This window comes from Oncorhynchus clarkii, chromosome 26 (genome assembly GCF_045791955.1).
Source record: "Oncorhynchus clarkii lewisi isolate Uvic-CL-2024 chromosome 26, UVic_Ocla_1.0, whole genome shotgun sequence".
NCBI classification, from domain to species: Eukaryota; Metazoa; Chordata; class Actinopteri; order Salmoniformes; family Salmonidae; genus Oncorhynchus; species Oncorhynchus clarkii.
Genome location: NC_092172.1, coordinates 49,211,295 through 49,283,383, shown reverse-complemented (window position 1 = coordinate 49,283,383; position 72,089 = coordinate 49,211,295). Strand labels below are relative to the sequence as shown.

Genomic DNA, 72,089 nt, shown 5'->3' with positions numbered 1-72,089 from the left:
GGTAAGGACATGGACCTACAGGGAGGGAAGGACCTACAGGGAGAGGGTAAGGACCTACAGGAAGAGGGTAAGGACCTACAGGGAGAAAGTAAGGACCTACAGGACCTACAGGGAGAGGGTAAGGACCTACAGGGAGAGGGTAAGGACATGGACCTACAGGGAGGGGAAGGACCTACAGGGAGAGGGTAAGGACCTACAGGAAGAGGGTAAGGACCTACAGGAAGAGGGTAAGGACCTATAGGAAGAGGGTAAGGACCTACAGGACCTACAGGGAGAGGGTAAGGACCTTCAGGTTGAGGGTAAGGACCTACAGGGAGAGGGTAAGGACCTACAGGGAGGGGAAGGACCTACAGGGAGAGGGTAAGGACCTACAAGAAGAGGGTAAGGACCTATAGGAAGAGGGTAAGGACCTACAGGACCTACAGGGAGAGGGTAAGGACCTACAGGTTGAGGGTAAGGACCTACAGGGAGAGGGTAAGGACCTACAGGGAGAGGGTAAGGACCTACAGGGAGAGGGTAAGGACACGGACCTACAGGAAGAGGGTAAGGACAATGCCCTACAGGAAGAGGGTAAGGACATGGACCTACAGGGAGAGGGTAAGGACCTGCAAGGAGAGGGTAAGGACCTACAGGGAGAGGGTAAGGACCTACAGGAAGAGGGTAAGGACCTACAGGAAGAGGGTAAGGACACAGACCTACAGGAAGAGGGTAAGGACATGGACCTACAGGAAGAGGGTAAGGACAATGACCTAAAGGAATAGGGTAAGGACATGGACCTACAGGGAGGGAAGGACCTACAGGGAGAGGGTAAGGACCTACAGGAAGAGGGTAAGGACCTATAGGAAGAGGGTAAGGACCTACAGGACCTACAGGAAGAGGGTAAGGACATGGACCTACAGGAAGAGGGTAAGGACAATGACCTACAGGAAGAGGGTAAGGACATGGACCTACAGGGAGGGAAGGACCTACAGGGAGAGGGTAATGACCTACAGGAAGAGGGTAAGGACCTACAGGGAGAAAGTAAGGACCTACAGGACCTACAGGGAGAGGGTAAGGACCTACAGGTTGAGGGTATGGATATGGACCTACAGGGAGGGGAAGGACCTACAGGGAGAGGGTAAGGACCTACAGGAAGAGGGTAAGGACCTACAGGAAGAGGGTAAGGACCTATAGGAAGAGGGTAAGGACCTACAGGACCTACAGGGAGAGGGTAAGGACCTACAGGGAGAGGGTAAGGACCTACAGGGAGAGGGTAAGGACCTACAGGGAGAGGGTAAGGACATGGACCTACAGGGAGAGGGTAAGGACCTACAGGGAGAGGGTAAGGACACGGACCTACAGGAAGAGGGTAAGGACATGGACCTACAGGAAGAGGGTAAGGACAATGACCTACAGGAAGAGGGTAAGGACATGGACCTACAGGGAGGGAAGGACCTACAGGGAGAGGGTAAGGACCTACAGGGAGGGGAAGGACCTACAGGGAGAGGGTAAGGACCTACAGGAAGAGGGTAAGGACCTACAGGAAGAGGGTAAGGACCTATAGGAAGAGGGTAAGGACCTACAGGACCTACAGGGAGAGGGTAAGGACCTACAGGGAGAGGGTAAGGACCTACAGGGAGAGGGTAAGGACCTACAGGGAGAGGGTAAGGACATGGACCTACAGGGAGAGGGTAAGGACCTACAGGGAGAGGGTAAGGACACGGACCTACAGGAAGAGGGTAAGGACATGGACCTACAGGAAGAGGGTAAGGACAATGCCCTACAGGAAGAGGGTAAGGACATGGACCTACAGGGAGAGGGTAAGGACCTAAAAGGAGAGGGTAAGGACCTACAGGGAGAGGGTAAGGACCTACAGGAAGAGGGTAAGGACCTACAGGAAGAGGGTAAGGACACAGACCTACAGGAAGAGGGTAAGGACATGGACCTACAGGAAGAGGGTAAGGACAATGACCTAAAGGAATAGGGTAAGGACATGGACCTACATGGAGGGAAGGACCTACAGGGAGAGGGTAAGGACCTACAGGAAGAGGGTAAGGACACAGACCTACAGGAAGAGGGTAAGGACATGGACCTACAGGAAGAGGGTAAGGACAATGACCTAAAGGAATAGGGTAAGGACATGGACCTACAGGGAGGGGAAAAACCTACAGGGAGAGGGTAAGGACCTACAGGAAGAGGGTAAGGACCTACAGGAAGAGGGTAAGGACCTATAGGAAGAGGGTAAGGACCTACAGGACCTACAGGAAGAGGGTAAGGACATGGACCTACAGGAAGAGGGTAAGGACATGGACCTACAGGAAGAGGGTAAGGACATGGACCTACAGGGAGAGGGTAAGGACTTACAGGGAGAGGGTAAGGACCTACAGGGAGAGGGTAAGGACCTACAGGAAGAGGGTAAGGACCTACAGGAAGAGGGTAAGGACACAGACCTACAGGAAGAGGGTAAGGACATGGACCTACAGGGAGGGAAGGACCTACAGGGAGAGGGTAAGGACCTACAGGAAGAGGGTAAGGACCTACAGGGAGAAAGTAAGGACCTACAGGACCTACAGGGAGAGGGTAAGGACCTACAGGGAGAGGGTAAGGACATGGACCTACAGGGAGGGGAAGGACCTACAGGGAGAGGGTAAGGACCTACAGGAAGAGGGTAAGGACCTACAGGAAGAGGGTAAGGACCTATAGGAAGAGGGTAAGGACCTACAGGACCTACAGGGAGAGGGTAAGGACCTTCAGGTTGAGGGTAAGGACCTACAGGGAGAGGGTAAGGACCTACAGGGAGGGGAAGGACCTACAGGGAGAGGGTAAGGACATGGACCTACAGGGAGAGGGTAAGGACCTAAAAGGAGAGGGTAAGGACCTACAGGGAGAGGGTAAGGACCTACAGGAAGAGGGTAAGGACCTACAGGAAGAGGGTAAGGACACAGACCTACAGGAAGAGGGTAAGGACATGGACCTACAGGAAGAGGGTAAGGACAATGACCTAAAGGAATAGGGTAAGGACATGGACCTACATGGAGGGAAGGACCTACAGGGAGAGGGTAAGGACCTACAGGAAGAGGGTAAGGACACAGACCTACAGGAAGAGGGTAAGGACATGGACCTACAGGAAGAGGGTAAGGACAATGACCTAAAGGAATAGGGTAAGGACATGGACCTACAGGGAGGGGAAAAACCTACAGGGAGAGGGTAAGGACCTACAGGAAGAGGGTAAGGACCTACAGGAAGAGGGTAAGGACCTATAGGAAGAGGGTAAGGACCTACAGGACCTACAGGAAGAGGGTAAGGACATGGACCTACAGGAAGAGGGTAAGGACATGGACCTACAGGAAGAGGGTAAGGACATGGACCTACAGGGAGAGGGTAAGGACTTACAGGGAGAGGGTAAGGACCTACAGGAAGAGGGTAAGGACCTACAGGAAGAGGGTAAGGACACAGACCTACAGGAAGAGGGTAAGGACATGGACCTACAGGAAGAGGGTAAGGACAATGACCTAAAGGAATAGGGTAAGGACATGGACCTACAGGGAGGGGAAGGACCTACAGGGAGAGGGTAAGGACCTACAGGAAGAGGGTAAGGACCTACAGGAAGAGGGTAAGGACCTATAGGAAGAGGGTAAGGACCTACAGGACCTACAGGGAGAGGGTAAGGACCTACAGGTTGAGGGTAAGGACCTACAGGGAGAGGGTAAGGACCTACAGGGAGAGGGTAAGGACCTACAAGGAGAGGGTAAGGACACGGACCTACAGGAAGAGGGTAAGGACATGGACCTACAGGAAGAGGGTAAGGACAATGCCCTACAGGAAGAGGGTAAGGACATGGACCTACAGGGAGAGGGTAAGGACATGGACCTACAGGGAGGGGAAGGACCTACAGGGAGAGGGTAAGGACCTACAGGGAGAGGGTAAGGACCTACAGGGAGAGGGTAAGGAGAGAGGGTAAGGACCTACAGGGAGAGGGTAAGGACCTACAGGAAGAGGGTAAGGACCTACAGGAAGAGGGTAAGGACACAGACCTACAGGAAGAGGGTAAGGACATGGACCTACAGGAAGAGGGTAAGGACAATGACCTACAGGAAGAGGGTAATGACATGGACCTACAGGGAGGGAAGGACCTACAGGGAGAGGGTAAGGACATGGACCTACAGGGAGGGGAAGGACCTACAGGGAGAGGGTAAGGACCTACAGGAAGAGGGTAAGGACCTATAGGAAGAGGGTAAGGACCTACAGGACCTACAGGAAGAGGGTAAGGACATGGACCTACAGGAAGAAGGTAAGGACATGGACATACAGGGAGAGGGTAAGGACCTACAGGGAGAGGGTAAGGACCTACAGGGAGAGGGTAAGGACCTACAGGAAGAGGGTAAGGACCTACAGGAAGAGGGTAAGGACACAGACCTACAGGAAGAGGGTAAGGACCTGGACCTACAGGAAGAGGGTAAGGACAATGACCTACAGGAAGAGGGTAAGGACATGGACCTACAGGGAGGGAAGGACCTACAGGGAGAGGGTAAGGACATGGACCTACAGGGAGGGGAAGGACCTACAGGGAGAGGGTAAGGACCTACAGGAAGAGGGTAAGGACCTACAGGAAGAGGGTAAGGACCTATAGGAAGAGGGTAAGGACCTACAGGACCTACAGGGAGAGGGTAAGGACCTACAGGTTGAGGGTAAGGACCTACAGGGAGAGGGTAAGGACCTACAGGGAGAGGGTAAGGACCTACAAGGAGAGGGTAAGGACACGGACCTACAGGAAGAGGGTAAGGACATGGACCTACAGGAAGAGGGTAAGGACAATGCCCTACAGGAAGAGGGTAAGGACATGGACCTACAGGGAGAGGGTAAGGACATGGACCTACAGGGAGGGGAAGGACCTACAGGGAGAGGGTAAGGACCTACAGGGAGAGGGTAAGGACCTACAGGGAGAGGGTAAGGAGAGAGGGTAAGGACCTACAGGGAGAGGGTAAGGACCTACAGGAAGAGGGTAAGGACCTACAGGAATAGGGTAAGGACACAGACCTACAGGAAGAGGGTAAGGATATGGACCTACAGGAAGAGGGTAAGGACAATGACCTACAGGAAGAGGGTAATGACATGGACCTACAGGGAGGGGAAGGACCTACAGGGAGGGAAGGACCTACAGGGAGAGGGTAAGGACATGGACCTACAGGGAGGGGAAGGACCTACAGGGAGAGGGTAAGGACCTACAGGAAGAGGGTAAGGACCTACAGGAAGAGGGTAAGGACCTATCGGAAGAGGGTAAGGACCTACAGGACCTACAGGGAGAGGGTAAGGACCTACAGGTTGAGGGTAAGGACCTACAGGGAGAGGGTAAGGACCTACAGGGAGAGGGTAAGGACCTACAGGGAGAGGGTAAGGACACAGACCTACAGGAAGAGGGTAAGGACATGGACCTACAGGAAGAGGGTAAGGACAATGCCCTACAGTAAGAGGGTAAGGACATGGACCTACAGGGAGAGGGTAAGGACCTACAGGGAGAGGGTAAGGACACGGGCCTACAGGAAGAGGGTAAGGACATGGACCTACAGGAAGAGGGTAAGGACAATGACCTACAGGAAGAGGGTAAGGACATGGACCTACAGGGAGGGGAAGGACCTACAGGGAGAGGGTAAGGACCTACAGGGAGAGGGTAAGGACCTACAGGGAGAGGGTAAGGACCTACAGGACCTACAGGGAGAGGGTAAGGACCTACAGGTTGAGGGTAAGGACCTACAGGGAGAGGGTAAGGACATGGACCTACAGGGAGGGGAAAGACCTACAGGGAGAGGGTAAGGACCTACAGGAAGAGGGTAAGGACCTACAGGAAGAGGGTAAGGACCTATAGGAAGAGGGTAAGGACCTACAGGACCTACAGGAAGAGGGTAAGGACATGGACCTACAGGAAGAGGGTAAGGACATGGACCTACAGGAAGAGGGTAAGGACATGGACCTACAGGGAGAGGGTAAGGACCTACAGGGAGAGGGTAAGGACCTACAGGGAGAGGGTAAGGACCTACAGGAAGAGGGTAAGGACCTACAGGAAGAGGGTAAGGACACAGACCTACAGGAAGAGGGTAAGGACATGGACCTACAGGAAGAGGGTAAGAACAATGACCTACAGGAAGAGGGTAAGGACATGGACCTACAGGGAGAGGGTAAGGACCTACAGGGAGAGGGTAAGGACACGGACCTACAGGAAGAGGGTAAGGACATGGACCTATAGGAAGAGGGTAAGGACAGTGACCTACAGGAAGAGGGTAAGGACATGGACCTACAGGGAGGGGAAGGACCTACAGGGAGAGGGTAAGGACCTACAGGAAGAGGGTAATGACCTACAGGGAGAGGGTAAGGACCTACAGGGAGAGGGTAAGGACCTACAGGGAGAGGGTAAGGACCGACAGGGAGAGGGTAAGGACCTATAGGGAGAGGGTAAGGACCTACAGGGAGAGGGTAAGGACCTACAGGGAGAGGGTAAGGACCTACAGGGAGAGGGTAAGGACATGGACCTACAGGGAGAGGGTAAGGACCTACAGGGAGAGGGTAAGGACCTACAGGAAGAGGGTAAGGACCTACAGGGAGAGGGTAAGGACCTACAGGAAGAGTGTAAGGACCTACAGGAAGAGGGTAAGGACCTACAGGACCTATAGGAAGAGGGTAAGGACCTACAGGACCTACAGGGAGAGGGTAAGGACCTATAGGGAGAGGGTAAGGACCTATAGGGAGAGGGTAAGGACCTACAGGGAGAGGGTAAGGACCTATAGGAAGAGGGTAAGGACCTATAGGGAGAGGGTAAGGACCTACATGGAGAGGGTAAGGACCTACAGGAAGAGGGTAAGGACCTACAGGACCTACAGGGAGAGGGTAAGGACCTACAGGAAGAGGGTAAGGACCTACAGGACCTACAGGGAGAGGGTAAGGACCTACAGGGAGAGGGTAAGGAGCTACAGGGAGAGGGTAAGGACCTACAGGGAGAGGGTAAGGACATGGACCTACAGGGAGAGGGTAAGGAGCTACAGGGAGAGGGTAAGGACCTACAGGGAGAGGGTAAGGACTAATGATAAAAGAACAGCCCAACCAACAAAAATATAGAAACATCACACCTGTTCTCCATCTAACACTCCTCATAACTGTGGTTCAGAGTTTCAGCCCCTACCCTCTCCCCCTAGTTCCTCTCTCCCTTCTCCCCCCAGTTCCTCTCTGCCCTCTCCACCTCGCTCCTCTCTGCCCTCTCCCCCTCGCTCCTCTCTGCCCTCTTCCCCTCGCTCCTCTCTGCCCTCTCCCCCTCGCTCCTCTCTGCGCTCCGGCCGCTCTCCAACCCGCTCCAGAGACAGAGGCCGAGGCAGGGTGACCTTCGCTCAGGACTGTTCCAGTGACAACAACACATCTGATGTGTTAACACCTGACCCTCAGAACCTCCAGCCTAACCTCCAGCCCAACCTCCAGCCCAACCTCCAGCCCAACCTCCAGCCCAACCTTCAGCCCAACCTCCAGCCTAACCTCCAGCCCAACCTCCAGCCTAACCTCCAACCGTATGATACCCAACTGGGCAGGGGACAGGCACCATGGACCCCTCCATTGGGGACAGACCCAGAGCCACAAGACCCAGTACAGGCCCCAAAAGCCTGGGCCCCTGAGTGCAGCCATGCCCATTGGCCCTCCCTCTCCTCCAGCTTGACTCCAGTACACCAGCCCCTGGCTTCACCACCTCCCAGAGATACAGACTTGGAGGCCCGGGACAGCAGACTGCTGAGGCTCACCTCAGGTTAGAGACCATATCAATTACCAACAGTAATATAGAGTACAGTAACGTGTAATATTACTCTAAGGGTAATGCAGTAATTAACAGTATATGGTGATAACCAAATCACAGCCAGTGTCTGGAAAGTGGACCATTACTATCTGGTGATATCATTGTGTAATAGTAGAGGTACCAATAGTAGTAGTAGTAGTATTAGTAGTAGTACCAATAGTAGTAGTAGTAGTCTTAGTAGTAGTAGTAGTAGTAGTAGTAGTAGTAGTACCAATAGTAGTAGTAGTAGTCTTAGCAGTAGTAGTAGTAGTAGTAGTACCAGTAGTAGTAGTAGTAGTAGTAGTAGTAGTTGTAGTGTAGTCGTAGTAGTTGTACTATAGTAGTAGTAGTAGTAGTAGTAGTAGTAGTAGCCTTAGCAGTAGTAGCAGTAGTAGTAGTAGTAATAGTAGTAGTAGTAGTAGTAGTAGTAGTAGTACCAATAGTAGTACTAGTAGTAGTAGTAGTAGTAGTAGTAGTACCAATAGTAGTAGTAGTAGTCTTAGTAGTAGTAGTACCAATAGTAGTAGTAGTAGTAGTAGTAGTAGTACCAATAGTAGTAGTAGTAGTCTTAGTAGTAGTAGTAGTAGTAGTAGTAGTAGTACCAATAGTAGTAGTAGTAGTCTTAGCAGTAGTAGTACCAATAGTAGTAGTAGTAGTAGTAGTAGTAGTAGTAGTAGTAGCCTTAGCAGTAGTAGCAGTAGTAGTAGTAGTAGTAATAGTAGTAGTAGTACCAATAGTAGTAGTAGTAGTAGTAGTAGTAGTACCAATAGTAGTAGTAGTAGTAGTAGTAGTTGTCTTAGCAGTAGTAGTCTTAGTAGTAGTAGTAGTAGTAGTAGTAGTAGTACCAATAGTAGTAGTAGTTGTCTTAGCAGTAGTAGTAGTAGTAGTAGTAGTAGTAGTAGTACCAATAGTAGTAGTAGTAGTAGTACCAATAGTAGTAGTAGTAGTCCTAGTAGTAGTGGTAGTAGTAGTAGTACCAGTAGTACCAGTAGTAGTAGTAGTAGTAGTAGTAGTAGTAGTAGTAGTAATCTTAACAGTAGTAGCAGTAGTAGTATAGTAGTAGTAGTAGTAGTAGTAGTAGTAGTAGTAGTATAGTGCTAATAGTAGTATAGTAGTAGTAGCAGTAGTAGTAGTGTAGTATTAGTAACAGTAATAGTAGTAGTAACATAAGTAGTAGTAGTAGTAGTAGTAGTAGTAGTAGTAGTATAGTGCTAATAGTAGTATAGTAGTAGTAGCAGTAGTAGTAGTGTAGTAGTAGTGTAGTATTAGTAACAGTAATAGTAGTAGTAACAGAAGTAGTAGTAGTAGTAGTAGTAGTAGTAGTAGTAACAGAAGTAGTAGTAGTAGTAGTAGTAGTAGTAGTAGTAGTAGTAGTAGTAACAGAAGTAGTAGTAGTAGTAGTATAGTAGCAGTAGTAGTAGTAGTAGTAGTAGTAGTAGTAGTAGTAACAGAAGTAGTAGTAGTAGTAGTAGTATAGTAGCAGTAGTAGTAGTAGTAGTAGTAGTAGTAGTAGTAGTAGTAGTATAGTAGTAGTAGTAGTAGTAGTAGTAGTAGTAGTAGTAGTAGTATAGTAGCAGTAGTAGTAGTAGTAGTAGTAGTATAGTAGCAGTAGTAGTAGTAGTAGTAGTAGTAGTAGTAGTAGTAGTAGTAGTAGTAGTAACAGAAGTAGTAGTAGTAGTAGTATAGTAGCAGTAGTAGTAGTAGTAGTAGTAGTAGTAGTAGTAGTAGTAGTATAGTAGCAGTAGTAGTAGTAGTAGTAGTAGTAGTAGTAGTAGTAGTAGTAACAGAAGTAGTAGTAGTAGTAGTATAGTAGCAGTAGTAGTAGTAGTAGTAGTAGTAGTAGTAGTAGTAGTATAGTAGCAGTAGTAGTAGTAGTAGTAGTAGTAGTAGTAGTAGTAGTAGTAGTAGTAACAGAAGTAGTAGTAGTAGTAGTAACAGAAGTAGTAGTAGTAGTAGTATAGTAGCAGTAGTAGTAGTAGTAGTAGTAGTAGTAGTAACTATCTGGTGATGTCATTTTCCTTGTAAAATCTCATTCCCTAATTGATGCTCATGTTTCATTTTAGCCACTAGAGGGCAGACTTGTACAAGGAAACTAAATACCCACGTTAGAGAACTGTACAGACCAGGGCCAATGGTCGTAGTGGTTTCCTAGTCATTGTGTGCGTCCCAAATGGCACCCTGTACTGTCTTCATTCCCTATGAGTTCTGGACAAAGGTGTGTAAAGCACTATCTAGGGAACACAGTGACATTTAGAACACCAGTCTGAATCTCCTCTACAGACCAGGCTACTTCTCTAAGAGATGGGTGTGTTGTCTCCTTCCCTCTCCAGTCTGTATCTCCTCTACAGAAAAGGCTACTTCTCTAAGAGATGGGTGTGTTGTCTCCTTCCCTCTCCAGTCTGTATCTCCTCTACAGACCAGGCTACTTCTCTAAGAGATGGGTGTGTTGTTGTCTCTTCCCTACTCCAGACCTGTATGTAGCCACTCACCGATCAGACGACTCCACTGTCCTCCGGCGGTTCTCTGAAGGGGCCAGTCGGTGTCAGAGTCCAGCCCCACGGAGTGTCTCAGTGGACAGGCTGCTGGATCACCAGAGTCCCAGGCTTCAGCAGGCCTCCAGGATACAACATGGAGGATCTCCCCAGAGACAGAGCATGGAGCAGGGCTGTCTGGCTGCTCTAACTCCCCCTGGTCCGGTAGACTACACTGGGCAGACTGCCGGGTCCGGTCTCTACTCTCCCTCTGGTCAGGTAAACTACACTGGGCAGACTGCCGGGTCTGGTCTCTACTCTCCCTCTGGTCCGGTAGACTACACTGGGCAGACTGCCCGGTCTGGTCTCTACTCTCCCTCTGGTCCAGTAGACTACACTGGGCAGACTACACTGGACAGACTGCCCGGTCTGGTCTCTACTCTCCCTCTGGTCCAGTAGACTACACTGGGCAGACTGCCCGGTCCTGTCTCTACTCCGGTCTCTACTCTCCCTCTGGTCCGGTAGACTACACTGGGCAGACTGCCGGGTCCGGTCTCTACTCTCCCTCTGGTCAGGTAAACTACACTAGGCAGACTGCCGGGTCTGGTCTCTACTCTCCCTCTGGTCCGGTAGACTACACTGGGCAGACTGCCCGGTCTGGTCTCTACTCTCCCTCTGGTCCAGTAGACTACACTTGGCAGATTTCCAGGTCTGGTCTCTCCTCTCCCTCTGGTCCAGTAGACTACACTGGGCAGACTGTCCGGTCTGGTCTCTACTCTCCCTCTGGTCCAGTAGACTACACTGGGCAGACTGCCGGGTCTGGTCTCTCCTCTCCCTCTGGTCCAGTAGACTACACTGGGCAGACTGCCTGGTCTCTACTCTCCCTCTGGTCCAGTAGACTACTCTGGGCAGACTGCCGGGTCTCTACTCTCCCTCTGGTCCAGTAGACTACACTGGGCAGACTGCCTGGTCTCTACTCTCCCTCTGGTCCAGTAGACTACTGTGGGCAGACTGCCCGGTCCTGTCTCTACTCCAGTCTCTACTCTCCCTCTGGTCCAGTAGACTACACTGGGCAGACTGCCCGGTCTCTACTCCAGTCTTTCCACCTCCCCCAGGGTCAGACCTGCAGACAGGCACCAGATTCCATCAACACGTACATGCATATTCTAGATCACAGATCAATGTTGTGGTGTATACAGCGGTCGACAGCTGTCTGCATCAATACCACTAGAATGGCAACGACCCAATTATTCCATGATACAGAGACATTCCATGGCACCTTTGATGTTGCATGAGGTTTTAACACACACCTTAATGCTAATGGCAGGAGGCTGTGGTCTGTGGCCCGACTACGTGTGTTTCACAGTATTTATCACATCCCAAGCCAACCTCCTCTGGGGAGTAATCTCCCACAAACGTTATGAAGTCTTACTGCCTGGGGGGGGGGGGGGGGGGGGGGCATTCATTTGAGAAGCTCATTTCATTGAGGGATGAGCGGTTTTTTTGGGGGTGGGTGTAAGACAACACTGGCTTTGAGATCTCTCTTATCTGTTCATAACCAAGAAGAGTAATTATCTGTGAAAATATTTGGTGGGTTACTGTGTGATTGGCAGGGAAATTGGACTTGGCGGTACTGAGAAAGTGGTTCTGTTACTTAAAGGGTTCTGGAAGGAGGGTTGGGTTAGGAGCATTAGGGGTTGAGTCCAAATTGGCACCTTATTCCCTATATAGTGTGCACTACTTTTGATCAGGGTCCTATGGGGTTAATACACTATAAATGGAATAGGGTGCCATTTGGGAGGAGCATCAGTAATGTGAGAGGAGTGGGAACACCGTCTAATCTCAATGCACTGCCTCTCACAACACAGCAGAGAGCACACACAGACATTTTTGGGCCAAGTGCTCGGTCGAGGTCTAAGAGACTAAATATAATGTAGAAAGAGCACTTTTTTAAGTGAGGTGAGATTACAGTGTTAGAAACATTTACCTGATCTTATTGTTATAGAAACAAGGATATCATGACACCATTTTATTTGACAAACTTCTGTTTTCACTCGAAACGATAAGGCCTTTCTTTATCATTGTATTTTTCCAGAGCTCCAGACTAGGGCTTTGTGACTACCTCTCTGTACCCAGGACTCCATCACCTCAGCCTGGGGTGGCAGAGCTCTCCTCCTCCCTGAGAGGACTCCTGAACCTGGTGGACCAGCACTGGGCTGGCACACGCTCCCTCCACCTCAACCCCAGCTTCCTGGGTACACAATCAGTCACTACGCTACATCCCAAATAGTACCCTGTTTCATATGTATTGCACTACTACTGACCACTGAGATGCATTTATGTATCGTCATCATCACTCACACAAACAGAGGATTCAGACCTGGCATTCTAACCATTCTAGATATATATACAGTATTTGAAACACTGCCGATTTTGCAGGTTTTCCTACTTACAAAGCATGTAGAGGTCTGTAATTTTTATCGTAGGTACACTTCAACTGTGAGAGACGGAATCTAAAACAAAAATCCAGAAAATCACATTGTATGATTTTTTAAAGTAATTCATTTTCATTTTATTGCATGACATAAGTATTTGATACATCAGAAAAGCAGAACTTAATATTTGGTACAGAAACCTTTGTTTGCAATTACAGAGATCATACGTTTCCTGTAGTTCTTGACCAGGTTTGCACACACTGCAGCAGGGATTTTGGCCCACTCCTCCATACAGACCTTCTCCAGATCCTTCAGGTTTCAGGGCTGTCGCTGGGCAATACAGACCATCAGCTCGCTCCCAAGATGTCCTATTGGGTTCAGGTCTGGAGACTGGCTAGGCCACTCCAGGACCTTGAGATGCTTCTTAAGGAGCCACTCCTTAGTTGCCCTGGCTGTGTGTTTCGGGTCGTTGTCATGCTGGAAGACCCAGCCACGACCCATCTTCAATGCTCTTACTGAGGGAAGGAGGTTGTTGGCCAAGATCTCGCGATACATGGCCCCATCCATCCTCCCCTCAATACGGTGCAGTCATCCTATCCCCTTTGCAGAAAAGCATCCCCAAAGAATGATGTTTCCACCTCCATGCTTCACGGTTGGGATGGTGTTCTTGGGGTTGTACTCATCCTTCTTCTTCCTACAAACACGGCGAGTGGAGTTTAGACCAAAAAGCTCTATTTTTGTCTATCAGACCACATGACCTTCTCCCATTCCTCCTCTGGATCATCCAGATGGTCATTGGCAAACTTCAGACGGGCCTGGACATGCGCTGGCTTGAGCAGGGGGACCTTGCGTGCGCTGCAGGATTTTAATCTATGACGGCGTAGTGTGTTACTAATGATTTTATTTGAGACTGTGGTCCCAGCTCTCTTCAGGTCATTGACCAGGTCCTGCCGTGTAGTTATGGGCTGATCCCTCACCATCCTCATGATCATTGATGCCCCACGAGGTGAGATCTTGCATGGAGCCCCAGACTGAGGGTGATTGACCGTCATCTTGAACTTCTTCCATTTTCTAATACTTGCGCCAACAGTTGTTGCCTTCTCACCAAGCTGCTTGCCTATTGTCCTGTAGCCCATCCCAGCCTTGTGCAGGTCTACAATTGTATCCCTGATGTCCTTACACAGCTCTCTGGTCTTGGCCATTGTAGAGAGGTTGGAGTCTGTTTGATTGAGTGTGTGGACAGGTGTCTTTTATACAGGTAACGAGTTCAAACAGGTGCAGTTAATACAGGTAATGAGTGGAGGACAGGAGGGCTTCTTAAAGAAAAACTAACAGGTCTGTGAGAGCCAGAATTCTTACTGGTTGGTAGGTGATCAAATACTTATGTCATGCAATAAAATGCTAATTAATTACTTAAAATCATACAATGTTATTTTCTGGATTTTTGTTTTAGATTCCGACTCTCACAGTTCCTATGATAAAAATTACAGACCTCTACATGCTTTGTAAGTAGGAAAACCTGCAAAATCGGCAGTGTATCAAATACTTGTTCTCCCCACTGTATATACATTCTTCCTTTGGCCGCCTCTCCTTCCAGTTCTCTGCTGCCAATGACTGGAACGGACTACAAAAATCTCTGAAACTGGAAACACTTATCTCCCTCACTAGCTTTAAGCACCAGCTGTCAGAGCAGCTCACAGATTACTGCACCTGTACATAGCCCACCTATAATTTAGCCCAAACAACTACCTCTTTCCCTACTGTATTTAATTTATTTATTTATTTTGCTCCTCTTCACCCCATTATTTTATTTCTACTTTGCACATTCTTCCACTGCAAATCTACCATTCCAGTGTTTTACTTGCTATATTGTATTTACTTTGCCACCGTGGCCTTTTTTTGCCTTTACCTCCCTTATCTCACCTCATTTTCTCACATTGTAAAAATACTTATTATTCTACTGTATTATTGACTGTATGTTTGTCCTCAACTTGCCTACCTGGTTAAATAAAGGTGTTCTCAACTTGCCTACCTGGTTAAATAAAGGTGAAATAAAAAAATATATATAACCATTCTAGATGTAACTATTCTAACAAATTTTCCTCAGACTAATAAATTAGCTAGTCCTTTGCTTGGCATTGTAACGATAACAAGAAACTTCCTAGATACTGTTCTCAGACCGTGTACCTTCCTGTCTTCTGTCTCCTCCAGGCCAGGCCTACGACCTGCTCTCTGCCCTGGGATCACCTCCTGCTACTTCCTGTCTGACAGAGACAGAAGAAAAGAGAGAAGGACAGAACAGAGGAGGACAAGAACAGAGTGAGAGTCATGTTGATGTGACTCCGCAGTGCAGTGAGGTAGCTCTCCTGAAGAGGAAGCTGTCCTTCACACAACAGCAGCTGGTTAGTACCACAACAGCAGCTGGTTAGTACCACAACAGCAGCTGGTTAGTACCTCAACAACAGCTGGTTAGTACCACAACAGCAGCTGGTTAGTACCACAACAACAGCTGGTTAGTACCTCAACAGCAGCTGGTTAGTACCTCAACAGCTGGTTAGTACCACAACAGCAGCTGGTTAGTACCTCAACAGCTGGTTAGTACCACAACAGCAGCTGGTTAGTACCACAACAACAGCTGGTTAGTACCACAACAGCAGCTGGTTAGTACCACAACAGCAGCTGGTTAGTACCTCAACAGCTGGTTAGTACCTCAACAGCAGCTGGTTAGTACCTCAACAGCTGGTTAGTACCACAACAGCAGCTGGTTAGTACCACAACAGCAGCTGGTTAGTACCACAACAGCAGCTGGTTAGTACCTCAACAGCAGCTGGTTAGTACCACAACAACAGCTGGTTAGTACCACAACAGCAGCTGGTTAGTACCTCATCAGCAGCTGGTTACTACCTCAACAGCAGCTGGTTAGTACCTCAACAGCAGCTGGTTAGTACCTCAACAGCTGGTTAGTACCTCAACAGCAGCTGGTTAGTACCTCAACAGCAGCTGGTCAGTACCTCAACAGCAGCTGTTTTTTTCCTCAACAGCAGCTGGTTAGTACCTCAACAGCAGCTGGTTAGTACCTCAACAGCAGCTGGTCAGTACCTCAACAGCAGCTGGTTAGTACCTCAACAGCAGCTGGTTAGTACCTCAACAGCAGCTGGTTAGTACCTCAACAGCAGCTGGTTAGTACCACAACAGCAGCTGGTTAGTACCTCAACAGCAGCTGGTTAGTACCTCAACAGCAGCTGGTTAGTACCTCAACAACAGCTGGTTAGTACCTCAACAGCAGCTGGTTAGTACCTCAACAGCTGGTTAGTACCTCAACAGCAGCTGGTTAGTACCTCAACAGCAGCTGGTTAGTACCTCAACAGCAGCTGTTTTTTTCCTCAACAGCAGCTGGTTAGTACCTCAACAGCAGCAGGTTAGTACCACAACAGCAGCTGGTTAGTACCTCAACAGCAGCTGGTTAGTACCTCAACAGCAGCTGGTTAGTACCTCAACAGCTGGTTAGGACCTCAACAGCAGCTGGTTAGTACCTCAACAGCAGCTGGTTAGTACCACAACAGCAGCTGGTTAGTACCTCAACAGCAGCTGGTTAGTACCTCAACAGCAGCTGGTTAGTACCTCAACAGCAGCTGGTCAGTACCTCAACAGCAGCTGGTTAGTACCTCAACAGCAGCTGGTTACTACCTCAACAGCAGCTGGTTAGTACCTCAACAGCAGCTGGTTAGTACCACAACAGCAGCTGGTTAGTACCTCAACAGCAGCTGGTTAGTACCTCAACAGCAGCTGGTTAGTACCTCAACAGCTGGTTAGTACCTCAACAGCTGGTTAGTACCTCAACAGCAGCTGGTTAGTACCACAACAGCAGCTGGTTAGTACCTCAACAGCAGCTGGTTAGTACCTCAACAGCAGCTGGTTAGTACCTCAACAGCAGCTGGTTAGTACCACAACAGCAGCTGGTTAGTACCTCAACAGCAGCTGGTTAGTACCTCAACAGCAGCTGGTTAGTACCTCAACAGCAGCTGGTTAGTACCTCAACAGCAGCTGGTTAGTACCTCAACAGCTGGTTAGTACCTCAACAGCAGCTGGTTAGTACCTCAACAGCAGCTGGTTAGTACCTCAACAGCAGCTGGTTAGTACCACAACAGCAGCTGGTTAGTACCTCAACAGCAGCTGGTTAGTACCACAACAGCAGCTGGTTAGTACCTCAACAGCAGCTGGTTAGTACCTCAACAGCAGCTGGTTAGTACCACAACAGCAGCTGGTTAGTACCTCAACAGCAGCTGGTTAGTACCTCAACAGCAGCTGGTTAGTACCTCAACAGCTGGTTAGTACCTCAACAGCAGCTGGTTAGTACCACAACAGCAGCTGGTTAGTACCACAACAGCAGCTGGTCAGTACCTCAACAGCAGCTGGTCAGTACCTCAACAGCAGCTGGTTAGTACCTCAACAACAGCTGGTTAGTACCTCAACAGCACAAGGTCTGCGTTCCAAATTGCACATTATTCCCTACTGAATATATGGCACTACTTTGGACCAATATAGTGCACTACTTTGGACCAATATAGTGGACCAATATAGTGCACTACTTTGGACCAATATAGTGCATGACTTTGAACCAATATAGTGCACTACTTTGGACCATGGACCATAGGACAAAAAATACAATAATTTGGCACCAGAATCTGAATTTGTTTAGGTTAAATCCCGACCTAAATGATCTTCTCTCAGGGGCAAACCCTAACTTCCACTTAAGTCAACATTTCCACTTAATCTCCCATTGACATCCAACGCATGAATAAGTGAAAATTCCTCTGTATTGGAATTAAGGATTCGCCTCTCGGTGTCTCTATTTGTCTGTGTTGCAGGAATCCCTGAAGAAAAGGCTGGTCGAGGCGCTGAAAGAAAACTACAACATGAGACTAACCAGCCTGAAGCAGGACTCCTCTACCACTGCAGAGGCCAACTGTGAGTTGCCTTGTCTATGGCACAGTGTCTCCATGTCTGTGTCTTTTGGATGCTGTGGACAAATCTCTCTCTTCTCTGCTCCCTCTCTCTGTGTGTGTGTGTGTGTGTGTGTGTGTGTGTGTGTGTGTGTGTGTGTGTGTGTGTGTGTGTGTGTGCTTGTAGGTGGCAGGCATTGGGACAGGTGTCTACAGAAACAGGTGCTAGCTCTGAGAGAGCAGGAGACACACCTGAGACAGCTGGAGCAGACCATGGTGCTTCTACAGGGCAATCACAGGTCAATACACACACACACACACACACACACACACACAATTAACTCGACATTCTGTCTGTCAAAAGCCTGTGCCAAGACTCAGAAATGTGTTTTTTGTATTTATGTATTTTCCACAGGTCTTTGGTGTCCAATAATAACTCTCTGTCGGGACATCTAAATGAACACATAACAGAACAAACAGAGCCCATGGTCCAGAGAATCCAGCCAGCAGACTAATCTAATGAGTTCAACATTGAACATCAATTCAAGCCTTTGTCAAGATTGTACTGCGTTCTAATGAATAAAGCCTACTCTGTAAACGTTGTATTTGTAATAGACCTGCTTTTTATAGGCACTCAAAATGTATTTATCAAAAACAATTTTAAAAAATTAAAAAAATCACTTCTAAAGAAAGATAACGTTAGTTATCATAATACACTTTTCTGTATTGTCATTTGTGTAATTAGATGATAATAAAGCGATGTTTTTTCACAGTGTTAAACCCTCCGAAGCTACTCGGTTTTTCCTCCAGCGGGCCTTTGATGTGACGTCACTGACGCAGAGAGACCGTTTCAGTGACGTCACCGGTCCACGTATTAAACGGTTCCTTGAGGCCAGCTGTCAAAACGGAGACAAAATCTACTTTCTTCGCAATAGCCAGGCCTATATTTTGAAACAGTAGTGCATTTAAATATATATATATATATTTTTTTAACAATTTGCTAAAATAGGCTACTATAAAAGTTTGATTAAGAAGAAGGTAGCTGATGAATAATTAATTGGGGGTGATTTTTGATAGCTAGCCAGGTGTTAGCAACGGGCAAAGTGAAGTGGAGACGGTAGTTGCTGTGAGGTGTATAACTAATTAACTTTCTGTTTCTTTACCTGGCTTTTGCGTAAAGTTAATTTAAAAAAAAAGTAAGCTACTTATAGTGCCAAATGGCAACTGAACAGGACAATCAATTTTGTTCCTTCAACGTTGGTGGTTGTTTTTTTTCCATCCGGTTCAACCGACTTTCTCACCTTCAGGACTCCTTGCTTTTCAAAGACACGTCTTCTGGTCAGAAACCACGGTGGTTTATCGAGAGAGACGGATGCACATTCAGACATGTACAGTATTATCTACACACTGGGAAACTAGCTACATCATGTGTATCAGAATTCAATATTTTATATGAGCTTAACTGCAGGTCTACGTCTAACGTCACTGCTACAGGTACATCAATTCCTCAATCAACCCTTTTGCCGTTTGCAAAGTTAAGGACATGATTATTAGTCTACCTAATATGGTAAAGTAACGCAAACAGTCTACTGTTGTGTTTCACAATAGCATTCAATCAAGGTTTAACGTTTTTTTAAAAACGAAATCAAAACAATAAGGCTGCATTTAGACAAGCAGCCCAATTATGATCTTTTTTTTTTCAATAATTGGTATTTTGACCAATCAGTTTAGCTCTGAAAAAGATTGGATTTGAAGAGGCCTGATGTGATTGGTCGGGAAAGACCTTGTGCTACATCATTGAGTCTTAACATAAAAAATATACTTGGACAACTTTTTAAGAATAAGTTAATTTATACCGAAAATATTTAATGTTTACACTATCATAATTTATATCCTAGTGTGTACATATCAGTAATATTACTATGCATACTAACTCCCTCTAATTACTTGTTATTTTTGTATTAAAATGTTGATTATTATTGATATTGATACTGTAATGTTGAGGGAGGCAGATCTAAGCATTTCACTGCACCTTTTATCCCCGGTGCTGTAAACTATATGGAACAAATAACATTTGATTTGATATGAAGTGGGCTCATGATTTATGTCCTCGGTTAATTTCCCACTAGGCCTTAGAGAACCTCCAGTCAGGGAAGCATTTCCTGCGTGACCGACCAGTAGACCTGCAGGTGACTGAGAGAGCCACTCTGAACTACTGGAAGACCAGAATCTGTAACACCAGAGAACCTGATCCCATAGCCAGCCCAGTGTCCTCAGGTAGGCCCCCCATAGCCAGCCCAATGTCCTCAGGTAGGCCCCCCATAGCCAGCCCAGTGTCCTCAGGTAGGCCCCCAATAGCCAGCCCAATGTCCTCAGGTAGGCCCCCCATAGCCAGCCCAGTGTCCTCAGGTAGGCCCCCCATAGCCAGCCCAGTGTCCTCAGGTAGGCCCCCCATAGCCAGCCCAGTGTCCTCAGGTAGGCCCCCCATAGCCAGCCCAGTGTCCTCAGGTAGGCCCCTCATAGCCAGCCCAGTGTCCTCAGGTAGGCCCCCAATAGCCAGCCCAGTGTCCTCAGGTAGTCCCCCCATAGCCAGCCCAATGTCCTCAGGTAGGCCCCCATAGCCAGCCCAGTGTCCTCAGGTAGGCCCCCATAGCCAGCCCAGTGTCCTCAGGTAGGCCCCCCCATAGCCAGCCCAGTGTCCTCAGGTAGGCCCCCCATAGCCAGCCCAGTGTCCTCAGGTAGGCCCCCCATAGCCAGCCCAGTGTCCTCAGGTAGGCCCCTCATAGCCAGCCCAGTGTCCTCAGGTAGGCCCCCCATAGCCAGCCCAGTGTCCTCAGGTAGGCCCCCCATAGCCAGCTCAATGTCCTCAGGTAGACCCCCATAACCAGCCCAGTGTCCTCAGGTAGGCCCCCATAGCCAGCCCAGTGTCCTCAGGTAGGCCCCCATAGCCAGCCCAGTGTCCTCAGGTAGGCCCCCCCATAGCCAGCCCAGTGTCCTCAGGTAGGCCCCCCATAGCCAGCCCAGTGTCCTCAGGTAGGCCCCCCATAGCCAGCCCAGTGTCCTCAGGTAGGCCCCTCATAGCCAGCCCAGTGTCCTCAGGTAGGCCCCCCATAGCCAGCCCAGTGTCCTCAGGTAGGCCCCCCATAGCCAGCTCAATGTCCTCAGGTAGACCCCCATAACCAGCCCAGTGTCCTCAGGTAGGCCCCCATAGCCAGCCCAGTGTCCTCAGGTAGGGCCCCATAGCCAGCCCAATGTACTCAGATAGGTAACACCAGACAGCCTGAGCCCATAACCAGCCCAGTGTACTCAGGTAGGTAACAGCTATTGCTTAAACAGGCAAGGATTGCTACAATATGATGTCACTGTGTTGTTGTGTAGTTCATGACGCGGTACCCCTGGGTCTGGTGGGGACTCCTCTGGTCGACGGTGACGAGGAGGTGCTGTACTGCTTCGTTCCCATGGAGACGGTCCGCCTGTACCCCGCCCTGGTGACGCCTCACAACCTGCTGTGGCTGTGTGACGACCTGGTCGTCATCGAGTGTGACAGCTCTCTCTTCAGATTCATAGGTAAGTTTAATTTAATTATTTACTTAGGCTATCGAGGACTCATCTACATCACACTCTGTTCTGGGCAGCTAGTCTTCTCAACCTTGTTCCATCCCATACCGGATGTTCTGGTGTCTGCTTCAAGCTCCAGCTTTCCTTTAGTCATATCCAACAAAGAAATCAACATCAACCTAAAACTCAGAATCTAGAAAATTCTAGAAGTATCTTAACCTCATTATAACAAAAAAGCACACATTCATAGACCGTAAACACAAGTTTCTCTCTTCAGGCTCATAGGAGAATTGCTCAAGTCATCTACAACATATCCAGAGATCTGAACTTAGCCTCTATTCCCATTACAACCAAACACCAATCAACTCAATAGGAACTCCCAACAAACCTACCTCTCATAGCTTCAGTTACTGTTTCTCACTCCAGTGGCCTTGTGCCTTCACATCTTCACAAGTAGCTACAGTAAGGATCAGTGTTACCCTCTGGTATTATCTCTAGTAGCTACAGTAAGGATCAGTGTTACCCTCTGGTATTATCTCTAGTAGCTACAGTAAGGATCGGTGTTACCCTCTGGTATTATCTCTAGTAGCTACAGTAAGGATCAGTATTATCTCTAGTAGCTACAGTAAGGATCAGTGTTACCCTCTGGTATTATCTCTAGTAGCTACAGTAAGGATCAGTATTACCCTCTGGCATTATCTCTAGTAGCTACAGTAAGGATCAGTGTTACCCTCTGGTATTATCTCTAGTAGCTACAGTAAGGATCAGTGTTACCCTCTGGTATTATCTCTAGTAGCTACAGTAAGGATCAGTATTACCCTCTGGTATTATCTCTAGTAGCTACAGTAAGGATCAGTATTACCCTCTGGTATTATCTCTAGTAGCTACAGTAAGGATCAGTGTTACCCTCTGGTATTATCTCTAGTAGCTACAGTAAGGATCAGTATTATCTCTAGTAGCTACAGTAAGGATCAGTGTTACCCTCTGGTATTATCTCTAGTAGCTACAGTAAGGATCAGTGTTACCCTCTGGTATTATCTCTAGTAGCTACAGTAAGGATCAGTGTTACCCTCTGGTATTATCTCTAGTAGCTACAGTAAGGATCAGTATTATCTCTAGTAGCTACAGTAAGGATCAGTGTTACCCTCTGGTATTATCTCTAGTAGCTACAGTAAGGATCAGTATTACCCTCTGGTATTATCTCTAGTAGCTACAGTAAGGATCAGTGTTACCCTCTGGTATTATCTCTAGTAGCTACAGTAAGGATCAGTATTACCCTCTGGTATTATCTCTAGTAGCTACAGTAAGGATCAGTATTATCCTCTGGTATTATCTCTAGTAGCTACAGTAAGGATCAGTGTTACCCTCTGGTATTATCTCTAGTAGCTACAGTAAGGATCAGTATTACCCTCTGGTATTATCTCTAGTAGCTACAGTAAGGATCAGTATTACCCTCTGGTATTATCTCTAGTAGCTACAGTAAGGATCAGTGTTACCCTCTGGTATTATCTCTAGTAGCTACAGTAAGGATCAGTATTATCTCTAGTAGCTACAGTAAGGATCAGTGTTACCCTCTGGTATTATCTCTAGTAGCTACAGTAAGGATCAGTGTTACCCTCTGGTATTATCTCTAGTAGCTACAGTAAGGATCAGTATTATCTCTAGTAGCTACAGTAAGGATCAGTGTTACCCTCTGGTATTATCTCTAGTAGCTACAGTAAGGATCAGTGTTACCCTCTGGTATTATCTCTAGTAGCTACAGTAAGGATCAGTGTTACCCTCTGATATTATCTCTAGTAGCTACAGTAAGGATCAGTGTTACCCTCTGGTATTATCTCTAGTAGCTACAGTAAGGATCAGTGTTACCCTCTGGTATTATCTCTAGTAGCTACAGTAAGGATCAGTATTACCCTCTGGTATTATCTCTAGTAGCTACAGTAAGGATCAGTATTACCCTCTGATATTATCTCTAGTAGCTACAGTAAGGATCAGTGTTACCCTCTGGTATTATCTCTAGTAGCTACAGTAAGGATCAGTATTACCCTCTGGTATTATCTCTAGTAGCTACAGTAAGGATCAGTATTACCCTCTGGTATTATCTCTAGTAGCTACAGTAAGGATCAGTATTACCCTCTGGTATTATCTCTAGTAGCTACAGTAAGGATCAGTATTACCCTCTGGTATTATCTCTAGTAGCTACAGTAAGGATCAGTGTTACCCTCTGGTATTATCTCTAGTAGCTACAGTAAGGATCAGTATTACCCTCTGGTATTATCTCTAGTAGCTACAGTAAGGATCAGTGTTACCCTCTGGTATTATCTCTAGTAGCTACAGTAAGGATCAGTATTACCCTCTGGTATTATCTCTAGTAGCTACAGTAAGGATCAGTATTACCCTCTGGTATTATCTCTAGTAGCTACAGTAAGGATCAGTATTACCCTCTGGTATTATCTCTAGTAGCTACAGTAAGGATCAGTATTATCTCTAGTAGCTACAGTAAGGATCAGTATTATCTCTAGTAGCTACAGTAAGGATCAGTATTATCTCTAGTAGCTACAGTCAGGATCAGTATTATCTCTAGTAGCTACAGTAAGGATCAGTATTACCCTCTGGTATTATCTCTAGTAGCTACAGTAAGGATCAGTGTTACCCTCTGGTATTATCTCTAGTAGCTACAGTAAGGATCAGTGTTACCCTCTGGTATTATCTCTAGTAGCTACAGTAAGGATCAGTATTACCCTCTGGTATTATCTCTAGTAGCTACAGTAAGGATCAGTATTACCCTCTGGTATTATCTCTAGTAGCTACAGTAAGGATCAGTATTACCCTCTGGTATTATCTCTAGTAGCTACAGTAAGGATCAGTGTTACCCTCTGGTATTATCTCTAGTAGCTACAGTAAGGATCAGTGTTATCCTATCTCTGGTATCTGACTCACTGTAACGATTCCTGTCATTGTGTTTATCTGGATGATTCCGTTGACGTAGTGTTTGTCGAACCTCCGAAGGAAATTCATCTGTCAAAATAAGCGCGTTCCTGTGTGCGTGTTTCTGTGTGCGTGTTTCTGTGTGTGTGTGTGCATGCAATGTGCGCATGTGTATGTGTGTGGCGTGTTTGAATGTATTTCCGTGTGTATCTCTGCGAATGTGAAGCAGCAGCATCTCCTAACAGGTGATGATGTGTCTGTGTTCTGTTCAGCTAATTACCTTCAGACCGGAAACATCTTCCTGCCAGAGGACTTCAGTGATCATGACAGGCTGAACCAGGAGGCCGGAGCGGCTGGCATGACGGACTTCCTGGAAGAGTTACAGAAACGACCCGGTACGCAGACAGGAAATACAAATGGCTCACTATCTAGACCCGGTACGCAGACAGGAAATTACAAATGGCTCTTTAATATATAGGGAATAGGGCTCTGGCCTATAGTAGTACCACTATATAGGGAATAGGGCTCTGGTCTATAGTAGTACCACTATATAGGGAATAGGGCTCTGGTCTATAGTAGTACCACTATATAGGGAATAGGGCTCTGGTCTATAGTAGTACCACTATATAGGGAATAGGGTTCTGGTCTATAGTAGTACCACTATATAGGGAATAGGGCTCTGGTCTATAGTAGTACCACTATATAGGGAATAGGGCTCTGGTCTATAGTAGTACCACTATATAGGGAATAGGGCTCTGGTCTATAGTAGTACCACTATATAGGGAATAGGGCTCTGGTCTATAGTAGTACCACTATATAGGGAATAGGGCTCTGGTCTATAGTAGTACCACTATATAGGGAATAGGGCTCTGGTCTATAGTAGTACCACTATATAGGGAATAGGGCTCTGGTCTATAGTAGTACCACTATATACGTAATAGGGCTCTGGTCTATAGTAGTGCACTATATAGGGAATAGGGCTCTGGTCTATAGTAGTACCACTATATAGGGAATAGGGCTCTGGTCTATAGTAGTACCACTATATAGGGAATAGGGCTCTGGTCTATAGTAGTACCACTATATAGGGAATAGGGCTCTGCTCTATAGTAGTACCACTATATAGGGAATAGGGCTCTGGTCTATAGTAGTGCCACTATATAGGGAATAGGGCTCTGGTCTATAGTAGTACCACTATATAGGGAATAGGGTGGTATTTGGGACACTGTCCGATGCTGTAACGTGCTGCTAACTACAGCGTGTCATTCTTACCACAGAATTGATTGGTGATGACATATTGCAGCCTCAAGATGGCTGCCCTCAGATGAAGCAACAACAGCAGCAGCATCAGTTGACCCCTCAACCTCTGTACATTATGACCTTTGACCTGTTGGTGAGGTACCAGGACTCGGCTCTGGGACAGCTCTGTGTGGACAGTAACGTGGAGGGCAGCAGGCTGCACCTCTCTGGCAACGGGGTGGTCTTCCAACACGTGGAGTAAGTCCATTAAATTCAAATACACTTTATTTATCCCACAGGAGGCCATTATGTCGGCTGAAGTAGTGTAGATATTGGAACAACAAGTTATCTCCATTATCAGTGATGATTAGGGACAGGAGTTTCCCTGTTGTAGTCTATACCTCCTGACTAGGAAACACTCTGGGGCCCCTGTTGTAGTCTATACCTACTGACTAGGAAACACTCTGGGCCCCTGTTGTAGTCTATACCTACTGACTAGGAAACACTCTGGGCCCCTGTTGTAGTCTATACCTACTGACTAGGAAACACTCTGGGGCCCCTGTTGTAGTCTATACCTACTGACTAGGAAACACTCTGGGGCCCTTGTTGTAGTCTATACCTACTGACTAGGAAACACTCTGGGCCCCTGTTGTAGTCTATACCTACTGACTAGGAAACACTCTGGGCCCCTGTTGTAGTCTATACCTACTGACTAGGAAACACTCTGGGGCCCCTGTTGTAGTCTATACCTACTGACTAGGAAACACTCTGGGCCCCTGTTGTAGTCTATACCTACTGACTAGGAAACACTCTGAGCCCCTGTTGTAGTCTATACCTACTGACTAGGAAACACTCTGGGCCCCTGTTGTAGTCTATACCTACTGACTAGGAAACACTCTGGGGCCCCTGTTGTAGTCTATACCTACTGACTAGGAAACACTCTGGGCCCCTGTTGTAGTCTATACCTACTGACTAGGAAACACTCTGAGCCCCTGTTGTAGTCTATACCTACTGACTAGGAAACACTCTGGGGCCCCTGTTGTAGTCTATACCTACTGACTAGGAAACACTCTGGGCCCCTGTTGTAGTCTATACCTACTGACTAGGAAACACTCTGGGGCCCCTGTTGTAGTCTATACCTACTGACTAGGAAACACTCTGGGCCCCTGTTGTAGTCTATACCTACTGACTAGGAAACACTCTGAGCCCCTGTTGTAGTCTATACCTACTGACTAGGAAACACTCTGGGCCCCTGTTGTAGTCTATACCTCCTGACTAGGAAACACTCTGAGCCCCTGTTGTAGTCTATACCTACTGACTAGGAAACACTCTGGGGCCCCTGTTGTAGTCTATACCTACTGACTAGGAAACACTCTGGGGCCCCTGTTGTAGTCTATACCTACTGACTAGGAAACACTCTGAGCCCCTGTTGTAGTCTATACCTACTGACTAGGAAACACTCTGAGCCCCTGTTGTAGTCTATACCTACTGACTAGGAAACACTCTGGGCCCCTGTTGTAGTCTATACCTACTGACTAGGAAACACTCTGGGACCCTGTTGTAGTCTATACTTACTGACTAGGAAACACTCTGAGCCCCTGTTGTAGTCTATACCTACTGACTAGGAAACACTCTGGGCCCCTGTTGTAGTCTATACCTACTGCCTAGGAAACACTCTGGGGCCCCTGTTGTAGTCTATACCTACTGACTAGGAAACACTCTGGGCCCCTGTTGTAGTCTATACCTACTGACTAGGAAACACTCTGGGGCCCCTGTTGTAGTCTATACCTACTGACTAGGAAACACTCTGGGCCCCTGTTGTAGTCTATACCTACTGACTAGGAAACACTCTGAGCCCCTGTTGTAGTCTATACCTACTGACTAGGAAACACTCTGAGCCCCTGTTGTAGTCTATACCTACTGACTAGGAAACACTCTGGGACCCTGTTGTAGTCTATACCTACTGACTAGGAAACACTCTGAGCCCCTGTTGTAGTCTATACCTACTGACTAGGAAACACTCTGGGACCCTGTTGTAGTCTATACCTACTGACTAGGAAACACTCTGGGGCCCCTGTTGTAGTCTATACCTACTGACTAGGAAACACTCTGGGACCCTGTTGTAGTCTATACCTACTGACTAGGAAACACTCTGGGGCCCCTGTTGTAGTCTATACCTACTGACTAGGAAACACTCTGAGCCCCTGTTGTAGTCTATACCTACTGACTAGGAAACACTCTGGGACCCTGTTGTAGTCTATACCTACTGACTAGGAAACACTCTGGGACCCTGTTGTAGTCTATACCTACTGACTAGGAAACACTCTGGGGCCCCTGTTGTAGTCTATACCTACTGACTAGGAAACACTCTGGGGCCCTTGTTGTAGCCTATACCAACTGGCTAGGAATTACTATGGGCCCTTCTTGTAGCCTTGGAAACACTCTGGGCCCCTGTCCTCAGTTGCAACACTCCCAATTGAGTTCCAAACTGCCTCTGGAAGCAACGTCAGCACAATAACTGTTCATCAGGAGCTTCATGAAATGGGTTTCCATGGCCGAGCAGCCGCACACAAGCCTAACATCACCATGTGCAATGCCAGGCTGGAGTGGTTGTGAACGATGAATCACACATTATCATCTGGCAGTCCAACGGACGAATCTGGGTTTGGCAGATGCCAGGAGAACGCTACCTGCTACGCTACCTGCTCCTAAGCATAGTGCCGACTGTAAAGTTTGGTGGAGGAGGAATAATGATCTGGGGCTGTTTTTCATGGTTCGGGCCCCTTAGTTCCAGTGAAGGGAAATCTTAACCCAAAATAATAAAATTACATTCTAGACAATTATGTGCTTTCAACTTTGTGGCAACAGTTTGGGGAAGGACCTTTCCTGTGTCAGCATGACACTGCCCCCGTGCACAAACCAAGGCCCATACAGAAGTTGTTTTTTGGGATCTGTGTGGAACTTGACTGGCATGCACAGAGCCCTGACCTCAACCCCATCGAACACCTTTGGGATGAATTGGAACGCCGACTGCGAGCCAGGCCTAATCGCTCAACATCAGTGCCTCGACCTCACTAATGCTCTTGTGGCTGAATGGAAGGAAATCCCCCACAGCAATGTTCCAACATCTAGTGGAAAGCCTTCCCAGAAGAATATAGGCTGTTATAGCAGCAATGTTCCAACATCTAGTGGAAAGCCTTTCCAGACGAGTGGAGGCTGTTATAGCAGCAATGTTCCAACATCTAGTGGAAAGCCTTCCCAGAAGAGTGGAGGCTGTTATAGCAGTAATGTTCCTACATCTAGTGGAAAGCCTTCCCAGAAGAGTGGAGGCTGTTATAGCATTAAAGAGGGGACCAACTCCATATTAATGGCCATGATTTTGGAATGAAGTGATTGACGAGCAGGTGTCCACAAACTTTTGGTCATGTCTTGTATCTTTTGGTTTTATCATGAGATTCCAGATAGTAGTTTGCATCATATCCAGAGGTTTTCCTGGTCAGGTCACAAATTGGTCGGGTAAAACTCCTGGCCCTATTCTAGTGCTCTGGTTAAACTCCTGGTCCTATTCTAGTGCTCTGGTAAAACTCCTGGCCCTATTCTAGTGGTCTGGTAAAACTCCGGCCCTATTCTAGAGGTCCGGTAAAACTCCTGGCCCTATTCTAGAGGTCCGGTAAAACTCCTGGCCCTATTCCAGTGGTCTGGTAAAACTCCTGGCCCTATTCCAGAAGTCTGGTCAAACTCCTGGCCCGATGCTAGTGGTACGATAAAACTCCTGGCCCTATTCCAGTGGTCCGGTAAAACTCCTGGCCCTATTCCAGTGGTACGATAAAACTCCTGGCCCTATTCTAGTGGTCCGGTAAAACTCATGGCCCTATTCCAGTGGTCCGGTAACACTCCTGGCCCTATTCCAGTGGTCCCGTAAAACTCCTGGCCCTATTCCAGAGGTCCGGTAAAACTCCTGGCCCTATTCCAGAGGTCCGGTAAAACTCCTGGCCCTATTCTAGTGGTCCGGTAAAACTCCTGGCCCTATTCCAGTGGTCCGGTAAAACTCCTGGCCCTATTCCAGTGGTCCGGTAAAACTCCTGGCCCTATTCCAGTGGTCCGGTAACACTCCTGGCCCTATTCCAGTGGTCCGGTAAAACTCCTGGCCCTATTCCAGTGGTCCGGTAAAACTTCTGGCCCTATTCCAGTGGTCCGTAACACTCCTGGCCCTATTCCAGTGGTCAGGTAAAACTCCTGGCCCTATTCCAGTGGTCCGGTAAAACTCCTGGCCCTATACCAGTGGTCCGGTAAAACTCCTGGCCCTATTCCAGTGGTCCCGTAAAACTCCTGGCCCTATTCCAGTGTTCCGGTAACACTCCTGGCCCTATTCCAGTGGTCCGGTAAAACTCCTGGCCCTATTCCAGTGGTCCGGTAACACTCCTGGCCCTATTCCAGTGGTCCGGTAACACTCCTGGCCCTATTCCAGTGGTCCGGTAAAACTCCTGGCCCTATTCCAGTGGTCCGGTAACACTCCTGGCCCTATTCCAGTGGTCCCGTAAAACTCCTGGCCCTATTCCAGTGGTCCGGTAACACTCCTGGCCCTATTCCAGTGTTCCGGTAAAACTCCTGGCCCTATTCCAGTGGTCCGGTAAAACTCATGGCCCTATTCCAGTGGTCCCGTAAAACTCCTGGCCCTATGCTAGTGGTCCGGTAAAACTCCTGGCCCTATTCCATTGGTCCGGTAACACTCCTGGCCCTATTCCAGTGGTCCGGTAAAACTCCTGGCCCTATTCCAGTGGTCCGGTAACACTCCTGGCCCTATTCCAGTGGTCCGGTAGAACTCCTGGCCCTATGCTAGTGGTCCGGTAAAACTCCTGGCCCTATGCTAGTGGTCCGGTAAAACTCCTGGCCCTATTCCAGTGGTCCGGTAACACTCCTGGCCCTATTCCAGTGGTCCGGTAGAACTCCTGGCCCTATGCCAGTGGTCCGGTAGAACTCCTGGCCCTATGCCAGTGGTCCGGTAAAACTCCTGGCCCTATGCCAGTGGTCCGGTAAAACTCCTGGCCCTATTCTAGTGGTCCGGTAAAACTCCTGGCCCTATTCCAGTGGTCCGGTAACACTCCTGGCCCTATTCCAGTGGTCCGGTAGAACTCCTGGCCCTATGCCAGTGGTCCGGTAAAACTCCTGGCCCTATTCTAGTGACGATCATAATGTAATTCAGTGACTGACGTGACTGTAGCTCCTGGAGAGACGGTGAACAGCAGCGTTGAGTCGTTATCTAACGTGGATTCATGTACGCGCTCCTCATAACGGGCCAGTCACACTGGGAAAAGCCTTTTCATTGGTTCAATTGGAACCTTGCACAGCTTACAACCAATGACACGGCTTCCTTTCTGACGTAGTGTCTTGTTGTTGTTGCGGTGAACAGACCCTAAAACTGTCATTCCCATTGGGGGATGTTGCAGGAACTGGTTAGGCACGTGTCGTGTCCCGCTGACGGAGAGGCAGTGTGAGCTGCCGGGGTTGTGTGAGTACCTGGACAGGCAGGATGAGGCCTACCACACATTCAGAGATGCACTGTGGGAGTTCCTACACAGGACCAGGACCACAGGCAGTGAGAGAACACACACACACACACACACACACATACACACACACACACACACATACACACACACTCCCGTTTGGCCTAGTTGTAACTGTGCTACTGTTTCTCTCTCTCTCTGTCTCTCGATCTGTCTCTGTCTCTCTCTGTCTCTCTCTGTCTCTCTCTGTCTCTCTCTCTGTCTCTCTCTGTCTTTCTTTCTCTCTGTCTCTGTCTCTCTCTCTCTGTCTCTCTCTCTGTCTGTGTTTTACAGGGTGTTTTACAGAAGGGCCCTGGTCCGCCTCAGTGGCAACGTTCAGCATTTATAAAGTTGTTAAAGTTTATGTGGGAACACACTGGTACGCCACTTACTACAAAACCCTGTTAAAGGTACTGTGACACTCCTGTTCCCTCCTTCACAGTCTCTGGAATCAGCTCAAACTACAGACAAGAGTGGTTATATTTTAACTTTATTTATTATTTTACTAGGCAAGTCAGTTAAGAACAAATGTTTATTTATGATGGCCTACTGGGGAACAGTGGGTTAACTGAGGTGCAGTAAGTAGTACAGTAGCAGACATACAGTATAGAGGGAGGTGCAGTAAGTAGTACAGTAGCAGACATACAGTATAGGGGGAGGTGCAGTAAGTAGGACAGTAGCAGACATACAGTATAGAGGGAGGTGCAGTAAGTAGTACAGTAGCAGACATACAGTATAGGGGGAGGTGCAGTAAGTAGTACAGTAGCAGACATACAGTATAGGGGGAGGTGCAGTAAGTAGGACAGTAGCAGACATACAGTATAGGGGGAGGTGCAGTAAGTAGTACAGTAGCAGACATACAGTATAGAGGGAGGTGCAGTAAGTAGGACAGTAGCAGACATACAGTATAGGGGTAGGTGCAGTAAGTAGGACAGTAACAGACATACAGTATAGGGGGAGGTGCAGTAAGTAGGACAGTAGCAGACATACGGTATAGGGGGAGGTGCAGTAAGTAGGACAGTAGCAGACATACAGTATAGGGGGAGGTGCAGTAAGTAGGACAGTAGCAGACATACAGTATAGGGGGAGGTGCAGTAAGTAGGACAGTAGCAGACATACAGTATAGGGGGAGATGCAGTAAGTAGGACAGTAGCAGACATACAGTATAGGGGTAGGTGCAGTAAGTAGGACAGTAGCAGACATACAGTATAGGGGGAGGTGCAGTAAGTAGGACAGTAGCAGACATACAGTATAGGGGGAGGTGCAGTAAGTAGGACAGTAGCAGACATACAGTATAGGGGGAGGTGCAGTAAGTAGGACAGTAGCAGACATACGGTATAGGGGGAGGTGCAGTAAGTAACACAGTAGCAGACATACAGTATAGGGGGAGGTGCAGTAAGTTGGACAGTAGCAGACATACAGTATAGGGGGAGGTGCAGTAAGTAGGACAGTAGCAGACATACAGTATAGGGGGAGGTGCAGTAAGTAGGACAGTAGCAGACATACAGTATAGGGGGAGGTGCAGTAAGTTGGACAGTAGCAGACATACGGTATAGGGGGAGGTGCAGTAAGTAACACAGTAGCAGACATACAGTATAGAGGGAGGTGCAGTAAGTAGTACAGTAGCAGACATACAGTATAGGGGGAGGTGCAGTAAGTAGGACAGTAGCAGACATACAGTATAGGGGGAGGTGCAGTAAGTAGGACAGTAGCAGACATACAGTATAGGGGGAGGCGCAGTAAGTAGGACAGTAGCAGACATACAGTATAGGGGGAGGTGCAGTAAGTAGGACAGTAGCAGACATACAGTATAGGGGGAGGTGCAGTAAGTAGGACAGTAGCAGAATAGGGGGAGAGAAGTTCACTATAATAACAGGGCTCTGGTAGTGATGTTGTACATCCCCAATGGCACCCTATTCCGTATATATGGTGCACTACTAAGAGCCCTAACCAAGTGCACTATGTCTCTCTCTCTCTCTCCCGTGTCTCCTCTCCCGTTCCCTGTCTCCTCTCCCGTCTCCTCTCCCCTTTTCCCTCTCGTCTCCTCTCCCGTTCCCTGTCTCCTCTCCCGTCTCCTCTCCCCTTTTCCCTCTCTTGTCTCCTCTCCCGTTCCCTGTCTCCTCTCCCCTTTTCCCTCTCTTGTCTCCTCTCCCGTGTCTCCTCTCCCGTTCCCTGTCTCCTCTCCCGTCTCCTCTCCCATTTTCCCTCTCTTGTCTCCTCTTCCGTGTCTCCTCTCCCGTTCCGTGTCTCCTCTCCCGTTCCCTGTCTCCTTTCCCGTCTCCTCTCCCCTTTTCCCTCTCTTGTCTCCTTTCCCGTGTCTCCTCTCCCGTTCCCTGTCTCCTCTCCCGTCTCCTCTCCCCTGTTCCCTCTCTTGTCTCCTCTCCCGTGTCTCCTCTCCTGTTCCTTGTCTCCTCTCCCGTCTCGTCTCCCCTTTTCCCTCTCTTGTCTCCTCTCCCGTGTCTCCTCTCCCGTTCCCTGTCTCCTCTCCCGTCTCCTCTCCCCTTTTCCCTCTCTTGTCTCCTCTCCCGTTCCCTGTCTCCTTTCCCGTCTCCTCTCCCCTTTTCCCTCTCTTGTCTCCTCTCCCGTGTCTCCTCTCCCATTCCCTGTTTCCTCTCCCGTCTCCACTCCCCTTTTCCCTCTCTTGTCTCCTCTCCCGTGTCTCCTCTCCCGTTCCCTGTCTCCTCTCCCATCTCCTCTCCCCTTTTCCCTCTCTTGTCTCCTCTCCCGTGTCTCCTCTCCCGTTCCCTGTCTCCTCTCCCGTCTCCTCTCCCCTTTTCCCTCTCTTGTCTCCTCTCCCGTTCCCTGTCTCCTCTCCCGTTCCCTGTCTCCTCTCCCATCTCCTCTCCCCTTTTCCCTCTCTTGTCTCCTCTCCCCTGTCCCCTCCCGTCTCTCCCCTGTCCCGTCCCGTGTCTCCCCTGTCCCAGCACCCAGAGCTCCTGTCCAACCCCAGGAAGAGCAGCTGGATCTTATTCGGTCATAGTCTCCAGATCAGGGCCGATGGAGCGATGTTCAGACACATCCTCAACTTCCTGAGATGTGGACACCTGTTGCTGCCCTCTGTGTTCAAGTACAGTAGGGAGCTGGGAAACTGGACACAGCAGCGAGCCAAAATGGCCGCTCTTATCGGTCAATACCAACCATTTTTGTGTCTATGTCGTGCAGGGAATGGCGGCTGTTGTGCCATGAGGTAGAGGAGTTTCAGATCCCAGCTCTGACTGTTCTGACTACAGGTGAGAGAGAAGGGCCCCGTTATATACCGTCAACCTGTCAGTCACTACAGGTGAGAGAGAAGGCCCCCACTATATACCGTCAACCTGTCAGTCACTACAGGTGAGAGAGAAGGGCCCCACTATATACCATCAACCTGTCAGTCACTACAGGTGAGAGAGAAGGGCCCCACTATATACCGTCAACCTGTCAGTCACTACAGGTGAGAGAGAAGGGCCCCACTATATACCGTCAACCTGTCAGTCACTACAGGTGAGAGAGAAGGGCCCCACTATATACCGTCAACCTGTCAGTCACTACAGGTGAGAGAGAAGGGCCCCGCTATATACCATCAACCTGTCAGTCACTACAGGTGAGAGAGAAGGGCCCCACTATATACCGTCAACAGTCTGGTCAACCTGTCAGTCACTACAGGTGAGAGAGAAGGCCCCCACTATATACCGTCAACCTGTCAGTCACTACAGGTGAGAGAGAAGGCCCCCACTATATACCGTCAACAGTCTGGTCAACCTATCAGTCACTACAGGTGAGAGAGAAGGGCCCCACTATATACCATCAACCTGTCAGTCACTACAGGTGAGAGAGAAGGGCCCCACTATATACCATCAACCTGTCAGTCACTACAGGTGAGAGAGAAGGGCCCCGCTATATACCGTCAACCTGTCAGTCACTACAGGTGAGAGAGAAGGGCCCCACTATATACCGTCAACAGTCTAGTCAACCTGTCAGTCACTACAGGTGAGAGAGAAGGGCCCCACTATATACCATCAACCTGTCAGTCACTACAGGTGAGAGAGAAGGGCCCCACTATATACCATCAACCTGTCAGTCACTACGGGTGAGAGAGAAGGGCCCCACTATATACCATCAACCTGTCAGTCACTACAGGTGAGAGAGAAGGGCCCCGCTATATACCATCAACCTGTCAGTCACTACAGGTGAGAGAGAAGGGCCCCACCATATACCATCAACCTGTCAGTCACTACAGGTGAGAGAGAAGGGCCCCGCTATATACCATCAACCTGTCAGTCACTACAGGTGAGAGAGAAGGGCCCCACTATATACCATCAACCTTTCAGTCACTACAGGTGAGAGAGAAGGGCCCCGCTATATACCATCAGCAGTCTGGTCAACCTGTCAGTCACTACAGGTGAGAGAGAAGGGCCCCGCTATATACCATCAACCTGTCAGTCACTACAGGTGAGAGAGAAGGCCCCCACTGTATACCGTCAACAGTCTGGTCAACCTGTCAGTCACTACAGGTGAGAGAGAAGGGCCCCGCTATATACCATCAGCAGTCTGGTCAACCTGTCAGTCACTACAGGTGAGAGAGAAGGGCCCCACTATATACCATCAGCAGTCTGGTCAACCTGTCAGTCACTACAGGTGAGAGAGAAGGGCCCCACTATATACCATCAACCTGTCAGTCACTACAGGTGAGAGAGAAGGGCCCCGCTATATACCATCAACCTGTCAGTCACTGCAGGTGAGAGAGAAGGCCCCCACTATATACCATCAACCTGTCAGTCACTACAGGTGAGAGAGAAGGGCCCCACTATATACCATCAACCTGTCAGTCACTACAGGTGAGAGAGAAGGGCCCCACTATATACCATCAACCTGTCAGTCACTACAGGTGAGAGAGAAGGGCCCCACTATATACCATCAACCTGTCAGTCACTACAGGTGAGAGAGAAGGGCCCCGCTATATACCATCAACCTGTCAGTCACTACAGGTGAGAGAGAAGGGCCCCGCTATATACCATCAACCTGTCAGTCACTACAGGTGAGAGAGAAGGGCCCCACTATATACCATCAACCTGTCAGTCACTACAGTTGAGAGAGAAGGGCCCCACTATATACCGTCAACAGTCTGGTCAACCTGTCAGTCACTACAGGTGAGAGAGAAGGCCCCCACTATATACCGTCAACAGTCTGGTCAACCTGTCAGTCACTACAGGTGAGAGAGAAGGGCCCCGCTATATACCGTCAACAGTCTGGTCAACCTGTCAGTCACTACAGGTGAGAGAGAAGGGCCCCGCTATATACCATCAACCTGTCAGTCACTACAGGTGAGAGAGAAGGGCCCTGCTATATACCATCAACCTGTCAGTCACTACAGGTGAGAGAGAAGGGCCCCACTATATACCATCAACATGTCAGTCACTACAGGTGAGAGAGAAGGGGCCCCGCTATATACCATCAGCAGTCTGGTCAACCTGTCAGTCACTACAGGTGAGAGAGAAGGGCCCCGCTATATACCATCAACCTGTCAGTCACTACAGGTGAGAGAGAAGGGCCCCGCTATATACCATCAACCTGTCAGTCACTACAGGTGAGAGAGAAGGGCCCCACTATATACCATCAACCTGTCAGTCACTACAGGTGAGAGAGAAGGGCCCCGCTATATACCATCAGCAGTCTGGTCAACCTGTCAGTCACTACAGGTGAGAGAGAAGGGCCCCACTATATACCATCAACCTGTCAGTCACTACAGGTGAGAGAGAAGGGCCCCACTATATACCATCAGCAGTCTGGTCAACCTGTCAGTCACTACAGGTGAGAGAGAAGGGCCCCGCTATATACCATCAACCTGTCAGTCACTACAGGTGAGAGAGAAGGGCCCCACTATATACCATCAACCTGTCAGTCACTACAGGTGAGAGAGAAGGGCCCCGCTATATACCATCAACCTGTCAGTCACTACAGGTGAGAGAGAAGGGCCCCGCTATATACCATCAACCTGTCAGTCACTACAGGTGAGAGAGAATGGCCCCGCTATATACCATCAACCTGTCAGTCACTACAGGTGAGAGAGAAGGGCTTCACTATATACCATCAACCTGTCAGTCACTACATGTGAGAGAGAAGGGCCCCACTATATACCATCAACCTGTCAGTCACTACAGGTGAGAGAGAAGGGCCCCGCTATATACCATCAACCTGTCAGTCACTACAGGTGAGAGAGAAGGGCCCCACTATATACCGTCAACCTGTCAGTCACTACAGGTGAGAGAGAAGGGCCCCACTATATACCATCAACCTGTCAGTCACTACAGGTGAGAGAGAAGGGCCCCACTATATACCATCAGCAGTCTGGTCAACCTGTCAGTCACTACAGGTGAGAGAGAAGGGCCCCACTATATACCGTCAACCTGTCAGTCACTACAGGTGAGAGAGAAGGGCCCCACTATATACCATCAACCTGTCAGTCACTACAGGTGAGAGAGAAGGGCCCCACTATATACCATCAACAGTCTGGTCAACCTGTCAGTCACTACAGGTGAGAGAGAAGGGCCCCACTATATACCATCAGCAGTCTGGTCAACCTGTCAGTCACTACAGGTGAGAGAGAAGGGCCCCGCTATATACCATCAACCTGTCAGTCACTACAGGTGAGAGAGAAGGGTCCCACTATATACCATCAACCTGTCAGTCACTACAGGTGAGAGAGAAGGGCCCCACTATATACCGTCAACCTGTCAGTCACTACAGGTGAGAGAGAAGGGCCCCACTATATACCGTCAACCTTTCAGTCACTACAGGTGAGAGAGAAGGGCCCCGCTATATACCATCAACCTGTCAGTCACTACAGGTGAGAGAGAAGGGCCCCACTATATACCGTCAACCTGTCAGTCACTACAGGTGAGAGAGAAGGGCCCCGCTATATACCATCAACCTGTCAGTCACTACAGGTGAGAGAGAAGGGCCCCGCTATATACCATCAACCTGTCAGTCACTACAGGTGAGAGAGAAGGGCCCCGCTATATACCATCAACTTGTCAGTCACTACAGGTGAGAGAGAAGGGCCCCGCTATATACCATCAACCTGTCAGTCACTACAGGTGAGAGAGAAGGGCCCCGCTATATACCATCAACAGTCTGGTCAACCTGTCAGTCACTACAGGTGAGAGAGAAGGGCCCCACTATATACCATCAACCTGTCAGTCACTAAAGGTGAGAGAGAAGGCCCCCACTATATACCATCAACCTGTCAGTCACTACAGGTGAGAGAGAAGGGCCCCACTATATACCGTCAACCTGTCAGTCACTACAGGTGAGAGAGAAGGGCCCCACTATATACCATCAACCTGTCAGTCACTACAGGTGAGAGAGAAGGGCCCCACTATATACCATCAACCTGTCAGTCACTACAGGTGAGAGAGAAGGGCCCCACTATATACCATCAACCTGTCAGTCACTACAGGTGAGAGAGAAGGGCCCCGCTATATACCATCAGCAGTCTGGTCAACCTGTCATTCACTACAGGTGATTGAGAAGGGCCCCACTATATACCATCAACCTGTCAGTCACTACAGGTGAGAGAGAAGGGCCCCACTATATACCATCAACCTGTCAGTCACTACAGGTGAGAGAGAAGGGCCCCACTATATACCATCAACCTGTCAGTCACTACAGGTGAGAGAGAAGGGCCCCGCTATATACCATCAGCAGTCTGGTCAACCTGTCAGTCACTACAGGTGAGAGAGTAGGGCCCCACTATATACCATCAACCTGTCAGTCACTACAGGTGAGAGAGAAGGGCCCTGCTATATACCGTCAACCTGTCAGTCACTACAGGTGAGAGAGAAGGGCCCCACTATATACCATCAGCAGTCTGGTCAACCTGTCAGTCACTACAGGTGAGAGAGAAGGGCCCCACTATATACCATCAGCAGTCTGGTCAACCTGTCAGTCACTACAGGTGAGAGAGAAGGGCCCCACTATATACCATCAGCAGTCTGGTCAACCTGTCAGTCACTACAGGTGATAGAGAAGGGCCCCACTATATACCATCAGCAGTCTGGTCAACCTGTCAGTCACTACAGGTGAGAGAGAAGGGCCCCACTATATACCGTCAACCTGTCAGTCACTACAGGTGAGAGAGAAGGGCCCCACTATATACCATCAACCTGTCAGTCACTACAGGTGAGAGAGAAGGGCCCCGCTATATACCATCAGCAGTCTGGTCAACCTGTCAGTCACTACAGGTGAGAGAGAAGGGCCCCGCTATATACCATCAGCAGTCTGGTCAACCTGTCAGTCACTACAGGTGAGAGAGAAGGGCCCCACTATATACCATCAGCAGTCTGGTCAACCTGTCAGTCACTACAGGTGAGAGAGAAGGGCCCCGCTATATACCGTCAACCTGTCAGTCACTACAGGTGAGAGAGAAGGGCCCCACTATATACCATCAGCAGTCTGGTCAACCTGTCAGTCACTACAGGTGAGAGAGAAGGGCCCCACTATATACCATCAGCAGTCTGGTCAACCTGTCAGTCACTACAGGTGAGAGAGAAGGGCCCCACTATATACCATCAGCAGTCTGGTTAACCTGTCAGTCACTACAGGTGATAGGGAAGGGCCCCACTATATACCATCAGCAGTCTGGTCAACCTGTCAGTCACTACAGGTGAGAGAGAAGGGCCCCACTATATACCATCAACCTGTCAGTCACTACAGGTGAGAGAGAAGGGCCCCGCTATATACCATCAGCAGTCTGGTCAACCTGTCAGTCACTACAGGTGAGAGAGAAGGGCCCCGCTATATACCATCAGCAGTCTGGTCAACCTGTCAGTCACTACAGGTGAGAGAGAAGGGCCCCACTATATACCATCAGCAGTCTGGTCAACCTGTCAGTCACTACAGGTGAGAGAGAAGGGCCCCGCTATATACCGTCAACCTGTCAGTCACTACAGGTGAGAGAGAAGGGCCCCGCTATATACCATCAACCTGTCAGTCACTACAGGTGAGAGAGAAGGCCCCCACTATATACCATCAGCCTGTCAGTCACTACAGGTGAGAGAGAAGGGCCCCACTATATACCGTCAACCTGTCAGTCACTACAGGTGAGAGAGAAGGGCCCCACTATATACCATCAACCTGTCAGTCACTACAGGTGAGAGAGAAGGGCCCCACCATATACCATCAGCAGTCTGGTCAACCTGTCATTCATCAATCAGTCATTTTCAACTCAACAAGCAATGATCATGAAACGTAATTTTGACTGACTGATTTGATGATAACAGCGGTTGGGGACTGGTGACTGGCCTAGTGTTGTGATTGGTCAGTTGGGGACTGGTGACTAGCTTAGTGTTGTGATTGGTCAGTTAATAGAAGAGTCTCGGACTGTGTGGTGTGTCTGTACTCAGGGCCTGGTGTGAGAGCAACACGCCTGCTGCCGGTAACCAGTCTTCCTCTTCAGCTGAGTCCTTACTCTTTTACAACCAAGATCAAGATGGCTTCACGGGGATCGGTTACCAACCGGTACGTTCCTGCTGGCCTTTTGTCTTGGCCTTGTCAAACACACACAACCCGGAGGGGGGGGGGGTGTTCCATATGAATTGAATAATGGCTGGCACAGCCAGCAGTGTCTCAGAGGAAGGAGAGCTGATCTAGGATCAGATCCATCTTGTCCATGTGATCTGATTTTTAGGATGATCTAATAGACCAAACTGATCCTATATCAGCCCTCCTTTACTCTGAGAAGGTGTATGACTGCAGGCCCTGATCCAGTTTGGACAGGTGTCAAAGTCAACCTCTTACACAGTTACACTCTTGAGTTGTTGTTGTCGTAGCTTGATCACTAGGAACTCATCCAAGGAATGTAATTTCAGCTCCACCCTGCAGGTAGAGGTGGGGAAGGATCATATTAGATGTCCCATGGTGCTTAGTGGTAGAGGAAGGATCATATTAGATGTCCCAGGGTGCTTAGTGGTAGAGGATGGATCATATTAGATGTCCACGGGTGCTTAGAGGAAGGATCACATTAGATGTCCCAGGGTGCTTAGTGGTAGAGGAAGGATCATATTAGATGTCCCAGGGAGCTTAGTGGTAGAGGAAGGATCATATTAGATGTCCCAGGGTGCTTAGTGGTAGAGGAAGGATCATATTAGATGTCCCAGGGTGCTTAGTGGTAGAGGAAGGATCATATTAGATGTCCCAGGGTGCTTAGTGGTAGAGCTGGGGAAGGATCATATTAGATGTCCCAGGGTGCTTAGAGGAAGGATCATATTAGATGTCCCAGGGTACTTAGTGATACTCTACTCCACTCCGCAGGAGAGCATGGATGTAAGTCCATCACAAACACAAGATGGAGTCAGTCCTGAAGACTCCTTCATCTCAGTGGGTGAGGACATCTGTCCCTTGGTGGAACCAGAGAACGAGCTGAGACGGAGAGACTGTCTGCTTCAGAGACTAGAGGAGAGCACAGACAGGTCAATACAGAGGACAGAATAGAGCCAAGCCAGCTGTCGCCAGCTCCTCTACAGTCAACAGTAGAGTCAACAGTACAGTCTGGTGGTCAAGACCAGTTACCTCTCAGTCCCCTCTGACAGACTGTCTCAGGACAATACCACGTCAGATACCACCAGCAAGCTCTCATCCTCCCCTTTGGTACCAAACAGAACATTGGACACAATGGATGTCAGAAAGCTATCCTCTTCTCTCTGCAGTGTAACACACCAGCCTGACCATGCTAGTAAATTCTCCCCAACAGGGCTGAGTAGTCCTGGACAGAAACCAGTAGGTTCCAGACGCTTCTCGTCTCCTGGTCGATATCAGGGTGGTTTGGTAGAGAGGGCAACGCCAGACGGTCTAGATGAGATCTCAGCATGATGGCAGAGACTGTGTTTCAGAGTGGGCCCAACACACAGCCCTGGGGAACGCCATCTGGGGAAGGGACCCTCTGCCCCTCCACAGGTTCCAGGGGCTCCACGCCTGACCCCATCCCTCCTGACTCACTCCCCAATCCAGCCTCTGCCAGGCTGTCTACCCTCACAGCCCTCCTGGCCAGACAGGGACTCCCTGGGGGTGCACAGGGGACAAGGTACCCCACACAGAGGGCCGATGTGGAGGGAGAGAGTCAGGGACGGAGCACAGTCAAGCCTAACAGCAGTACTCAGAGAGGTGAGACAGTCAAGCCTAACAGCAGTACTCAGAGAAGTGAGACAGTCAAGCCTAACAGCAGTACCCAGAGAGGTGAGGGATGCATGTTTCAAAATATGTGCAAACGTAGTACACATTCTAGAAGTTCCCTCCGTGCTTCGTTTCGCATACATTGATTTAGACCTGTACTCTAATTTGAGTGCTCTGAGCATGGTTACACAGAGTGTCTAAACCCAGAGCCGCAACATCATGAGACTTCCGGGAATGCTTGAGTAGCAAACCAGACCGGGGTTTGGGTTTATAGAAGACTAAACAGACCAGACCGGGGTTTGGGGTTTATAGAAGACTAAACAGACCAGACCGGGGTTTATAGAAGACCCAACAGACCAGACCGGGGTTTATAGAAGACCCAACAGACCAGACCAGGGTTTATAGAAGACCAAACAGGCTAGACCGGGGTTTATAGAAGACCAAACAGACCAGACCAGGGTTTATAGAAGACCAAACAGACCAGACCAGGGTTTGGGTTTATAGAAGACCAAACAGACCAGACCGGGGTTTATAGAAGACCAAACAGGCCAGACCGGGGTTTGGGTTTATAGAAGACCAAACAGACCAGAACGGGGTTTATAGAAGACCAAACAGGCCAGACCAGGGTTTATAGAAGACCAAACAGACCAGACCGGGGTTTGGGTTTATAGAAGACCAACAGACCAGAACGGGGTTTATAGAAGACCCAACAGACCAGACCAGGGTTTATAGAAGACCAAACAGACCAGACCGGGGTTTGGGTTTATAGAAGACCAAACAGACCAGAACGGGGTTTATAGAAGACCCAACAGACCAGACCAGGGTTTATAGAAGACCAAACAGGCCAGACCGGGGTTTGGGTTTATAGAAGACCAAACAGACCAGACCGGGGTTTGGGTTTATAGAAGACCAAACAGACCAGACCGGGGTTTGGGGTTTATAGAAGACCAAACAGACCAGACCGGGGTTTGGGTTTATAGAAGACCAAACAGACCAGACCAGGGTTTATAGAAGACCAGACAGACCAGACCGGGGTTTGGGTTTATAGAAGACCAAACAGACCAGACCGGGGTTTGGGGTTTAGAGAAGACCAAACAGACCAGACCGGGGTTTGGGGTTTAGAGAAGACCAGACCGGGGTTTGGGGTTTATAGAAGACCAACCAGACCAGACCGGGGTTTGGGGTTTATAGAAGACCAACCAGACCAGACCGGGGTTTGGTGTTTATAGAAGACCCAACAGACCAGACCGGGGTTTGGTGTTTATAGAAGACCCAACAGACCAGACCGGGGTTTGGGGTTTATAGAAGACCCAACAGACCAGACCGGGGTTTGGGGTTTATAGAAGACCAACCAGACCAGACCGGGGTTTGGTGTTTATAGAAGACCCAACAGACCAGACCGGGGTTTGAGGTTTATAGAAGACCAACCAGACCAGACCGGGGTTTGGGGTTTATAGAAGACCCAACAGACCAGACCGGGGTTTGGGGTTTATAGAAGACCCAACAGACCAGACCGGGGTTTGGTGTTTATAGAAGACCAAGCAGACCAGACCGGGGTGTGGGGTTTAGAGAAGACCAAACAGACCAGACCGGGGTTTGGGGTTTATAGAAGACCAACCAGATCAGACCGGGGTTTGAGGTTTATAGAAGACCCAACAGACCAGACTGGGGTTTGGGGTTTAGAGAGGACCAGACCGGGGTTTGGGGTTTAGAGAAGACCATGTCAGTGATGAAACAACATTTTTTAGTTGTTAATTTTCTCCAAGTGTAAAGGTACCACCCAGAGTCAAGACAATGTCAGTGATGAAACAACATTTTTAGTTGTTAATTTTCTCCAAGTGTAAAGGTACCACCCAGAGTCAAGACAATGTCAGTGATGAAACAACATTTTTAGTTGTTAATTTTCTCCAAATGTAAAGGTACCACCCAGAGTCAAGACAATGTCAGTGATGAAACAACATTTTTAGTTGTTAATTTTCTCCAAGTGTAAAGGTACCACCCAGAGTCAAGACAATGTCAGTGATGAAACAACATTTTTAGTTGTTAATTTTCTCCAAGTGTAAAGGTACCACCCAGAGTCAAGACAATGTCAGTGATGAAACAACATTTTTTAGTTGTTAATTTTCTCCAAATGTAAAGGTACCACCCAGAGTCAAGACAATGTCAGTGATGAAACAACATTTTTTTAGTTGTTAATTTTCTCCAAATGTAAAGGTACCACCCAGAGTCAAGACAATGTCAGTGATGAAACAACATTTTTTAGTTGTTAATTTTCTCCAAGTGTAAAGGTACCACCCAGAGTCAAGACAATGTCAGTGATGAAACATATTTTTTTAGTTGTTAATTTTCTCCAAGTGTAAAGGTACCACCCAGAGTCAAGACAATGTCAGTGATGAAACATATTTTTTTAGTTGTTAATTTTCTCCAAGTGTAAAGGTACCACCCAGAGTCAAGACAATGTCAGTGATGAAACATATTTTTTTAGTTGTTAATTTTCTCCAAGTGTAAAGGTACAACCCAGAGTCAAGACAATGTCAGTGATGAAACAACATTTTTTAGTTGTTAATTTTCTCCAAGTGTAAAGGTACCACCCAGAGTCAAGACAATGTCAGTGATGAAACAACATTTTTAGTTGTTAATTTTCTCCAAGTGTAAAGGTACCACCCAGAGTCAAGACAATGTCAGTGATGAAACATATTTTTTTAGTTGTTAATTTTCTCCAAGTGTAAAGGTACCACCCAGAGTCAAGACAATGTCAGTGATGAAACAACATTTTTAGTTGTTAATTTTCTCCAAGTGTAAAGGTACCACCCAGAGTCAAGACAATGTCAGTGATGAAACAACATTTTTAGTTGTTAATTTTCTCCAAGTTAATTTTCAGTGATGAAACAACATTTTTAGTGTAAAGGTACCACCCAGAGTCAAGACAATGTCAGTGATGAAACAACATTTTTAGTTGTTAATTTTCTCCAAGTGTAAAGGTACCACCCAGAGTCAAGACAATGTCAGTGATGAAACAACATTTTTTAGTTGTTAATTTTCTCCAAGTGTAAAGGTACCACCCAGAGTCAAGACAATGTCAGTGATGAAACAACATTTTTAGTTGTTAATTTTCTCCAAGTGTAAAGGTACCACCCAGAGTCAAGACAATGTCAGTGATGAAACAACATTTTTAGTTGTTAATTTTCTCCAAGTGTAAAGGTACCACCCAGAGTCAAGACAATGTCAGTGATGAAACATATTTTTTTAGTTGTTAATTTTCTCCAAGTGTAAAGGTACCACCCAGAGTCAAGACAATGTCAGTGATGAAACAACATTTTTAGTTGTTAATTTTCTCCAAGTGTAAAGGTACCACCCAGAGTCAAGACAATGTCAGTGATGAAACAACATTTTTAGTTGTTAATTTTCTCCAAGTGTAAAGGTACCACCCAGAGTCAAGACAATGTCAGTGATGAAACAACATTTTTAGTTGTTAATTTTCTCCAAGTGTAAAGGTACCACCCAGAGTCAAGACAATGTCAGTGATGAAACAACATTTTTAGTTGTTAATTTTCTCCAAGTGTAAAGGTACCACCCAGAGTCAAGACAATGTCAGTGATGAAACAACATTTTTAGTTGTTAATTTTCTCCAAGTGTAAAGGTACCACCCAGAGTCAAGACAATGTCAGTGATGAAACAACATTTTTTAGTTGTTAATTTTCTCCAAGTGTAAAGGTACCACCCAGAGTCAAGACAATGTCAGTGATGAAACAACATTTTTTAGTTGTTAATTTTCTCCAAGTGTAAAGGTACCACCCAGAGTCAAGACAATGTCAGTGATGAAACAACATTTTTAGTTGTTAATTTTCTCCAAGTGTAAAGGTACCACCCAGAGTCAAGACAATGTCAGTGATGAAACAACATTTTTAGTTGTTAATTTTCTCCAAGTGTAAAGGTACCACCCAGAGTCAAGACAATGTCAGTGATGAAACATATTTTTTTAGTTGTTAATTTTCTCCAAGTGTAAAGGTACCACCCAGAGTCAAGACAATGTCAGTGATGAAACAACATTTTTAGTTGTTAATTTTCTCCAAGTGTAAAGGTACCACCCAGAGTCAAGACAATGTCAGTGATGAAACAACATTTTTAGTTGTTAATTTTCTCCAAGTGTAAAGGTACCACCCAGAGTCAAGACAATGTCAGTGATGAAACAACATTTTTAGTTGTTAATTTTCTCCAAGTGTAAAGGTACCACCCAGAGTCAAGACAATGTCAGTGATGAAACATATTTTTTTAGTTGTTAATTTTCTCCAAGTGTAAAGGTACCACCCAGAGTCAAGACAATGTCAGTGATGAAACAACATTTTTAGTTGTTAATTTTCTCCAAGTGTAAAGGTACCACCCAGAGTCAAGACAATGTCAGTGATGAAACAACATTTTTAGTTGTTAATTTTCTCCAAGTGTAAAGGTACCACCCAGAGTCAAGACAATGTCAGTGATGAAACAACATTTTTAGTTGTTAATTTTCTCCAAGTGTAAAGGTACCACCCAGAGTCAAGACAATGTCAGTGATGAAACAACATTTTTAGTTGTTAATTTTCTCCAAGTGTAAAGGTACCACCCAGAGTCAAGACAATGTCAGTGATGAAACATATTTTTTAGTTGTTAATTTTCTCCAAGTGTAAAGGTACCACCCAGAGTCAAGACAATGTCAGTGATGAAACATATTTTTTAGTTGTTAATTTTCTCCAAGTGTAAAGGTACCACCCAGAGTCAAGACAATGTCAGTGATGAAACAACATTTTTAGTTGTTAATTTTCTCCAAATGTAAAGGTACCACCCAGAGTCAAGACAATGTCAGTGATGAAACAACATTTTTAGTTGTTAATTTTCTCCAAGTGTAAAGGTACCACCCAGAGTCAAGACAATGTCAGTGATGAAACAACATTTTTTAGTTGTTAATTTTCTCCAAGTGTAAAGGTACCACCCAGAGTCAAGACAATGTCAGTGATGAAACAACATTTTTAGTTGTTAATTTTCTCCAAGTGTAAAGGTACCACCCAGAGTCAAGACAATGTCAGTGATGAAACAACATTTTTTTAGTTGTTAATTTTCTCCAAATGTAAAGGTACCACCCAGAGTCAAGACAATGTCAGTGATGAAACAACATTTTTTTAGTTGTTAATTTTCTCCAAATGTAAAGGTACCACCCAGAGTCAAGACAATGTCAGTGATGAAACAACATTTTTAGTTGTTAATTTTCTCCAAGTGTAAAGGTACCACCCAGAGTCAAGACAATGTCAGTGATGAAACAACATTTTTTTAGTTGTTAATTTTCTCCAAGTGTAAAGGTACCACCCAGAGTCAAGACAATGTCAGTGATGAAACAACATTTTTAGTTGTTAATTTTCTCCAAGTGTAAAGGTACAACCCAGAGTCAAGACAATGTCAGTGATGAAACAACATTTTTTTAGTTGTTAATTTTCTCCAAGTGTAAAGGTACCACCCAGAGTCAAGACAATGTCAGTGATGAAACAACATTTTTAGTTGTTAATTTTCTCGAAGTGTAAAGGTACAACCCAGAGTCAAGACAATGTCAGTGATGAAACAACATTTTTTTAGTTGTTAATTTTCTCCAAGTGTAAAGGTACCACCCAGAGTCAAGACAATGTCAGTGATGAAACAACATTTTTAGTTGTTAATTTTCTCCAAGTGTAAAGGTACCACCCAGAGTCAAGACAATGTCAGTGATGAAACAACATTTTTAGTTGTTAATTTTCTCCAAGTGTAAAGGTACCACCCAGAGTCAAGACAATGTCAGTGATGAAACAACATTTTTTAGTTGTTAATTTTCTCCAAGTGTAAAGGTACCACCCAGAGTCAAGACAATGTCAGTGATGAAACATATTTTTTTAGTTGTTAATTTTCTCCAAGTGTAAAGGTACCACCCAGAGTCAAGACAATGTCAGTGATGAAACAACATTTTTTTAGTTGTTAATTTTCTCCAAGTGTAAAGGTACCACCCAGAGTCAAGACAATGTCAGTGATGAAACAACATTTTTAGTTGTTAATTTTCTCCAAGTGTAAAGGTACCACCCAGAGTCAAGACAATGTCAGTGATGAAACAACATTTTTTAGTTGTTAATTTTCTCCAAGTGTAAAGGTACCACCCAGAGTCAAGACAATGTCAGTGATGAAACAACATTTTTTTAGTTGTTAATTTTCTCCAAGTGTAAAGGTACCACCCAGAGTCAAGACCATGTCAGTGATGAAACAACATTTTTAGTTGTTAATTTTCTCCAAGTGTAAAGGTACCACCCAGAGTCAAGACAATGTCAGTGATGAAACAACATTTTTAGTTGTTAATTTTCTCCAAGTGTAAAGGTACCACCCAGAGTCAAGACAATGTCAGTGATGAAACAACATTTTTAGTTGTTAATTTTCTCCAAGTGTAAAGGTACCACCCAGAGTCAAGACAATGTCTTCAGTAATTCAACATGCTGATACTCCAACCCGGTGAAAGTGATAAACTGACACGTTTTCATTTTCTTACAAAACAACTCCATTCTCAAAGAGGGGCCTTTTTAATTTGACATGCGGGCACATGCTCAGTTCGTTACCAGACGACCATTAGACCCCATGACGTGTTTATGGACATGAGCTCAGCTAGTCACCATGACAACAGCTACAGGTGTGATGAGGGATTTCTATTTAGAGAAGCAGTTTTCATACTGTACTGTCTATAACATAGACTAGTAGTACTGTTAGGCAGTAATAGTAGATCAATGGCTTCAAGAGGCTTTGTAGAGAATGTCTGTCAGAGTGAGATTGGGTCAGAATACTGTTGAAACGGTTTCCTTTACCCTGAAAGATACTTCTGATCTCACGATGCACCGGGTCTCTTGGGTCTGTGTCTCAGGTGTAGATGGCATGCCTTGGAGCAGGCCTGGCCTGGGGGCTGCGTTCAGTATGTCTCATACCAGGGGAGAGGATATCTCTTAGAGGTGATCCTCTCTCTCTCTCGCTCTCTCTCTCTGAGTAGAAGACTTCCATTGGAGCAGGCCTGGCCTGAGGGCTGTGTTCAGTATGTCTCATAACAGGGGAGAGGATATCTCTTAGAGGCTTGATTTTCTCTCTCTCTCTCTCTCTCTCTCTCTCTTTCTCTTTCTCTCTCTCTCTGTGTGTGTGTGGAAGACTTCCATTGGAGCAGACCTGCCCTGGGGGACTGCTTGTTCCCGGTGCGGGGCTGTGTCCTCAGGGTTGACCACCCTCCGGTCCTGGGCAGAGGGGAGCCTGGAGGATACTTCACCCAGAGCCTAATCTACACAGCCAGTCCTCCACACACAGGTCAGCTCTTCTTCTACACAGCCAGTCCTCCACACACAGGTCAGCTCTTCTTCTACACAGCCAGTCCTCCACACACAGGTCAGCTCTTCATCTACACAGCCAGTCCTCCACACACAGGTCAGCTCTTCTTCTACACAGCCAGTCCTCCACACACAGGTCAGCTCTTCATCTACACAGCCAGTCCTCCACACACAGGTCAGCTCTTCCTCCACACACAGGTCAGCTCTTCTTCTACACAGCCAGTCCTCCACACACAGGTCAGCTCTTCATCTACACAGCCAGTCCTCCACACACAGGTCAGCTCTTCTCTACACAGCCAGTCCTCCACACACAGGTCAGCTCTTCTTCTACACAGCCAGTCCTCCACACACAGGTCAGCTCTTCATCTACACAGCCAGTCCTCCACACACAGGTCAGCTCTTCTTCTACACAGCCAGTCCTCCACACACAGGTCAGCTCTTCTTCTACACAGCCAGTCCTCCACACACAGGTCAGCTCTTCTTCTACACAGCCAGTCCTCCACACACAGGTCAGCTCTTCATCTACACAGCCAGTCCTCCACACACAGGTCAGCTCTTCTTCTACACAGCCAGTCCTCCACACACAGGTCAGCTCTTCTTCTACACAGCCAGTCCTCCACACACAGGTCAGCTCTTCTACACAGCCAGTCCTCCACACACAGGCACAGGTCAGCTCTTCTTCTACACAGCCAGTCCTCCACACACAGGTCAGCTCTTCATCTACACAGCCAGTCCTCCACACACAGGTCAGCTCTTCTTCTACACAGCCAGTCCTCCACACACAGGTCAGCTCTTCATCTACACAGCCAGTCCTCCACACACAGGTCAGCTCTTCTTCTACACAGCCAGTCCTCCACACACAGGTCAGCTCTTCTTCTACACAGCCAGTCCTCCACACACAGGCACAGGTCAGCTCTTCTTCTACACAGCCAGTCCTCCACACACAGGTCAGCTCTTCTTCTACACAGCCAGTCCTCCACACACAGGTCAGCTCTTCTTCTACACAGCCAGTCCTCCACACACAGGTCAGCTCTTCATCTACACAGCCAGTCCTCCACACACAGGCACAGGTCAGCTCTTCTTCTACACAGCCAGCCCTCCACACACAGGTCAGCTCTTCTTCTACACAGCCAGTCCTCCACACACAGGTCAGCTCTTCTTCTACACAGCCAGTCCTCCACACACAGGTCAGCTCTTCATCTACACAGCCAGTCCTCCACACACAGGCACAGGTCAGCTCTTCTTCTACACAGCCAGTCCTCCACACACAGGTCAGCTCTTCTTCTACACAGCCAGTCCTCCACACACAGGTCAGCTCTTCATCTACACAGCCATTCCTCCACACACAGGCACAGGTCAGCTCTTCTTCTACACAGCCAGTCCTCCACACACAGGCACAGGTCAGCTCTTCATCTACACAGCCAGTCCTCCACACACAGGCACAGGTCAGCTCTTCTTCTACACAGCCAGTCCTCCACACACAGGTCAGCTCTTCTTCTACACAGCCAGTCCTCCACACACAGGTCAGCTCTTCTTCTACACAGCCAGTCCTCCACACACAGGTCAGCTCTTCATCTACACAGCCAGTCCTCCACACACAGGCACAGGTCAGCTCTTCTTCTACACAGCCAGCCCTCCACACACAGGTCAGCTCTTCTTCTACACAGCCAGTCCTCCACACACAGGTCAGCTCTTCTTCTACACAGCCAGTCCTCCACACACAGGTCAGCTCTTCATCTACACAGCCAGTCCTCCACACACAGGCACAGGTCAGCTCTTCTTCTACACAGCCAGTCCTCCACACACAGGTCAGCTCTTCTTCTACACAGCCAGTCCTCCACACACAGGTCAGCTCTTCATCTACACAGCCAGTCCTCCACACACAGGCACAGGTCAGCTCTTCTTCTACACAGCCAGTCCTCCACACACAGGCACAGGTCAGCTCTTCATCTACACAGCCAGTCCTCCACACACAGGCACAGGTCAGCTCTTCTTCTACACAGCCAGTCCTCCACACACAGGCACAGGTCAGCTCTTCATCTACACAGCCAGTCCTCCACACACAGGCACAGGTCAGCTCTTCTTCTACACAGCCAGTCCTCCACACACAGGTCAGCTCTTCTTCTACACAGCCAGTCCTCCACACACAGGTCAGCTCTTCTTCTACACAGCCAGTCCTCCACACACAGGCACAGGTCAGCTCTTCTTCTACACAGCCAGTCCTCCACACACAGGTCAGCTCTTCTTCTACACAGCCAGTCCTCCACACACAGGTCAGCTCTTCTTCTACACAGCCAGTCCTCCACACACAGGTCAGCTCTTCATCTACACAGCCAGTCCTCCACACACAGGCACAGGTCAGCTCTTCTTCTACACAGCCAGCCCTCCACACACAGGTCAGCTCTTCTTCTACACAGCCAGTCCTCCACACACAGGTCAGCTCTTCTTCTACACAGCCAGTCCTCCACACACAGGTCAGCTCTTCATCTACACAGCCAGTCCTCCACACACAGGCACAGGTCAGCTCTTCTTCTACACAGCCAGTCCTCCACACACAGGTCAGCTCTTCTTCTACACAGCCAGTCCTCCACACACAGGTCAGCTCTTCATCTACACAGCCAGTCCTCCACACACAGGCACAGGTCAGCTCTTCTTCTACACAGCCAGTCCTCCACACACAGGCACAGGTCAGCTCTTCTTCTTCTTCTTCTCTTTGTCAATGTATTGGAATCTATGTTGCATACCTTTAGTGTAAATAGTGAACATACATTTTTAAAAGGTGAATTAAAAAAAGCTTGATATCAATATATTTGAATGTATTTAGCCTACACTCTGTATAGTCAGTGGTATTTAGCCTACACTCTGTATAGTATTTAGCCTACACTCTGTGTAGTCAGTGGCCATGCATTTAGCCTACACTCTGTGTAGTCAGTGGCCATGTATTTAGCCTACACTCTGTGTAGTATTTAGCCATGTATTTAGCCTACACTCTGTGTAGTATTTAGCCTACACTCTGTATAGTCAGTGGTATTTAGCCTACACTCTGTGTAGTCAGTGGACATGTATTTAGCCTACACTCTAGCCTACACTCTGTGTAGTATTTAGCCTACACTGTGTAGTATTTAGCCTACACTCTGTATAGTATTTAGCCTACACTCTGTATAGTATTTAGCCTACACTCTGTGTAGTATTTAGCCTACACTCTGTGTAGTATCTAGCCTACACTCTGTATAGTATTTAGCCTACACTCTGTATAGTATTTAGTCTACACTCTGTGTAGTATCTAGCCTACACTCTGTGTAGTATTTAGCCTACACTCTGTGTAGTATTTAGCCTACACTCTGTGTAGTATTTAGCCTACACTCTGTATAGTATTTAGCCTACACTCTGTATAGTATTTAGCCTACACTCTGTGTAGTATTTAGCCTACACTCTGTATAGTATTTAGCCTACACTCTGTGTAGTCAGTGGACATGTATTTAGCCTACACTCTGTGTAGTCAGTAGTATTTAGCCTACACTCTGTATAGTCAGTGGTATTTAGCCTACACTCTGTATAGTATTTAGCCTACACTCTGTGTAGTCAGTGGACATGTATTTAGCCTACACTCTGTATAGTCAGTGGTATTTAGCCTACACTCTGTGTAGTCAGTGGACATGTATTTAGCCAACACTCTGTGTAGTATTTAGCCTACACTCTGTATAGTCAGTGGCCATGTATTTAGCCTACACTCTGTGTAGTCAGTGGCCATGTATTTAGCCTACACGCTGTGTAGTCAGTGGCCATGTATTTAGCCTACACTCTGTGTAGTCAGTGGTATTTAGCCTACACTCTGTGTAGTCAGTGGACATGTGTTTAACCTACACTCTGTGTAGTATTTAGGCTACACTCTGTGTAGTCAGTGGACATGTATTTAGCCTACACTCTGTGTAGTATTTAGTATTTAGCCTACACTCTGTGTAGTCAGTAGTATTTAGCATACACTCTGTATAGTCAGTGGACATGTATTTAGCCTACACTCTGTTTAGTCAGTGGTATTTAGCCTACACTCTGTGTAGTCAGTGGACATGTATTTAGCCTGCACTCTGTGTAGTATTTAGTCTGCACTCTGTGTAGTATTTAGCCTACACTCTGTGTAGTATTTAGCCTACACTCTGTATAGTATTTAGCCTACACTCTGTATAGTATTTAGCCTACACTCTGTATAGTATTTAGCCTACACTCTGTGTAGTATTTAGCCTACACTCTGTGTAGTATTTATCCTACACTCTGTATAGTATTTAGCCTACACTCTGTGTAGTCAGTGGACATGTATTTAGCCTACACTCTGTGTAGTCAGTGGTATTTAGCCTACACTGTGTATAGTCAGTGGCCATGTATTTAGCCTACACTCTGTGTAGTCAGTGGTATTTAGCCTACACTATGTATAGTCAGTGGCCATGTATTTAGCCTACACTCTGTGTAGTCAGTGGCCATGTATTTAGCCTACACTCTGTGTAGTCAGTAGTATTTAGCATACACTCTGTATAGTCAGTGGACATGTATTTAGCCTACACTCTGTTTAGTCAGTGGTATTTAGCCTACACTCTGTGTAGTCAGTGGACATGTATTTAGCCTGCACTCTGTGTAGTATTTAGCCTACACTCTGTGTAGTATTTAGCCTACACTCTGTATAGTATTTAGCCTACACTCTGTATAGTATTTAGCCTACACTCTGTGTAGTCAGTGGACATGTATTTAGCCTACACTCTGTGTAGTCAGTGGTATTTAGCCTACACTCTGTGTAGTCAGTGGACATGTGTTTAGCCTACACTCTGTGTAGTATTTAGCCTACACTGTGTAGTCAGTGGACATGTATTTAGCCTACACTCTGTGTAGTATTTAGCCTACACTCTGTGTAGTCAGTAGTATTTAGCAGACACTCTGTATAGTCAGTGGTATTTAGCCTACACTCTGTTTAGTCAGTGGTATTTAGCCTACACTCTGTGTAGTCAGTGGACATGTATTTAGCCTACACTCTGTGTAGTATTTAGTATTTAGCCTACACTCTGTGTAGTCAGTAGTATTTAGCCTACACTCTGTGTAGTCCGTAGTATTTAGCAGACACTCTGTATAGTCAGTGGTATTTAGCCTACACTCTGTATAGTCAGTGGATATGTATTTAGCCTACACTCTGTTTAGTCAGTGGTATTTAGCCTACACTCTGTGTAGTCAGTGGACATGTATTTAGCCTGCACTCTGTGTAGTATTTAGCCTGCACTCTGTGTAGTATTTAGCCTACACTCTGTATAGTCAGTGGTATTTAGCCTACACTCTGTATAGTATTTAACCTACACTCTGTGTAGTCAGTGGCCATGTATTTAGCCTACACTCTGTGTAGTATTTAGCCTACACTCTGTGGAGTCAGTGGCCATGTATTTAGCCTACACTATGTATAGTCAGTGGCCATGTATTTAGCCTACACTCTGTGTAGTCAGTGGCCAATATATTTAGCCTACACTCTGTGTAGTCAGTGGTATTTAGCCTACTCTCTGTGTAGTCAGTGGACATGTGTTTAGCCTACACGCTGTGTAGTATTTAGACTACACTCTGTGTAGTCAGTGGACATGTATTTAGCCTACACTCTGTGTAGTGTTTAGCCTGCACTCTGTGTAGTATTTAGCCTACACTCTGTGTAGTATTTAGCCTACACTCTGTATAGTCAGTGGTATTTAGCCTACACTCTGTATAGTCAGTGGTATTTAGCCTACACTCTGTGTAGTCATTTAGCCTACACTCTGTTTAGCCTACACTCTGTGTAGTCAGTGGTATTTAGCCTACACTCTGTATAGTCAGTGGCCATATATTTAGCCTACACTCTGTGTAGTCAGTGGCCATGTATTTAGCCTACACTCTGTGCAGTCAGTGGTATTTAGCCTACACTCTGTGTAGTCAGTGGACATGTGTTTAGCCTACACTCTGTAGTCAGTGGCCATGTATTTAGCCTACACTCTGTGTAGTCAGTGGTATCTAGCCTACACTCTGTGTAGTCAGTGGCCATGTATTTAGCCTACACTGTGTAGTCAGTGGCCATGTATTTAGCCTACACTCTGTGTAGTATTTAGCCATGTATTTAGCCTACACTCTGTGTAGTATTTAGCCTACACTCTGTATAGTCAGTGGTATTTAGCCTACACTCTGTGTAGTCAGTGGACATGTATTTAGCCTACACTCTGTGTAGTATTTAGCCTACACTCTGTGTAGTATTTAGCCTACACTCTGTATAGTATTTAGCCTACACTCTGTATAGTATTTAGCCTACACTCTGTGTAGTATTTAGCCTACACTCTGTGTAGTATCTAGCCTACACTCTGTATAGTATTTAGCCTACACTCTGTATAGTATTTAGCCTACACTCTGTAGTATTTAGCCTACACTCTGTGTAGTATTTAGCCTACACTCTGTGTAGTATTTAGCCTACACTCTGTGTAGTATTTAGCCTACACTCTGTATAGTATTTAGCCTACACTCTGTATAGTATTTAGCCTACACTCTGTGTAGTATTTAGCCTACACTCTGTGTAGTATTTAGCCTACACTCTGTATAGTATTTAGCCTACACTCTGTGTAGTCAGTGGACATGTATTTAGCCTACACTCTGTGTAGTCAGTAGTATTTAGCCTACACTCTGTATAGTCAGTGATATTTAGCCTACACTCTGTATAGTATTTAGCCTACACTCTGTGTAGTCAGTGGACATGTATTTAGCCTACACTCTGTATAGTCAGTGGTATTTAGCCTACACTCTGTGTAGTCAGTGGACATGTATTTAGCCAACACTCTGTGTAGTATTTAGCCTACACTCTGTATAGTCAGTGGCCATGTATTTAGCCTACACTCTGTGTAGTCAGTGGCCATGTATTTAGCCTACACGCTGTGTAGTCAGTGGCCATGTATTTAGCCTACACTCTGTGTAGTCAGTGGTATTTAGCCTACACTCTGTGTAGTCAGTGGACATGTGTTTAACCTACACTCTGTGTAGTATTTAGGCTACACTCTGTGTAGTCAGTGGACATGTATTTAGCCTACACTCTGTGTACTATTTAGTATTTAGCCTACACTCTGTGTAGTCAGTAGTATTTAGCATACACTCTGTATAGTCAGTGGACATGTATTTAGCCTACACTCTGTTTAGTCAGTGGTATTTAGCCTACACTCTGTGTAGTCAGTGGACATGTATTTAGCCTGCACTCTGTGTAGTATTTAGTCTGCACTCTGTGTAGTATTTAGCCTACACTCTGTGTAGTATTTAGCCTACACTCTGTATAGTATTTAGCCTACACTCTGTGTAGTATTTAGCCTACACTCTGTATAGTATTTAGCCTACACTCTGTGTAGTATCTAGCCTACACTCTGTATAGTATTTAGCCTACACTCTGTATAGTATTTAGCCTACACTCTGTGTAGTATTTAGCCTACACTCTGTGTAGTATTTAGCCTACACTCTGTGTAGTATTTAGCCTACACTCTGTATAGTATTTAGCCTACACTCTGTATAGTATTTAGCCTACACTCTGTGTAGTATTTAGCCTACACTCTGTGTAGTATTTAGCCTACACTCTGTATAGTATTTAGCCTACACTCTGTGTAGTCAGTGGACATGTATTTAGCCTACACTCTGTGTAGTCAGTGGTATTTAGCCTACACTCTGTATAGTATTTAGCCTACACTCTGTGTAGTCAGTGGACATGTATTTAGCCTACACTCTGTATAGTCAGTGGTATTTAGCCTACACTCTGTGTAGTCAGTGGACATGTATTTAGCCAACACTCTGTGTAGTATTTAGCCTACACTCTGTATAGTCAGTGGCCATGTATTTAGCCTACACTCTGTGTAGTCAGTGGCCATGTATTTAGCCTACACGCTGTGTAGTCAGTGGCCATGTATTTAGCCTACACTCTGTTTAGTCAGTGGTATTTAGCCTACACTCTGTGTAGTCAGTGGACATGTATTTAGCCTGCACTCTGTGTAGTATTTAGTCTGCACTCTGTGTAGTATTTAGCCTACACTCTGTGTAGTATTTAGCCTACACTCTGTGTAGTATTTAGCCTACACTCTGTATAGTATTTAGCCTACACTCTGTGTAGTCAGTGGACATGTATTTAGCCTACACTCTGTGTAGTCAGTGGTATTTAGCCTACACTGTGTATAGTCAGTGGCCATGTATTTAGCCTACACTCTGTGTAGTCAGTGGTATTTAGCCTACACTATGTATAGTCAGTGGCCATGTATTTAGCCTACACTCTGTGTAGTCAGTGGCCATGTATTTAGCCTACACTCTGTGTAGTCAGTGGTATTTAGCCTACACTCTGTGTAGTCAGTGGACATGTGTTTAGCCTACACTCTGTGTAGTATTTAGCCTACACTCTGTGTAGTCAGTGGACATGTATTTAGCCTACACTCTGTGTAGTATTTAGTATTTAGCCTACACTCTGTGTAGTCAGTAGTATTTAGCATACACTCTGTATAGTCAGTGGACATGTATTTAGCCTACACTCTGTTTAGTCAGTGGTATTTAGCCTACACTCTGTAGTCAGTGGACATGTATTTAGCCTGCACTCTGTGTAGTATTTAGCCTACACTCTGTATAGTATTTAGCCTACACTCTGTATAGTATTTAGCCTACACTCTGTGTAGTCAGTGGACATGTATTTAGCCTACACTCTGTGTAGTCAGTAGTATTTAGCCTACACTCTATAGTCAGTGGACATGTATTTAGCTTACACTCTGTGTAGTATTTAGCCTACACTCTGTGTAGTCAGTGGTATTTAGCCTACACTCTGTGTAGTCAGTGGACATGTGTTTAGCCTACACTCTGTGTAGTATTTAGCCTACACTGTGTAGTCAGTGGACATGTATTTAGCCTACACTCTGTGTAGTATTTAGCCTACACTCTGTGTAGTCAGTAGTATTTAGCAGACACTCTGTATAGTCAGTGGTATTTAGCCTACACTCTGTTTAGTCAGTGGTATTTAGCCTACACTCTGTGTAGTCAGTGGACATGTATTTAGCCTACACTCTGTGTAGTATTTAGTATTTAGCCTACACTCTGTGTAGTCAGTAGTATTTAGCCTACACTCTGTGTAGTCAGTAGTATTTAGCAGACACTCTGTATAGTCAGTGGTATTTAGCCTACACTCTGTATAGTCAGTGGATATGTATTTAGCCTACACTCTGTTTAGTCAGTGGTATTTAGCCTACACTCTGTGTAGTCAGTGGACATGTATTTAGCCTGCACTCTGTGTAGTATTTAGCCTGCACTCTGTGTAGTATTTAGCCTACACTCTGTATAGTATTTAACCTACACTCTGTGTAGTCAGTGGCCATGTATTTAGCCTACACTCTGTGTAGTATTTAGCCTACACTCTGTGGAGTCAGTGGACATGTATTTAGCCTACACTCTGTATAGTCAGTGGACATGTATTTAGCCTACACTCTGTGTAGTATTTAGCCTACACTCTGTATAGTCAGTGGACATGTATTTAGCCTACACTCTGTATAGTCAGTGGTATTTAGCCTACACTCTGTGTAGTATTTAGCCTACACTCTGTGTAGTCAGTGGACATCTATTTAGCCTACACTCTGTGTAGTCAGTAGTATTTAGCCTACACTGTGTAGTCAGTAGTATTTAGCCTACACTCTGTGTAGTCAGTGGACATGTATTTAGCCTACACTCTGTGTAGTATTTAGCCTACACTCTGTGGAGTCAGTGGTATTTAGCCTACACTCTGTATAGTCAGTGGCCATGTATTTAGCCTACACTCTGTGTAGTCAGTGGCCATGTATTTAGCCTACACTCTGTGTAGTCAGTGGTATTTAGCCTACACTCTGTGTAGTCAGTGGACATGTGTTTAGCCTACACGCTGTGTAGTATTCAGACTACACTCTGTGTAGTCAGTGGACATGTATTTAGCCTACACTCTGTGTAGTATTTAGCCTGCACTCTGTGTAGTATTTAGCCTACACTCTGTGTAGTATTTAGCCTACACTCTGTGTAGTATTTAGCCTACACTCTGTGTAGTATTTAGCCTACACTCTGTGTAGTATTTAGCCTACACTCTGTATAGTCAGTGGTATTTAGCCTACACTCTGTGTAGTCATTTAGCCTACACTCTGTTTAGCCTACACTCTGTGTAGTCAGTGGTATTTAGCCTACACTCTGTATAGTCAGTGGCCATGTATTTAGCCTACACTCTGTGTAGTCAGTGGCCATGTATTTAGCCTACACTCTGTGTAGTCAGTGGACATGTGTTTAGCCTACACTCTGTGTAGTCAGTGGCCATGTATTTATTCTACACTCTGTGTAGTCAGTGGTATTTAGCCTACACTCTGTGTAGTCAGTGGACATGTATTTAGCCTACACTCTGTGTAGTATTTAGTATTTAGCCTACACTCTGTGTAGTATTTAGCCTACACTCTGTATAGTCAGTGGTATTTAGCCTACACTCTGTATAGTCAGTGGTATTTAGCCTACACTCTGTGCAGTATTTAGCCTACACTCTGTGCAGTATTTAGCCTACACTCTGTGTAGTATTTAGCCTACACTCTGTGTAGTATTTAGCCTACACTCTGTATAGTATTTAGCCTACACTCTGTATAGTATTTAGCCTACATGTATTTAGCCTACACTCTGTATAGTCAGTGGTATTTAGCCTACACTCTGTATAGTCAGTGGTATTTAGCCTACACTCTGTGTAGTATTTAGCCTACACTATGCATAGTCAGTGGTATTTAGCCTACACTCTGTGTAGTCAGTGGACATGCATTTAGCCTACACTCTGTTTAGCCTACACTCTGTATAGTCAGTGGTATTTAGCCTACACTCTGTGTAGTATTTAGCCTACACTATGCATAGTCAGTGGTATTTAGCCTACACTCTGTGTAGTCAGTGGACATGCATTTAGCCTACACTCTGTTTAGCCTACACTCTGTATAGTCAGTGGTATTTAGCCTACACTCTGTGTAGTCAGTGGACATGCATTTAGCCTACACTCTGTTTAGCCTACACTCTGTATAGTCAGTGGTATTTAGCCTACACTCTGTATAGTCAGTGGCATTTAGCCTACACTCTGTATAGTCAGTGGTATTTAGCCTACACTCTGTATAGTCACTGGACATGTATTTTCCAAAGGTAAATAAAAAAAAAAACATACTTTTCCCCCTCAGGTTACGGAGCCGACAAAGACCTAAATGTGAGAGGAGATATCAAGAGTAAGTCCTTCACCTGTTACTGTGAGATGGTTTGATATCTATGTTACTGTGAGGTGGTTTGATATCTATGTTACTGTGAGATGGTTTGATATCTATGTTACTGTGAGGTGGTTTGATATCTATGTTACTGTGAGATGGTTTGATATCTATGTTACTGTGAGATGGTTTGATATCTATGTTGCTGTGAGATGGTTTGATATCTATGCTACTGTGAGGTGGTTTGATATCTATGTTACTGTGAGATGGTTTGATATCTATGTTACTGTGAGATGGTTTGATATCTATGTTACTGTGAGGTGGTTTGATATCTATGTTGGTTTGATATCTATGTTACTGTGAGGTGGTTTGATATCTATGTTACTGTGAGATGGTTTGATATCTATGTTACTGTGAGGTGGTTTGATATCTATGTTGCTGTGAGATGGTTTGATATCTATGTTACTGTGAGGTGGTTTGATATCTATGTTACTGTGAGGTGGTTTGATATCTATGTTACTGTGAGATGGTTTGATATCTATGTTGGTGTGAGATGGTTTGATATCTATGTTACTGTGAGGTGGTTTGATATCTATGTTACTGTGAGGTGGTTTGATATCTATGTTACTGTGAGATGGTTTGATATCTATGTTGCTGTGAGATGGTTTGATATCTATGATGGTTTGATATCTATGTTACTGTGAGGTGGTTTGATATCTATGTTACTGTGAGGTGGTTTGATATCTATGTTACTGTGGGATGGTTTGATATCTATGTTACTGTGGGATGGTTTGATATCTATGTTACTGTGAGATGGTTTGATATCTATGTTACTGTGAGATGGTTTGATATCTATGTTACTGTGAGATGGTTTGATATCTATGTTACTGTGAGATGGTTTGATATCTATGTTACTGTGAGATGGTTTGATATCTATGTTACTGTGAGATGGTTTGATATCTATGTTGCTGTGAGATGGTTTGATATCTATGTTACTGTGGGATGGTTTGATATCTATGTTACTGTGGGATGGTTTGATATCTATGTTACTGTGAGATGGTTTGATATCTATGTTACTGTGGGATGGTTTGATATCTATGTTACTGTGGGATGGTTTGATATCTATGTTACTGTGAGATGGTTTGATATCTATGTTACTGTGAGATGGTTTGATATCTATGTTACTGTGAGATGGTTTGATATCTATGTTACTGTGAGATGGTTTGGTATCTATGTTACTGTGAGATGGTTTGATATCTATGTTGCTGTGAGATGGTTTGATATCTATGTTACTGTGAGATGGTTTGATATCTATGTTACTGTGAGATGGTTTGATATCTATGTTACTGTGAGATGGTTTGATATCTATGTTACTGTGAGATGGTTTGATATCTATGTTACTGTGAGATGGTTTGATATCTATGTTACTGTGAGATGGTTTGATATCTATGTTACTGTGAGATGGTTTGATATCTATGTTACTGTGAGATGGTTTGATATCTATGTTACTGTGAGATGGTTTGATATCTATGTTGCTGTGAGTTGGTTTGATATCTATGTTACTGTGAGATGGTTTGATATCTATGTTACTGTGAGTTGGTTTGATATCTATGTTACTGTGAGATGGTTTGATATCTATGTTACTGTGAGATGGTTTGATATCTATGTTGGTTTGATATCTATGTTACTGTGAGTTGGTTTGATATCTATGTTACTGTGAGATGGTTTGATATCTATGTTACTGTGAGATGGTTTGATATCTATGTTACTGTGAGATGGTTTGATATCTATGTTGCTGTGAGATGGTTTGATATCTATGTTGGTTTGAGTTGGTTTGATATCTATGTTACTGTGGGATGGTTAGATATCTATGTTGGTTTGATATCTATGTTACTGTGAGATGGTTTGATATCTATGTTACTGTGAGATGGTTAGATATCTATGTTGGTTTGATATCTATGTTACTGTGAGATGGTTTGATATCTATGTTACTGTGAGATGGTTTGATATCTATGTTACTGTGAGATGGTTTGATATCTATGTTGCTGTGAGATGGTTAGATATCTATGTTGGTTTGATATCTATGTTACTGTGAGATGGTTTGATATCTATGTTACTGTGAGATGGTTTGATATCTATGTTGGTTTGATATCTATGTTACTGTGAGATGGTTTGATATCTATGTTACTGTGGGATGGTTTGATATCTATGTTACTGTGAGATGGTTTGATATCTATGTTACTGTGAGATGGTTTGATATCTATGTTGGTTTGATATCTATGTTACTGTGGGATGGTTTGATATCTATGTTACTGTGAGATGGTTTGATATCTATGTTACTGTGAGATGGTTTGATATCTATGTTGGTTTGATATCTATGTTACTGTGGGATGGTTTGATATCTATGTTACTGTGAGATGGTTTGATATCTATGTTGCTGTGAGATGGTTTGATATCTATGTTACTGTGAGATGGTTTGATATCTATGTTGGTTTGATATCTATGTTACTGTGAGATGGTTTGATATCTATGTTACTGTGAGATGGTTTGATATCTATGTTACTGTGGGATGGTTTGATATCTATGTTACTGTGAGATGGTTTGATATCTATGTTACTGTGAGATGGTTTGATATCTATGTTACTGTGAGATGGTTTGATATCTATGTTACTGTGAGATGGTTTGATATCTATGTTACTGTGAGATGGTTTGATATCTATGTTGGTTTGATATCTATGTTGCTGTGAGATGGTTTGATATCTATGTTGCTGTGCTCAGTAAACGCTGTGAGACCACTGCATGCAGTACGTCTCACTGTCCACAAGGGGGAGATGGAGACAACTTTCTGAAATCAGTCTCATGGTAGTCTATGGTAACAGTCTCATGGTAGTAGATATAGAAGTCTATGGTAACATTCTCATGGTAGTAGATATAGAAGTCTATGGTAACAGTCTCATGGTAGTCTATGGTAACAGTATCATGGTAGTAGATATAGAAGTCTATAGTAACAGTCTCATGGTAGTAGATATAGAAGTCTATGGTAACATTCTCATGGTAGTAGATATAGAAGTCTATGGTAACAGTCTCATGGTAGTAGATATAGAAGTCTATGGTAACAGTCTCATGGTAGTCTATGGTAACAGTCTCATGGTAGTAGATATAGAAGTCTATGGTAACAGTCTCATGGTAGTAGATATAGAAGTCTATGGTAACAGTCTCATGGTAGTAGATATAGAAGTCTATGGTAACAGTCTCATGGTAGTAGATATAGAAGTCTATAGTAACATTCTCATGGTAGTAGATATAGAAGTCTATGGTAACAGTCTCATGGTAGTAGATATAGAAGTCTATAGTAACATTCTCATGGTAGTAGATATAGAAGTCTATAGTAACATTCTCATGGGAGTAGATATAGAAGTCTATGGTAACAGTCTCATGGTAGTAGATATAGAAGTCTATGGTAACAGTCTCATGGTAGTAGATATAGAAGTCTATGGTAACATTCTCATGGTAGTAGATATAGAAGTCTATAGTAACAGTCTCATGGTTAGAAACAGGAATCTGGTCCAGCAGCTATGATGGATTTGACACATTCCTTGTTAGAAACGTAAACCAACTGTCGTGCTGAGGAGGGCATAGTGTGATGTACAGTGGTGTGTGGCGTGGTATGTAGCGTGGTATGTAGCGTGTGGCGTGGTATGTAGCGTGTGGCGTGGTATGTAGCGTGTGGTGTGGTATGTGGTGTGGTATGTAGTGTGTGGTGTGGTATGTAGCGTGTGGCGTGGTATGTAGCGTGGTATGTAGCGTGTGGTATGTAGCATGGTATGTAGCGTGTGGTGTGGTATGTAGCATGGTATGTAGCGTGTGGCGTGGTATGTAGCATGGTATGTAGCGTGGTATGTAGCGTGTGGTGTGGTATGTAGCGTGGTATGTAGCGTGTGGTGTGTTATGTAGCGTGTGGCGTGGTATGTAGCGTGGTATGGAAGGTGTTTACTAGTCATGGTATGTAGCGTGGTATGGAAGGTGTTTACTAGTCTTGGTCGTGGTATGTAGCGTGGTATGGAAGGTGTTTACTAGTCTTGGTCGTGGTATGTAGCGTGGTATGTAGCGTGGTATGGGAGGTGTTTACTAGTCGTGGTCGTGGTATGTAGCGTGGTATGGAAGGTGTTTACTAGTCTTGGTCGTGGTATGTAGCGTGGTATGTAGCGTGGTATGGGAGGTGTTTACTAGTCGTGGTCGTGGTATGTAGTGTGGTATGGAAGGTGTTTACTAGTCTTGGTCGTGGTATGTAGCGTGGTATGTAGCGTGGTATGGGAGGTGTTTACTAGTCTTGGTCGTGGTATGTAGCGTGGTATGGGAGGTGTTTACTAGTCTTGGTCGTGGTATGTAGTGTGGTATGGAAGGTGTTTACTAGTCTTGGTTGTGGTATGTAGCGTGGTATGGGAGGTGTTTACTAGTCTTGGTCGTGGTATGTAGCGTGGTATGGAAGGTGTTTACTAGTCTTGGTCGTGGTATGTAGCGTGGTATGGTAGGTGTTTACTAGTGTTGGTCGTGGTATGTAGCGTGGTATGTAGCGTGGTATGGAAGGTGTTTACTAGTGTTGGTCGTGGTATGTAGCGTGGTATGTAGCATGGTATGGAAGGTGTTTACTAGTCTTGGTCGTGGTATGTAGCGTGGTATGGAAGGTGTTTACTAGTGTTGGTCGTGGTATGTAGCGTGGTATGGAAGGTGTTTACTAGTCTTGGTCGTGGTATGTAGTGTGGTATGGAAGGTGTTTACTAGTGTTGGTCGTGGTATGTAGCGTGGTATGTAGCGTGGTATGGAAGGTGTTTACTAGTGTTGGTCGTGGTATGTAGCGTGGTATGTAGCGTGGTATGGAAGGTGTTTACTAGTGTTGGTCGTGGTATGTAGCGTGGTATGGAAGGTGTTTACTAGTCTTGGTCGTGGTATGTAGCGTGGTATGGAAGGTGTTTACTAGTGTTGGTCGTGGTATGTAGTGTGGTATGGAAGGTGTTTACTAGTCTTGGTCGTGGTATGTAGCGTAGTATGGAAGGTGTTTACTAGTGTTGGTCGTGGTATGTAGCGTGGTATGGAAGGTGTTTACTAGTCTTGGTCGTGGTATGTAGCATGGTATGTAGCGTGGTATGGAAGGTGTTTACTAGTCTTGGTCGTGGTATGTAGCGTGGTATGGAAGGTGTTTACTAGTCTTGGTCGTGGTATGTAGTGTGGTATGTAGCGTGGTATGGAAGGTGTTTACTAGTCTTGGTTGTGGTATGGAAGGTGTTTACTAGTCTTGGTCGTGGTATGTAGTGTGGTATGTAGCGTGGTGTGGAAGGTGTTTACTAGTCTTGGTCGTGGTATGGAGGGTGTTTACTAGTCTTGGTCATGGTATGTAGCGTGGTATGGGAGGTGTTTACTAGTCTTGGTCGTGGTATGTAGCGTGGTATGGAAGGTGTTTACTAGTCTTGGTCGTGGTATGTAGTGTGGTATGGAAGGTGTTTACTAGTCTTGGTCGTGGTATGTAGTGTGGTATGGAAGGTGTTTACTAGTCGTGGTATGTAGTGTGGTATGGAAGGTGTTTACTAGTCTTGGTCGTGGTATGTAGCGTGGTATGGAAGGTGTTTACTAGTCTTGGTCGTGGTATGTAGCGTGGTATGTAGTGTGGTATGGAGGGTGTTTACTAGTCTTGGCACCAGAACTAAATGTATTCAGTTAGTCACCAGACTGTGTTTACTGGCCACAGCAGGAGAGAACAACTATCATGAAGCTGTACTCCTCTAGTTCATTAGAACAGGACTGTTGTCTGCTGTTGGTTTCCTCTGTTTAATGAGAAACAGCTTGCGTCCCTAATGGAAGACTACTCCCTATATAGTGCACTACTGGTTAAAAGCAAAGCACTATAACAAAAGGAAGCGGGAGCCATTTGGGACGTGTCCAACAGTAGTTTAGACTGTAGAGAGTCTGTTGTCTATATATATAAATTCCCTGCTGAGTCGTGGTCAACAAGGTGATTTGCATCCAGACAGTCTTGTCTCCAGGTCCAGATGTGGTTTTTGCCTGCTTCAATGTGTCCTGGGAGGACATGGTGTTTGGGAGGCAGTGCCATGTCTTTCTGACCGGACTCATCCTGGACTCCATAAGACTAGAGGACTCCAAGGACTGCACTCTCAAGATAACCAACCTGGTCTATTTCCTCTGGGTAATAAGACGATACGTCTGGGGGCAGTTTCCTGGACACACAGATTAAAATGTCAACTCAATGTTGAATCTGCATTGAGCAGTTAAATCCAGGATCAGGTTTAACCTGTGTCTGGGAAACTTCCCCTTGGTTGTTGGTTATAAGGACTTTTTTTTAAATTATTGCTAATATTATGAAGTTGATGTTCTGTTAAACTGTTTTGAGTGGTCACCTGAGGTGTCCATGTTGGTTTGGTAAAGATGAGTCTCTTCGGGTGCAGCTCTCATTCCGTCCCTCAACCCTTCTCTCCGTCCCTGACCCCTTCTCTCCGTCCCTCAACCCTTCTCTCCGTCCCTGACCCCTTCTCTCCGTCCCTGACCCCTTCTCTCCGTCCCTCTCGTCCCTGCCCCCCCCCCCCAGACAGGACAGGTGAAGGCTGAGGACTTTGTCTCTGAGCTGCTCAGAATCATTTGTTCTGAGAGACGGGAGAAGAGCAGAGAGCAGCTGCTCCTGCAGTGGTTGGAGGTGAGCGCCTTGGGATTTCCTCTCAGTGTTTCCCCTAGAATATTGTCCAGATGGGGGGGGGCCCAACAAAAACACAACATCCAGGGCCTCTTGAACCAAAATCTTCAATCTAGCGTGACTTCTCTCTGAGAGATCCATCTTTCCTTTCCTTGTTCTAGTTCTCCCTTCCTCTAGCCCAGCGCTACTCTGACTGTCTGGAGCAGCTGGACAGAGGACACTGTCGTACAGTCAGTCTGTTTCCTTAAGACTACAGACCCAGTGTCCCCCCCACCTCAACACAGTAAGACAGACTACAGACACAGTGTCCCCCCACCTCAACACAGTAAGACAGACTACAGACACAGTGTCCCCCCACCTCAACACAGTAAGACAGACTACAGACACAGTGTCCCCCCACCTCAACACAGTAAGACAGACTACAGACACAGTGTCCCCCCACCTCAACACAGTAAGACAGACTACAGACAGTGTCCCCCCACCTCAACACAGTAAGACAGACTACAGACACAGTGTCCCCCCACCTCAACACAGTAAGACAGACAGTGTTCCCCACACCTCAACACAGTAAGACAGACTACAGACACAGTGTCCCCCCACCTCAACACAGTAAGACAGACTACAGACACAGTGTCCCCCCACCTCAACACAGTAAGACAGACTACAGACACAGTGTCCCCCCACCTCAACACAGTAAGACAGACTACAGACACAGTGTCCCCCCACCTCAACACAGTAAGACAGACTACAGACACAGTGTCCCCCCACCTCAACACAGTAAGACAGACTACAGACACAGTGTCCCCCCACCTCAACACAGTAAGACAGACTACAGACACAGTGTCCCCCCACCTCAACACAGTAAGACAGACTACAGACCCAGTGTCCCCCCACCTCAACACAGTAAGACAGGCACAGTGTCCCCCCCACCTCAACACAGTAAGACAGACTACAGACCCAGTGTCCCCCCCCTCCTCAAAACAGTAAGACAGACTACAGACACAGTGTCCCCCCCACACCTCAACACAGTAAGACAGACTACAGACACAGTGTCCCCCCCACACCTCAACACAGTAAGACAGACTACAGACACAGTGTCCCCCCCACACCTCAACACAGTAAGACAGACACACAGTGTTCCCCCCCCCACCTCAGGAAGATGTTGACTGACCTACACCCCATGTTGACTGACCTACACCCCCCTACAGGATCCCAGTGAAAACCAACACCCTCCTTCTGGATACAAAAGCCAACACGTGTTTATTAAAAGTTTGAACGTGTTAGGATGAAGAGAGATGCCAGGGGATGAAGACATTCGTGCTCCAGATTCAACGAGTGGAAAGTCATTTTGTGTGTTGAATGGTGATTCCCTGCTGCTTTCTACAGGTTGATACATGTACACTGCTATCACAGTCTTCCTCTGCTTTCTCCTACACAATACTAGAACCAGAGATCACCACTGGTGCAAATATTTACAGACAGACAATGTACATTTAGAGGTTTTCCTTTCTTCTTAAAAACAAACAAAAAAAATGTATATGAACAAGAAACATTTTTTTTTTTTTATTTGAAGCTCTGTAGGTGAAAGTAGCCTCTCTCTCTCTCTCTTCTGCTCTCGGTGTGTACTGGTGAAAGTAGCCTCTCTCTCTCTCTCTTCTGCTCTCGGTGTGTACTGGTGAAAGTAGCCTCTCTCTCTCTCTCTTCTGCTCTCGGTGTGTACTGGTGAAAGTAGCCTCTCTCTCTCTCTCTTCTGCTCTCGGTGTGTACTGGTGAAAGTAGCCTCTCTCTCTCTCTCTTCTGCTCTCGGTGTGTACTGGTGAAAGTAGCCTCTCTCTCTCTCTCTTCTGCTCTCGGTGTGTACTGGTGAAAGTAGCCTCTCTCTCTCTCTCTTCTGCTCTCGGTGTGTACTGGTGAAAGTAGCCTCTCTCTCTCTCTCTTCTGCTCTCGGTGTGTACTGGTGAAAGTAGCCTCTCTCTCTCTCTCTTCTGCTCTCGGTGTGTACTGGTGAAAGTAGCCTCTCTCTCTCTCTCTCTTCTGCTCTCGGTGTGTACTGGTGAAAGTAGCCTCTCTCTCTCTCTCTTCTGCTCTCGGTGTGTACTGGTGAAAGTAGCCTCTCTCTCTCTCTCTTCTGCTCTCGGTGTGTACTGGTGAAAGTAGCCTCTCTCTCTCTCTCTTCTGCTCTCGGTGTGTACTGGTGAAAGTAGCCTCTCTCTCTCTCTCTTCTGCTCTCGGTGTGTACTGGTGAAAGTAGCCTCTCTCTCTCTCTCTTCTGCTCTCGGTGTGTACTGGTGAAAGTAGCCTCTCTCTCTCTCTCTCTTCTGCTCTCGGTGTGTACTGGTGAAAGTAGCCTCTCTCTCTCTCTCTCTTCTGCTCTCGGTGTGTACTGGTGAAAGTAGCCTCTCTCTCTCTCTCTTCTGCTCTCGGTGTGTACTGGTGAAAGTAGCCTCTCTTCTTCTCTCGGTGTGTACTGGTGAAAGTAGCCTCTTCTTCTCTCGGTGTGTACTGGTGAAAGTAGCCTCTTCTTCTCTCGGTGTGTACCGTTCTCCTCTCTCTGTTCTACAGCACAAGAGTCACTCAGCTGGGAGGACAGATCTACTACGATCAGGAGGACAGGACCTCAGCCTCTCAGACCCACTGGCTCTGACCTGGAGTCAGGCTCACGTCACAAATAGCACCTTATTCACTATATATAGTGCACTAGTTTTGGCCATAGGTCTCCGGTCAACAGTAATCCCCTACATAATGAATAGGTTGCTATTTGGGATACACCCTCAGTCAGACCTGAACGGCTACAGGAAGTGGCAACAGACCGAGACACAGAACAAAAACACCACCACAGTAAAACAAGATGGAGGAATCTGACGTTATGTGAAGACACTGTAAAAAGAGTCGTACCAGAATGACGAAAAATAAACATGTTGCTTTGGACCTTTTTTGAAGAGTATCCTGACTGATTCAGAACTAGCCTTTCATCCCAGGGTATAACAGAACTAGCCTTTCATCCCAGGGTATACCAGAACTAGCCTTTCATCCCAGGGTATAACATCAATCAACAGGTGAACCAGAACTAGCCTTTCATCCCAGGGTATAACAGAACTAGCCTTTCATCCCAGGGTATATCAGAACTAGCCTTTCATCCCAGGGTATATCAGAACTAGTCTTTCATCCCAGGGTATAACAGAACTAGCCTTTCATCCCAGGGTATATCAGAACTAGCCTTTCATCCCAGGGTATACCAGAACTAGTCTTTCATCCCAGGGTATAACAGAACTAGCCTTTCATCCCAGGGTATACCAGAACTAGCCTTTCATCCCAGGGTATACCAGAACTAGCCTTTCATCCCAGGGTATATCAGAACTAGCCTTTCATCCCAGGGTTTATCAGAACTAGCCTTTCATCCCAGGGTATATCAGAACTAGCCTTTCATCCCAGGGTATAACAGAACTAGCCTTTCATCCCAGGGTATAACAGAACTAGCCTTTCATCCCAGAGTATACCAGAACTAGCCTTTCATCCCAGGGTATACCATAACTAGCCTTTCATCCCAGGGTATAACAGAACTAGTCTTTCATCCCAGGGTATATCAGAACTAGTCTTTCATCCCAGGGTATATCATCAATCAACAGGTGAACCAGAACTAGTCTTTCATCCCAGGGTATAACAGAACTAGCCTTTCATCCCAGGGTATATCAGAACTAGTCTTTCATCCCAGGGTATATCACCAATCAACAGGTGAACCAGAACTAGCCTTTCATCCCAGGGTATAACAGAACTAGCCTTTCATCCCAGGGTATATCATCAATCAACAGGTGAACCAGAACTAGCCTTTCATCCCAGGGTATATCACCAATCAACAGGTGAACCAGAACTAGCCTTTCATCCCAGGGTATAACATCAATCAACAGGTGAACCAGAACTAGCCTATCATCCCAGGGTATAACAGAACTAGCCTTTCATCCCAGGGTATAACATCAATCAACAGGTGAACCAGAACTAGCCTTTCATCCCAGGGTATAACAGAACTAGCCTTTCATCCCAGGGTATAACATCAATCAACAGGTGAACCAGAACTAGTCTTTCATCCCAGGGTATAACAGAACTAGCCTTTCATCCCAGGGTATAACATCAATCAACAGGTGAACCAGAACTAGCCTTTCATCCCAGGGTATAACAGAACTAGCCTTTCATCCCAGGGTATATCAGAACTAGTCTTTCATCCCAGGGTATATCATCAATCAACAGGTGAACCAGAACTAGTCTTTCATCCCAGGGTATAACAGAACTAGCCTTTCATCCCAGGGTATAACATCAATCAACAGGTGAACCAGAACTAGTCTTTCATCCCAGGGTATAACAGAACTAGCCTTTCATCCCAGGGTATAACATCAATCAACAGGTGAACCAGAACTAGCCTTTCATCCCAGGGTATAACAGAACTAGCCTTTCATCCCAGGGTATATCAGAACTAGTCTTTCATCCCAGGGTATATCATCAATCAACAGGTGAACCAGAACTAGCCTTTCATCCCAGGGTATAACAGAACTAGCCTTTCATCCCAGGGTATATCATCAATCAACAGGTGAACCAGAACTAGCCTTTCATCCCAGGGTATAACATCAATCAACAGGTGAACCAGAACTAGCTTTTCATCCCAGGGTATAACAGAACTAGCCTTTCATCCCAGGGTATAACAGAACTAGCCTTTCATCCCAGGGTATAACATCAATCAACAGGTGAACCAGAACTAGTCTTTCATCCCAGGGTATAACAGAA

General features: G+C 46.3%; 1 protein-coding gene across 1 annotated transcript; it reads left to right on the top strand.

Annotated features, from left to right (window-relative positions):
* Positions 1–18,852: 18,852 nt before the first annotated feature.
* On the top strand, positions 18,853–67,564 carry LOC139384644 (BTB/POZ domain-containing protein KCTD19-like). Its single transcript, XM_071129458.1, has 14 exons — positions 18,853–19,065; positions 19,765–19,912; positions 21,014–21,202; positions 24,391–24,513; positions 25,393–25,612; positions 30,802–30,950; positions 31,195–31,310; positions 33,825–33,967; positions 34,063–34,130; positions 40,281–40,395; positions 49,283–49,410; positions 66,661–66,815; positions 67,215–67,319; positions 67,478–67,564. Exons 1-14 carry the CDS (start codon positions 18,853–18,855, stop codon positions 67,562–67,564), a joined length of 1,959 nt encoding a protein of 652 aa, XP_070985559.1.
* Positions 67,565–72,089: the final 4,525 nt, after the last annotated feature.

Excerpts from the sequence above, each read along its gene's own strand:
- LOC139384644 (XM_071129458.1), top strand. The coding sequence starts at position 18,853 with ATGGCAACTGAACAGGACAATCAATTTTGTTCCTTCAACGTTGGTGGT. Across the intron at positions 19,066-19,764 it reads GGAAACTAGCTACATCATGT|GCCTTAGAGAACCTCCAGTC; the intron begins GTATCAGAATTC and ends ATTTCCCACTAG. Across the intron at positions 33,968-34,062 it reads TTGCTGCCCTCTGTGTTCAA|GGAATGGCGGCTGTTGTGCC; the intron begins GTACAGTAGGGA and ends TATGTCGTGCAG.